General features: G+C 35.7%; 2 protein-coding genes across 2 annotated transcripts; one reads left to right on the top strand and one right to left on the bottom strand.

The window, feature by feature from the left end:
• Nucleotides 1-690: 690 nt before the first annotated feature.
• Nucleotides 691-11,132, top strand: LOC121422201 (uncharacterized protein PB18E9.04c-like). The gene is made up of 5 exons (XM_041617104.1): nucleotides 691-824; nucleotides 6,583-6,735; nucleotides 7,429-8,295; nucleotides 8,685-8,854; nucleotides 9,356-11,132. The coding sequence occupies exons 2-5, from the start codon at nucleotides 6,651-6,653 to the stop codon at nucleotides 9,464-9,466; spliced, it is 1,233 nt and encodes a 410-aa protein (XP_041473038.1). The 5' UTR covers nucleotides 691-824; nucleotides 6,583-6,650; the 3' UTR covers nucleotides 9,467-11,132.
• A 7,814-nt stretch (nucleotides 11,133-18,946) lies between these two features.
• On the bottom strand, nucleotides 18,947-40,668 carry LOC121422193. The gene is made up of 10 exons (XM_041617090.1): nucleotides 40,446-40,668; nucleotides 28,849-29,151; nucleotides 28,125-28,481; nucleotides 26,911-27,060; nucleotides 24,638-24,718; nucleotides 24,132-24,290; nucleotides 22,794-22,955; nucleotides 22,157-22,241; nucleotides 21,168-21,235; nucleotides 18,947-19,749 (listed from the first exon to the last, which is right to left on the bottom strand). The coding sequence occupies exons 1-10, from the start codon at nucleotides 40,507-40,509 to the stop codon at nucleotides 19,520-19,522; spliced, it is 1,659 nt and encodes a 552-aa protein (XP_041473024.1). The 5' UTR covers nucleotides 40,510-40,668; the 3' UTR covers nucleotides 18,947-19,519.
• Between the last annotated feature and the right edge of the window lie 10,798 nt (nucleotides 40,669-51,466).

Raw genomic sequence — 51,466 nt, 5'->3', positions numbered from 1 at the left:
AAGCTTATATAAGTGGCTATTAGGACTACCCCTTCAAAGAAACGAAAAAAAAATCAAATTCAAGCGACCGATCAGGAAAAATTTGGCTGAAAAGAATCCGCCCTTCCCCATTGGCGAAGGCTGGATCCGCCCCTGCCCTGGAAGTCAGGTTGGCAAGCAATAATAATAATAATATAAATGAATAAATAAAAACAAAACCGAATAGGAGCAATACAGGTCGAATCATTTTTTTATTATTATTTTTTTTTGCTTATCAAAAATTTTCCTCACCAAAGGTCCATCTTCATTGAATTTTTTTTATGGGGGGGGGGATGTCATTTTTTTTTAAATCTGAAATTAAAACTCTACTGAAAACCTTAGTTTAAAAATCGTTCCGAATTGCTGAAGAAGAATCGGCCCGCTAATCGGTTAACATTCATTACTAATGTCGGGTGATACGAGTAGTGGAAAGGGCAATTATTAACCCACCAACTTTTATAGATCCAATTATTTTTTTTATAGAAAAAAAAGCCTCATGAAAGTTAGCTAGCTAGCTGGCATTTTAATCTCCTTTTTTTCCTTAGACATAATTCTCTCCTTGAATTGATTTACGGTACTACATTTTGACTAGCCAGGCAGGAGGCTCCCAAATAGAGTAAAAATGATCGCGAGGCCGAGGATCTAGGAGCCTCGATCTGACCCCGCCCATATTTCCTGATCACAATCGCTGACACAGTGACAAGTTAGTGACACGCACTGCACTGATCACTGATAATATTTCGTTGTTTTAAAAACCAGAGGATATTTGAAAAATGAGCAGGCTCTTAGACGAGACATGTGATGATGTGAGTTTATGCCTATATCGCCTTGTTTTTCTTTTTTGCTTTTTGCCAATCTGTTTAGAATGCATTTTATGGAGATAGGCCTAAGGCCTAACAGTTAGTAGTACGGTACTAGTACCGTACTACAGCACAGGCCCATATATTGACAAACGTGTGCTCGGTTTTCGGTAGCGGAGCTCAAGCGGGCTCAATTCAAGTCAATTCAGTTTATACTCGCCATGGCTCCAACCAGTCTTGAGGACGCAATGATGATAACTTTTTAAAATCCTGTCATATACTTCTTCATCATTGACGTCTTGAACAGGCCTTCATAGACATGTAAGAGAACGTAGTAAACAAAGATGGAATGGATTTCCCTAGGCAAGCTAGGAAATCCATCTGACATAACACTTAACAATAACAGGATCACGCGAAATATGTTTATTAATTTCTGCACCTTCCTACGCCCACTCCTAGTACCAATGAGGTCCAAACATTACATGTATGGACCTCATAGGCGACATCAGTGCTAAAATTGGGTTAGAGATTTATGTGGATCTAAATTTATTGTAATTTCAACAAAAGTACTAGCTAAATTTGAGGCTTTTGTTGAAATTTTGCTTTAATGATACATTTATGCTTCATTAAGTAAAAAAAAATTGAAAGAAATGAAGGGGAACTTACATTTTGACGACTTTTTCCTGATTTTCTTGGCAGTTGTCCTTCACTTCTGACTCTCGATCGGACCTGATATGCAGATCACGTATACACGTTCTCGTCAGGTGATCGGTCGGTTATTCTTTTCGCCAGATGTTGATAATTATATATTTCATAACGCAGCGTTCATCGCAAATTTAGCTGAAAGAGATTGAAGTTGAACAGCGCAAGCTTTAATTTATTCAGAAATAACGTTTGATTGCACAAGTTTCGCCTCGGACATTTAGGATCATTTGGTCCCATATTGGCGTAACTACGGAGGGGGGGGGGGTGTCCCTACCACCGTCCACACGGGCGTCCACAAGCCAGCAATTATCTTTTTTCTCTCTTTTTTTAACCAAAATGCTTCCCCCCAGAAAAAAAGAACCAGGGTTAAAGAGAAAGACAATTATGATAGAGGAACACAAAATACTTTATTTTTTCAGCTTTTAATGCATCGACTTATAATCAAATATTAAATGGAGCTTAGAACATTTTTTTTAAAAGTCAATTAATAAAAATATTCCGCTCTTCGGGATTTGAGCTTTCATGAAATATTAATCTTTTTCATGATTACCGAAAATACCTCAAATGTCCAAAAAAAATTATCGGTGTATTAGCTGATACCTTGCGCCCGCCTTAATTATTTTAATGTTGAGATACTTTGCTTTAATTTAATGAATTCCTAAAAGCATTAATTCTCAGATCATTTGTCGCAATCGAATGATTCGATTGGTAAGCTGGTTGTATAATTATTATGATTCATGAATTGTTTAAAATGTGTCTCTCTATCAGTTTTGAATATTTAAAAAAATGTCAGCTCGTGCTTTTTGCTCGCAATATTTTGATTAGTAAGAAATTCTTGTGTATGCGAGTTTGATACATAAATAACTAGAGAGAGAGGGGGGGGGGGGGTGTCCCTCAGCTACTTGTCCTTGCTTATTCCATATTTTTTTATTATGCTCGTGTTGTGAGTATTTCAAAGTCTTTTCTTTTTCTCACCCTTTTTATTGTCTCGGAGCTTCCCTCTATTTCTTTGCTACGATGTATAGCCCATCTTACTTGTTTCATTTTTTTATGTTCTCATTTCAATGAAAACATTATTAAACTGACGTAGAAGACTTTATTACGAAATTTTGACATTGTTTTGTTTCATTTGTTTGGCTTTCTTTTTTTCTTCTCCTCATCTTCTTTTTCTTCTTACTTTTTCCCTTTCCTTATTTTCTCTTCAGTATTTCATTCAGGTATCCGCCAATTTATACAACACCAAGCATATAGAGGCGGATAATCAGTGAGGGAGCATGACGGTGTGCCGCTCTAAAAAAAAGGAGGAATATTGGAAGAAAAAAAAAGAAGGGATGGGGAAAAAATAAAGAAAAAAAAAGATGATGATGGCAATGACGATGATGAAAATTATCTTGGTGATGATGATGGTTGTGGTGATGATGATGGTGATGCTAATGATAGTGGTGATGATGATGATGACGAGATGTAATTTTGTTATGTTGTCTTTGAAAAAATTAAGTAGTGCAAAGTTGAATTCATTTAAAGTTTATTATGAAAATAGCAGAAAAAAAATTGGTATGCGTTCGAGGAAAATCCATCCCCCACCAATCTTTTTCAAAGGTAAGATTTTTTTTTGCCCGGGGGGGGGACATTTCCATTCAGGAGTGGATACCATGCGCGACCATGGGGTCTCAAAAAGCACCCTAAACACGTAATTTCCATATTCTGAAAATGCACCCCTTAACAAGTATTGGCGTGTGAAACCCTACCCTTAACAAGTATTGGAAACAAAACGATACTCTTGGCAAATATTCCCTGAAATGAACCCCTAAACAAGTACAGGAATGTTTTATTGTTACGGGTCCTTCGATCGGTCGTCGGCTTTACCTTATTTGGTTTAGTACGACCCCACCTTCTACACCTCGCGCAAATCGGACTCTAAACACGAAGTGTTGGAGCAAAAAGGACATCCTTTATAAAACATTTTGATTTTGTTTTATCATCCCCGCAAATTAGACCCTAAACACGACGGTTTTCCTAGCGAATTAATAGATACCCTTTTTTCGTTATTTTTGTGTTTTTGACACCCTTATCACGTTACGTAGGTAACGTGCCCTATCCTTTTTACGTTTTTTTTTGGTCGCGCATGGTATCCACTCGTCAATGTAAGTGCCCCCCCCCCCCCCGGGTTTTTTTTGTGACGGCGTAGGCCTTTGCAAGCAGCTATTATTATGGTAAAAAAGTAAATGAAATGTCAAGAAATACATGATAATGATTTTTATGGTACATTTTAGTAGGCCTATATCAATTCATACTTGTTATCAAAAAGAAAAAAGTGGGTCGTTACGGACCATTAAAAATGGGAAATTTGGGCATTTTATATTTAGGATAGAGCAACTGCTCGTTATAGACGTCACAATAAATCAAGCATTCTAAATTCTATCAACTCCATTTTTTGTCAAATAACACCTTCATCGATATTTTGAAATGATTTTTCTCATATTTTCATCATCTTTTTATCAGGGTGAAATTCCCCTTTAATTTACAAAACAGATTCGCAAACAATATCAAGAGTAGTGGGAGGCAAGGGTGGAAATCTAAGGTAGGGGACCAGGGGCTGGAAAACAGGCAAAAAAAAAAACAAAAACAAACTAACAAAAAAAAAAAAGGAAGGTTTATCACCCCCAAAAGAAGGTCGTCTCGTCCAAAATACATGTTTTACTTCGATTTAAATGATGTAGGCCTATTTCTTTCCATCATATAGTAGGGGGACATTTGATAATGTGCCCCTACTATTTTGGGTTAGGGGGAAGTGTCCCCCTGGGATTTGCGCCCATGTGGGTGGGGGGTGCTGCACCTCCTTTCGGAATCATTATGGAACAGTGTGAATAGTCGCTGTGATTTCGATCTCATACCTATAAAAAAAATAGAACAAAAGAACGCCTTGACCACAGGCCAAAATGCCTAACAATTTTTCCGCGGCATTAACAACTCTCGTAAGGGGCGCTCCATTTATAAATAGAGTTGCATGTGTAGCTGTCTATGGCAACAGAATCCATCGCAGAATTGAAGCCAGAAGCGTGGGAATTTGGCAGAAAATTCAAGAAAAGAACCGGTGAGTACCGATTTAAGAGTAATTATATATTCATTAACATTTATTGAATCATAACAATAAAGATTTTTTACGGAAAGAAAGCTTAGTTCCAAGCTAGGGCTGCCCAAATGCGCGTGAGTGGAGTCTCAGTTTCTTAACACGGGTAAGTATTGCGGTGTCGCCTAGAGTGCCTACGCCCACTTGTTCACTGCTACCACCCTGCCTGTGGGGAATCTACAGGTAGGACTATGGTATGCCAATGTTGTACAGAGCACACACTTTAAAAAGTCATTAAAATATCACTTTTGTGACCAAAATTACTAATTTCCATACAGTTGCAATTTATTTTTCATTAGTAACTTGGGAATAATTTTTGTATTCACCAGAGCGCTCAAAAACTTGAATTTTGGGCATATTTTTTGTACGCCCTCTATTGGTGGAAAGTAATATGGCAAGAAAATTTTCATTTTTTGATCTCTATTTTTAATTAAGAAAAAAATAATTTAAAGAATCAAATTTAAATAAGAGTCAAGTTGTATGAATAATAGGTGTAATGGAAACTTTCAGTGTAAAAAAATCAAGCATTTGCCCCAAAGAAAAAGAGAAAATAAGCCAAACATTGCCACCCTTATTTTGCCACACATGGAGATATAACTGAGAACAAGGTTATATCATAACCTTGTTCATTGAATGAGTGCCTACGCCTAAATGCGTAGGAAGGTTTTAAAAAATGTTAAATAAAAATGTAAAAAAAATGAAGGTTTCTTACCTAACTGATGCTGCGTAGACCCCTCGATCCACATGTAAACAACGAAAATACAATATAGCGTTGACCCTTGAACTGCTTATGTATGACGTACTTCCTGCTAGCGATGCCGTTTTGAAAAACGATATTAAAAATTATTATAGATAAAAATTATTTTTTTAAATATCAAAATTTATTACGTAATTATAAATAATTGTTTAAATACTAAAAATTATTTATAAGTACGTAAAAAATGTTAAGCTTGGCATTAGCTGTATTAGGGTTCATATTATACTATAGGCATATATGTGCACACTTTTGCGACTCTGCACTCGATGTAAAGAATAAAAACAAGGGTAATGAGAGGTGGTTAAAGCAGTACGCATTACATGTGACTCTATGGGATTGTGATTTTGTAAACTATTAAACATGCATAACCTTTGGTTTTGGTCTCGTTTCACAAGGTACATACTACAGTTACAGTAGAACAAAATGCCTGTATACACATTGTAGAATAATTTATTGAATATGATTTGTGTGGAATTTCAAGTAAAATTTTTTCCAAAAAATAACATTTTGAAATTTACATAAATTTGCATATATCAAAATAACCTTTATGAAATGAACGAATTTAAAATATACAGTATATCATCTGAAAAGAAATTTCATGAGCAATCCAAGTATGGTGACAAGTAACTAATGGTAGGGGAAAAGAAAAATAATATCCATGGATGTTTGAATTGAAGTATAGTTGGGGTCCTAAAAAGTCAAACATTTTCACTCATATTTGAGTTGTTCACCCTTTCTCATTTCTAATGTCAATTTTGGAATCATGAAAATTCCTTTCAGAAAAAGCATGCTTTTGTATGGATGTACAGGAAATATATTTGAAATTACGACCATTTTTATGCTGATCAATGGGTACGCTTAGATTTCAGAGACACAAATCGGACGAGTTCAAGACACATGGCCATACCAAACTTAAAGTGAAACAGTGCGAATGATCGGTTTTCAAACTGTATACTGCCCATGTTGTACATCTCTGCATGTTAAGCTAATTAAAATGCTATAAGATCTATTTCACATTCCAAAATTTCCAATTCTTGTTGCTTTATCGAATTTTTGACCTTCAAGTATCATATCAAAATCGTTGGAGAATATGTTAATGTGTGGTCAGTTATCATTCACCACCATTCAAATCCTTACCTGCAAGTAATGTCACCAATCTTTATCGTTTCCAGATGTTCATCCAACAAAAGCACTGTGTTCTCTTCTGAGATGAAGAAGCGTTGCATTGAGTCGGCTCAAGATGGCATTGCTTGCATGGACATTGTTCCCTAGGAAAACGTCTGGCAGTGTTTTCAGATGCCAAAGGGTGCAAGGGTTCTGTATTTGTAAGTTTCTTTTAAAATTCCTGTACATTCCGTTTCAGGTAATATGATACCTATCTGCAATGCAGGGAAGACAGCGTTCAGCTGCAAAATTGAATCATATCCCTTTTGCTTAAATATGTTGTCAAGATTCTTTGCCATACCATACATTCAATGTATGGTATTGCATAGGGTATGAATACTTGATGTATTTTCAATGTTCAATTATGGCTTTGATGCAAGGTAAGTCCCAAATTATTCACTAAATGTTTGGAATGTGCTACTTTACATGTGCAAAAAAGGTGAAAGTACAATGTTCTAGTGTTCTATTTCACAAATAAGGATGAATTTCTGTAGATCTAAATGAATCCATTCATTCTTAACATATTTTTACAAATAGATTATTAAGTCTAGTTTTCTATTTTCTAAAAAGACAATTCTTTGTTGAAATTTTTCTTATGAGAGATCAAGTTTCTTTAAAATGCTATTAATTCATTATTCTATTAATTTTTTTGTGTGTTTTTAATACACAGCATTGAAAATCGGGGATTACTTAATTCTAGATGTCACAGAATTTTGTGAATGTCACAGTACAGTGTGTTTTGAAAGTCAGTCTTTTACCACTTACATGTACTTCTTCTTGGTGTTCACTTTACTTTGGAGTTTCTATGTTAAACATTATTTATACTGAGTGATTTTTTTTGTATTCATTCACAGATCTCTTGATGCTGCTGGCTAGTATTACGCAGACGGACAGCAACAACGTGACTACATCTATGGAGTTTGAGTACACCACTATATTCATTACTAATTCCACCATAGAAATGTTCATTCCATCTACATCTATAACAACACCTACACCGTCATCACAACCATCATCCTTGGTGGAATCTTCTTTCAATATGACACCCTCTACAGCCGTATACCCATCTCCTACTCCATCTGGAATATCTCAAATATGGACTAGTGATGTCACAATGTATACTGAAATAACCTCTGGTCTTGTTTCCACAATGTTAAATCCAACAATAATGTCTACACCAGTAACTCCTATGTCACGGACATCCTCATTATCACAAAGTTTGGTGAGTCCGATAGCATCGCAAACTGTGATTTCAACGGAAGGGGTGCTTCTGACATCATCTGTACTGGAATATTTGTCACCATCCTCTATGGAATCCTCGTCTTCACCATCCTCTTTATTGGGTACAACATTTATAAAGTCAACTCCATCAGTATCGATGCCACCATCTGTTCCCATGTCAACAACTTTTCCAGTCTCATCGTTATCACCTTCATCATCACCTCTATCGCCATCACCATCACAGTCACTGTTCCCATCTTCCTTTCCATCATCTTACATGGCATCACCATCTTCCAACTCAGTAAATGAAGTTTTACCATCATCAAGTGCTGCATTTACCACAACTCAGTCCCTCAGTTCAACTCACATTGTTCCTACCCCATCACCTCCAGTGGATCCTCCCACCCAACCTCCTCTGACCACAGCTGGACCAGACCAACTGTCCATCCTACAATGGTTTGGCATTGCAGTAGGAGGGGCTGCAGTATTGTTCATTTTCTGTGAGTATTGGCTTAGTTTTACCTACTGCTTGAGATCTTTGAGTTCTTGTCAGAGTTACTTGTAAATCTTTCCCTGGCCTAGATACATCTAAAGTATCATATTTAGAGCAGAATATAAGCAATAATTTTGTGTAATTTCAAAATTTTATGAAGAGTTTCTTTATACATCATACCCCTTAGTTTTTGTCAATAGAAGCATGGTAAAATTTGGCACTTGAAAAGGCTTGAATAGTGTATAGTGAAAAGAGAAAAGGTTTCAAATCGTAGTAGAGAGAATAACTTTTAAAATGGTGATGTAATATTTTAAAGATTATAATTTAGTATCTTTAAATGTGTGTGCTTGTAATGATGCCATGACTGAGTATAATATTTTTCATTTTGTGTTCCAGTTTTGCTCTTCCATTGCTACCAACTCAGGCAACGTGCCATTAGGAAACAAAAGAAAGAGATGAAGAAGGAAATATTAGATTTCTCACAGAGTAATCGGAACGACCGCATTAGCTCATGGAGGAACAGCCTGGCATTGGATGCCATGGCAACGCATATAGAACTTCCTCATGTAAGTTCAAATGGAATCATCTGGGCAAGAAAATTTTTTGACTTTTCAGTTGTACTTCAGGGCAGTCTTTCACAAATTAACAAAGAAATCGGCTGTCAGCCAATCAGATGCAAGGATTTTGATAGCTTATGACAGCTTTTGATGGCAATATCTGATAAGATCCTTCAAGAAATGTCCCCTTGGGATGTTGTCTATTATATATATATCAATATATTTGAGACTGATTTCGTTTTCACAGACTTCCAATGGGATGTCCTATGTGTTTGATGAATCCTTACAGCTTGTTTGATCAAGAATACATTATGAAGTGGTTTCCGTATTTTTAAAAAAGTAGATTAGATTTAAACCAATCTGCTGTAAACAGTAGTAGCATTGATTAGGGGGATAATTTTTACAGTAATGAGCAATACAAAAACGCTTTCACCATAGTAGTGGTCAATCCGTGGCCAATTGAACATACCATTTTGATGATACAAGGCCTTTACTGTTTTTGTATTGCAGGAAGATAGTATGGACATGCAAGCCATGGACAATCTTGGATTTGAGGAAGTGTTCTTAGGGGATGAACCAAAGTCAAACAACAACTATTTTCTACCACAGACCAACTTGTGATCAATCTTGAAGCATCAATTATTTTCTTCTGGATTTACCTCTCGATGACCAGTGTGGAACACATCATCTTGCTTTCGCTTTGAGAAACCTTCAGAGTGTTGGCGTGCATGGAGCTTGTGGGAAGGACACACCATTAGGTAATTGATGTCTAATTGTCCCCAAAGTCACAAGTAATTTTGTTCAGCCAATGCAGACTTGATAAGGTGGACCAGGCATGCCTCTTCTGGTCACTTGATCCAATGGTAGTGATTCACTTGGACTGTAAAGTATGCTCATGTGGCATTTGTCTATTAAAGGGCTGTGCGATCATCTGATTGAGAGGTTTTCACACCTATTGCATTTGTTATGTACATGATCAGCAGCTTGAAGATGAAAGACCAAGATGCAAACTGGTGTTGTTTTTTCATGTTTGAACGTATAAACCTCTGTTCATGAGGCGCTCTTACAACTGCTCTATTAAGAGCCCTTGACAAACAACTTAAGCCATTCTTATGATCATCGTAATAGTTTTAAGTCTTCTAGAATTGTCTCTCAATCCTACAAAATCTTGCATGGTTCTTATGACAATTGTGTGGAGTCTGCCTTACAAAGAGGGGGTTTTCTATGATTTTTAAAAAAGCATGGACCATGTACTCAAGCTGCGAACACCAGCTTCGTACGGCCTTCTTGAGAAGATCCTACGGAATGGAATAAAAATCATCCATACAGTGTTCGGAGCAGTTCTAAGTGGTATTTTGTTACTTACATGTAGCCATTATTAAAATGAAAATGGTATTCAATTAAGTCTAATAGTATGTATTCAAGGTATTTTATCTTTATGTATCACTGAATTGGTTTTAATGACACAGTTTATGTCTGGAGCCAGATATTTATATATAATACAAGTATTATGATTTTATAACCACAGTACTCAGTATGCACTCCACTTTATATTCCAACCCCATTCCTTTTCCAGAATAGAAGCATGCATGATTTTGTTGTGATTATTCAAAAGATGTATTTCATTACTTAATTTATTACTTGATATTGCATTTTATATATGGATACATACTCTTTTTATGTAATTTGTATATAGGCCAATATAATGTATATTTCAAAACATTCTCTTTTACTCATATTTGTGTGAAGTTTAAGAAGTACTAAAAATAGTGTCAATTATTATTGTGTGCAGGTTCACTAATGATAATAATAATAATAATAGTAGATGCTTATATAGCACATAATATTCTACAGAATCTCTATGTGCTTTACAAGGGAGGTAATTCAGGTATATACTAAAAGAATAAAGTACATAAATACTAAATTAAAGATTAACAAAACATTGCAACACGTATTCTAAACCAATAATCTAACATGAGAACAACTATTTTTTTTAAGATTTGAGAAAGGTGGAAGTACATGTGATGGCCCTCAGATTATTAGGCAGTTTATTCCACAGTACAGGTGCTGCTAACTGAAAGGCACAATCATCAAACGAACATGTTTTAGATGTTGGTACAGTTAATAAATTCTGGCTAGAAGAACAGAGATTCCTTTGTGGGACATATTCAACAATCAGATTATATAGGTACAATTGGGACTTACTAACTAATGTTTTATGACATATCGCTATTATCTTGAAAACAATCCTCTTCTGTACAGGCAACCAATGCAAGTGCGACAACAAGGGCGTAATGGGATCTTTACCTTTTAGCACGCATGATAAGTCTGGCTGCGCTGTTTCTGTTTTGCACTATTTGTATCTTTCTTATATCTTTTTCAGGCAGGCAATATAAAAGTGAATTGCAAAAGTCAATTCACTAATGTTTTCTAGTGGGGTCTTTTTAATCAAGTTTTGTATATAGTATATGTAGCCCATTCTTCCAATTGGAAAAAATGTTACAAAACGGCATTCAGATTCATAGCTTAAGAAATATAACATCAAACCTGACCACTTTGGCAGTTTATTGTCAAAGTTCCCAAATCTTGGTGCAAATGTAGCTTATCACTTAACTTCAACAATGTCAGCTTTGCGCTATATTGTTTGACTATTTATTTATGAATAACTTATTACTTGTACATGTATATGCAAATATATGTAAAGATTTTCATGAAATTCTAATGTTTCCCATTTGCTTTATTATTTTCAGCAAGTTTGTTTAGCTCTTTTAAATTAAGTCAACATGTTATAGATGGCATTGGAGGAATCAAATTTGTCATATTTTATTTGTTTTTACTGTAAAATATATATCTGATTAATTATGCATACATGAACATGCAAATTTGGGAGTCAAGATTTTCCATATTACAGAGTGTTGTGCATATAAATGTTTTGTGAAAATTTATCAAAACTTTGAAATACCATAACTTTCTTACTTTACATCCGATGTTGATGAAATTTTCAGTGTTGTGCTTCTTTGATTTTTCTCTATTCAAATAAACATTTTTCTGGGGTGGACTTTACCTTTAATAAATAAAAAAAACCACAGGTAAAAATATTTTTATTTGGGGTGCGCATCACAGAAATATATTATTTTATAATTTCTGAAACCATGTACCTGATTTTTACAGTTCTAATAGAATTAAAAAGTCAAAATATGTGCTAGGTGCCAAGGTTTAAAAAAAAAACAGCAATGAAGTCTCAGCAAACATAAAAAAAAATGTTTTGCAGAGTGATTGCAATAACTTGTGGGGGCTGTTACCTTAGACCTCTTCTCTATCTTTTTTTTTAGTATAGAGCATAAACTTGTGGTAAACTCTGTTGATATTAAGCTAAAACTAACTTTGAATTCTTTTTGCGTAATTAATAACCTAAAAACATAAGACTATTGAAGAAATTAAAAGGAATTTAGCTGGAGAAAAACATAAGTAAAAGTTATGACAAATATTAATGAATGAAAATTAAAGTCTTTCATGTGTTTTGTTTGTCATATCTTGTATCTCCTTGTATTGGATTATTGTGTATTGATATTTACCAATATGTATTTATTCAAGAATTTGTGTACTTGTATAATTTTGTCATGTATTGGAATATATATATATATACTATTCTTTGACTATTTTTTTATGTAACCCTAGCAAGGATGGATGTGCTTAAGATCTGGAAGAACACTAAAGTTGAAATTATTTCAAGAAGCATCTGTTTTGTAGATATAATTGCCAACACATAATCTATTTTTACAAATTTTCAATAACCAAATATCATTATGAAATAACAATGAAATTTCTTGTTTTACATGTGTCTTTGTAATGTATATGTCTTATAGTACCACCCCCCCAAAAAAAAAAATCATGCTAATAATATGGAACATGCATATGGATCCATGTAGAGATTTTGTTTTTATTGTCATTGGTATTTATTTCAACATGTGTACCACAGTAATGTCTGTTGAAGGTGTTTTATATAAATGTGTATGTAAAGTGTTGTGAATACATCAGATTTGCAATTCGTTTTAATTATGTGTGCTGCATTATCCCAGAAGATAGGGATACATACATCACTTCCTTCAGAAGTGAAAGGGGTAAATTGTATTGGGGATAAAAGAAGAATGATGGTGATGATGATTTAATGAAAATTACAGTTTTAATGATTTAATGTTAATGATAATAATAAGAATGACAAAAGTAATGATAAGAACAAATTATGATGGTGATGATGATTATAGTGATATTCAGAATAGAAACATGGACCTGTAGATGTGTTAACATGTACTTACATGTATGTTGGATTCGGTAAAGACATGATTTCAACCAAGTTCAGTGACAATAGTAATGATATTGATGATGTTGATAATAATAATATAGAAAATCACATAATGATGATGATATTAGTGACAAACATTGTATTGATGGTAATAATGATTAGGCCAATAACAATCTAGCGCGCTTCCTGTGCCCTCTCCTTAGTCCGTTTGCATATAGCACTTACATCTAACAGAAACTGGTAATTATGAAAACTTTGAACTAAGGTATGCTGCTCATTGAATTTCTTAAATGTATTTTTTTTATTGTGATATAGTGTTACAGTACATGCATGTATTCCATATTTTAATTCATAAATCCTGTTCCAGTATGATCCATTCCAAAGTAAATAATAGTAATAAAAGTTGGATTTATATGGTGCTACTCTTACCCCAGTTTTATCTTGAGCTGCCTGTACTTTGTTGGTAATTGGTTTCTTTCGTACATTTGCACTGCAGGCATTTCATGTTTCACAGGTGAACTTGTATTTGTAGAGGTGTGGTCCAGTGGGTAAGTCTCCAGGCTTTGAACCACAAGGTCCATGGTTCGATTCCCACTGCATTTGCCACTCTCCACCCAGGTGTTGTAAGTGGGCACCTGGTCAGGGTAGTCGTGCTAAAGCCGGGGTAATAGTATGCAGCACTTAAAAACATTGTATTAAAGGCTATTTAAGTGATGCATACATGTATTATTAATTGTTGTGAGAGTAGATTAAATTTGTTGTCTCACGTTTTAATGTGAATATGTTTGGATACCCTTCTCAAGGCAGATACTTTTACTTAAAACATTTGTTTGTTGAAATGTTATTGTTTTTTTTTTAAATTCAGAACGTTATGATGAACCTTTGTATTGCCCAACAGTACGCAAAATTGCGACACAGTACTAACTTAATAAATATGGATGATAATGGTAATTGTGTGTTTTTCGAGAATATTTATTTTGACTGACCTACTCCTGTTGTGTTATTGTCATCATTGTGTGTTGAATGTTAAAGGGAAACTCCAGGCTGAAAATTATACGATTTGAACAGATAACAAAGAATCGGACAAACAAAACACAGAAAATGTTCTTCAAAATAAGACAAATTATGGGCTGGCATTTTAAAGTTTTGCATTATTAAGGTGAAATAGTTATGCCTGTCTTTATGAATATACAATGGGCAGGCTGATGAATTCAGATACCCAGTTGTTGTTTTGTATTTGTTAAGGAAATTACATTTATTGAAATTTTGTCCTCCCAGATGGGAAAAAACAATTGATTACTGATTTATTTTATGCATGAATTAAATAAATTAGATAATATTACATACATGTATGAAATAATATTGAAAATTATTTCATTCATGCATTAAATAAATCAGTAATCAATCATTTTTCCCCCATCTGGGAGGACAAAATGTCAATATATGTATTTTCCTAAATATATATACATATATATATGTGTATATATATATATATATATTATATATATACAATATTCAGAATCTATGCAAGTAGTATTAAAACGATTTTTTTTTCTGGCGACAGAGAAAAAAAAAATAGAACGGAAGAGAAAGGGGAGGAGATCCAAACAGATTGAAATAGGCCAATTACACTCATTTCAATGGGGCTAATAGGTATTCATATGCCGCATTCTGGGCCCCTATGGACGGACTCCCACCAAATTTGGGTTGTGAACGTCTTTTAAGCTATAGCCTTAACTTTTTTTAAAATGATTATTTACTTTTTGTTGACGTCTTACTCTCTTGGCATTGAAAAATAATATTTACATAGAGGCGTAAATTTTTGTCTAACCTACATCTCTAAACTTAAAATTCAATACTTTTTTAACGTTTAATTGAAAGAGAACACAGGAGAAAGACCTGAAGAGAAGATAGGGGATTGATAGAAGTGGGAGCTCAAGAGGTGAGAAGGGGAGGGGTGGATTTGGATAATGGCAATGATGGGGGGGGGGGGGGTGGTGGAGGCAATTTTAAGACAATAGTGAATCACAACGATATGATACACGGTTGATCCTTGGGTCCTTTGCAATTGAAACTTTATTACACCACTTAAGAAGTTTAAGCCAAGCTGCACATAATTATCAAATACAATAATTATCAAATACATAGTTCACTGCTTTAACACACCATGATATTCTACTCCAGGGCCCCGTCTTACAAAGAGTTCCGATAGAGGCGATCAATATCTTATGGAAATCCATCAATGTCATAATTTCATTCTTCAGGAAATTTGCTCAATGTCCTTTCAAAGCAAAGAAAATCATCCTAAATTGTCAAGAAAACAGTGAATGTATGAATACACTTCATTTCTATTGACAAAATATTTTGAACAAAAATGCTAGATGTTTATGTTGCTGGCTTTCCATAGTTGCGATTGATCGGATCAATCAAGTCTTTGTAAGATGGGCGGCATGGGCCCCCATGCAGGGTGTGGCTGTAGCATTCCAAAGTACATAAATCTTAAGTACACATAGTGTCAAATAAATACATTTGGAATTAAGTCAACTTAAGTACATGTATACACACATGGATCAAGGTAAAAGTAGTAATATATCACCAACACTTAAATATCTCTTATGCATCAACACAATTTATTGTTTGATCCCATCGTGGTGGTCATGGCTTTAGCACAGAAAACATATAAGCATTGGAGAAAAACTTTGACATTGTGTTTATAAGTGCATGTGTAAAATTTCGATGCACCACCACCACCAAAAATTATACATATTATTATTATACATGACGTCCATGGTCGCATTCAGCGGGGATGAGAAGTGGGGAATTCCCCCCCCCCCCTCTACGAAATGTTTATAACATCCATCCATTATACGGCTTGTTACGATCGTCTGCGTTCGCGGAGTGGGGATGGAGCGGGGGTGGACGCACCATTTCGAGAAAACCGGGGGAGCTTTTCTCGAAAGGGTGAATTGAGGGAGGGGAGTCAAAATAACGCACCTTTTCGAGACAACCGGGGGAGCTTTTCACGAAAGGCAGTACTGAGTAGTCTCTTGTACCAGTTGTTTATTTGTGTATCCGTGTAAATTTATGTGAGGTTGAGGCCGCATATGAGGTGAGGTTTACAGTGTGGGGGTGTGTGTAGATGCATGTGTGTCATCTTTAGAACACTTCGATCCGATATTTGCTTTAAAAAAAGGAAAGAATGAGGAAGAAAAGAACAATGTTTTCGCATTTTCATTAGGCTTATTTATTTTCAATAGTCTCGGCGGGTTCTGCCATTTTTATTTTACTACTAGTTAGCAGCTTGCGAAGGAAAGCCAGTTTCTAAGTAATTGATGTACAGATGAAGGGGGTGGGGGTTTGGCGCTTACTCCCCCCTCCGCAACAACAAAAAATTACGACCATGAAAAAAAAAGAAAGGGAAAGATAGAATGGTGAAATTTATTTTTTTCTTTATATCATGTCATAATTGGATATTTTTTAAGATAAAAAATTCTCAATATATGTTCGCTCACATCTTTTTTTTTATTTTGCCCGATACGTCATATCTAGCCCCTTCAAAATCTGTGGCTCACTCCGACACTGATTTGTTTCATAACACTTCTATGCAAATGCTAATTTATTCAGAATAGAATAATTCCATTGTTTTATATGACTTTCTGGTATTTTCATTTTCATTTATCGGGGGTCTAGAATTACTTCATTAATATGCAAGTCTATTCAAAATCACAAAAACTGCAAGCTCTCTTCTTTTCCCCCTAATAATCAGTGGCGTGATATGAGCCCAAAATTTTGAGAGGTCATGTCAGATCGGAAAAATTCAATAAAATATTTTCATGTAAAAAAAAACAAATTTTGTATCAGATTTTGACATAAAAATATTTTTTTTAAAGAGATTTATTTCACCTCTCTCTCTTTTCTTTTCTTTTATTTTTAGTCATTTTTTTTTTGGGGGGGGCGCCCGAGCCCCCCCATCTGTGCACCTCTACCAATAGTCTAATAATATTTGATATCATATTGTTATTATTCTATGTTATAATTTTCATAGAAAACTATTAAACACAGGCTTTCGTGAAAGGCTCCAGCGGTTGTCCCGAAAGGTGTGTTTATTTGACTCCCCTCCCTCAATTAACCCACCCTTTCGAGAAAAGCTCCCCCAGTTTTCCAGAAAGGATGCGGCCATCCCCACTCCGCGAACGCAAACGATCGTAACAAGCCATCCATATACCATTAAGGTAATTGCGACTTGTAAGAGTATAAACCATCATGTTAATAACACGTAAATTCTTATATCAAGGAAAGTTTTAATGTCAGACGGACAAGTTTAAAAAAGACTAAAAGCATTCATTTTCAGTTGTCTTTTACAATGCATGGACTCTCCAACTATTTCCTTGAGTAGAAAGTTACATAAATACGGCTTCATCATCTCTAGTAAGTTTATTCTAAACCTCATATAAGACTTGCATTTGCGGTAATGAAATGCTTTGAAAAAAACAATTATTAACAGTATCTGTTGAAAATATATAGCATAGTAACATAATAACATATTAAGCGCAATATAAATGTTGCATATATTAATATTATCATTATTCTTTCAAGTGTCTCTCTTTACTTAACATTCATCTGTCTGTAAATTGATCTATAACAATAAATGCCGCCTTTGGTGCCAATTATTATACTGATGCATGTTAGATAATTGTGATAAACTTTATGTTTTCATATGGCTGACCATGACCGTGAACGAACTGCAAGACAAGCGGAGCGCCTCTGGCAGTCTCGCCTGCATTACGCGATTCAATGTAGCAGCAGTGATAACGGCCTTGATAACGGCTGTACACTAGCTATTCACAAAACACCATTCATAATGATGATATGTGACATTGAACCTGATCATGTGACCTAAAATTTGTGCAAGATGATCAGTGATACTTGATTACCCCTATGTCCACTCTCTATGAACGATATACATCTATAAACACTTAAAGTAACGATGGCAATTTAACAAATACCCCAATATGGCCAAAGTTTATTGACCTTAAATGGTCTTTGACCTCGGTCATGCGACCTGCAACTTATGCAGGTTTTTCACTGATACTTGATCATCCTTATGCCCAAATTTCATGAACTAGGTCCATATAATGACATTTCAAAAACTCAACTTTGGGTTAAGATTTAAATGTTGACGATGCCGTCGCCGTCGGAAAAGTAGCACCTGTAGTCTCGCTTTGCTCTGCAGGCGAGACAAAAAATGGGTTTGTCCGAGGGCCTTTTGTGCTAATAAACATCATTCCGTATAAACCAAGCACACACCAATCATTAAACTCTAAATCTCACGTACAAAAAAAGGGGTGGAAAAGTCCTTTTCCCCACACCCAATCTAAGATCCTTCCAAAGAATCCCTTTCGTCGGGTAGATATGATCAAAATTGTTGCATGACCGTCAAGTTACGTATGACTGCGATTTTTTTGCTGGAAATTGTAGTATGGGGTGTCTACTTCAAGAATCCGATGGATGCCAACTGGGTCGCCTTGGGCATTTTTTTGTTATTGAAGTCATAGGCTAGACACTTTTTCACATTCCTCTTAAATATTTAACGGAATAAACATATCATATTTGATATCGAATTGAATCAAATTCAAAATAAAATCCACTTATATGAATCACCAGGCATTTATTCCAGGACAATTAAAGGTCATTTTATGGTTATAAAAGGTCAAACTGGGCCACAAATGTAATTAATGCAACATATAATGTGAAATATTTCATGTTTGGTTGAGATATATTTGGTGTGTATAGAGTTCTACCTCCTCACTCTTTGACGATTTCTATTTCTGACTTAACCTTTGCAAAAAATGCATCTAATACCTAACTTGTTTGTATTTAAAGCATGGTATGTTCCGCATTATATGTCTTACTTTTATTTGTAAGACAATTTGACCTTTCATGACCTTAAACGACCTATAACTGACCTTTTCGTAATTAAAATTCCCAGTAATTCATATATTTGCATTTGATTTTTCATTAGCTTTTATTTGATACCAAACAGGACATGTAAATTCTGTAAAATATGAAAATCATATATAAGAGGTATGTGAGAAAGTGGGCGTGGCCTATGACGTCAATAAAAATGCCCAAGGGTGCCAAGGTGGAACCCATCGGATTCTGGGAGTAGACACCCTATACTACAACTTCCAGCAAAAAAAATGTAGTCATACCCAACTTGACGGTGATGTTGGGGTTCTTGACTTGACTACTTGTTTTCATGAGCATTATCAGCACTGGGTCTCTCGTAGTTACTGTCGACGGTTGTTCTTCCTGTTTATGTTTCTTTTCTTTCTTTGACTTGGATTTTGACTTCATAGGCGTTACCTTTTTTATCTGTCTTTGTGCGCCACCTTACCTCCAGAATTGCTGAGAGCATCTTCAAGGAACTTCAGCAACTCAACACTTTTTTCTTCATCTTCCAAGCAATTGTTTTTCGTGTAATTTTCGAAAAAGTACACGTTCTCATTTACATCTTGGGTAGCAAGTTCTGTTTTGATGTCGTATCTTTCCGATTCGGTAAGCGATGCTGCATGGGTAATGACGATCATTGGGGGATGACCTGGAATGAACACACACAAAAACACTAACTTTGTATTTCTAGAAATCATAATTATTCATTAGTTACTGGTTTTATAGACTTTAGCCATGTAAATGATGACTGTTGTTTCCAAACCTTAAGGAAAATAGAATTGGAGGAAAAAACTGGATTCTGTGTCGCTTTTTTTATTTATTATACATCGTTTGGTCGACCCCCCCCCCCGATCACTCGTTAAACCACTCCTGATTACCCATTTCAAACTTTTCTTTTAGACCAATATTACGAACATTTAATAATGATAACGAAAATAACACACAATTCTAGCGTGATAGATACAGGCCTATAATGCTTCTACACGCTACCAAATTTCCTCGGTGGCTGATTCATCACGCATCGATCCTTCAAACTAAAAATCCATTAGCCTATGGATAGTGTGTTGATAAAATAAGGAAAAAAGCATGTATCTGTAGGCAAAATAAGATAACATTTTGTAAAATCTTAAGAGGTTAAAAATTGTGTCAATAAATCAATAAACATAGTAAGGAAGCAGAAATGTTTACAATGGTTTCAGCACACGAATCATTCCCCTCATGTGAAAGTCCTTAATGCAAGGACGTCGCTCCTGACACGAACATGGATCAATTACATTTTCCCCAAAAAAACTAGAGTTTCTACCAAATGATAATTTACTCGATGTTTGTTGAAAAAAGGTATGTTATATGTTTTAAGGGGAGCATAGTTTTATCATGCTACAAACAACTTGATGCTTATTTATAGTCAAGTAGACCTCATTATTAAGTCGATCGTTAACATCAGATCTTGTCGAATAATCACTGAGGTTGCTTGATTGCCTTTGCCACCCTTCAGTAAGATTTTTTTTATAAGATCTTACATGTGATTCATGAATGAGATACCAGCTGCGGGGCTAATTTGCATTGTCGACATATTATGTCGACAATGCAAATACATTTTGAGTGCCATATGCCTCAACGGTTTCAGGGTGTCGAGAGTAACAATACCATACCGGTAAATTGCCAATTCATTTACTGCCAACTCGTCCACTCACCACATGGTATACTTTCATGTAGTCTAATGCCATTCCGTCCATCAACATTTCGTCTAACAACCATTTGATCCAGTCATCACTTCGTCAAATCACCATTTCGTCCATGACACTTTCGTCTCATGACCAGTAGGTTTAATATCCATTTCTTTTTCATTCATGTTGCACAATATAACACTAAGTCCAATGCGACCACATGGTGTATGGACTAAATGGCTATTGGACCAACTGATTATAAGGCGAAATGTAATTAAACTAAATTAAAGTAGACCATGTGTTGAGTGGATGAACTGATGGTAGACCAAAATAATGATAGTAGACGAGTTGGCAATTGGACAAATTGGCATTAGACGAAATTGGAAATAAACCTACATACCAGTGTGTTGCCTGACCTCCTTGGCGAAGTCCCCAATGAATGCAAGTCCGTATTGCCAACTGAATGGACTAGATAAAAAAGATATTTTTGTTAGTACAAATACTTTAGAATAGAATGTATAATGTCCTTAGGACATGTTATCATTATGAAAACGATGACTATCTTCCTATTGCTCTTGCGAAGCGCGAGATAAAACAAAGGGGACAATTTAATTTCTAAAATAATATCTTATTCGTTAATGCATATTGAGGGCACGAAATTTGATGATATTACGGCCTAAAAACTGGACATTTCAAGCATGTTGTAATCATAAATAGGATGCATCAATTAATATATTTTTAACCATTTATGCCAGAGCAAATCGCAAGCAAAATTTTTTGATAACCTGTCATGAAAATGGGATTTTAAGTAGTTTGTTGTATAATCAGTATTGAAACATACATAACTCGCCAAACAAAATGCGAGCGTGGTGCGCTAGCTGATACGTTTTGACAATCAGACCTGAAAAGAAATATTTTGAAAACTTGATGGACTACAAGAAAATTATACTTACCTGATTAATCAAAATTTTCGAGCGCGCAGCCCGACCAGAAAATGTTGATAATCAGGCCATAAAACTGACATTTTTACAGAGCACTTTTTAAAATAAATTTGTAAATCACACAAAATAATGAAAGTTCGATTTCCGAGGTGAAATATGTTATATATCCCGGGTTTTCTATATTGACATCCAAACTTGATATTCAAACTCCATATTGAACAAGATATGAAAATCACCTAGAGGCAACGCAAGCGCGAAGCGCGAGCGAAAAATTTATATAGTGACATGAAAGATTCTTTTTATTTTCTGCCAATAGGGGGGGGGGGGGGCCTCGCCCCCCTGGATCCGCATACGCTAAATACATATCTAAGTTGGAGTATAGGAGGCCTTTTGAATTTGACATAAACCAAATGTGCTTAATTTCTAATGAAGAATGAAATTGACTTACGACTTTTTGTACACAAAGACAGCACAATGTATTTCTTCCTGTTCACTTGGCTTGATTTTTTCTATGTCTGGTCCGCGTTCTCCACCTGCCAGTATAATTAATGCAATATTTTATGTATAAATCTTGATTGGATTTAAAGATAGTATAAGAAAAATCCTTTTTGGGTGAGAAAAATAAAACATTCGGACTTGCATGGTCACTTAGTTTAAATCAAATATTAGTTTTAAAAAATGTTAACCCTAAAAAGGACTGGGCTATTTGAGATGTATCTCGGCCGCCGTTCGCGCCGAAATTTATTTCGCGCATTATTTACCACAAAAACTACACGCCAATAAAAAGTCTGAAAATTATTACTTTTTTTATTAGGAATAAAATAGTCAAATTCATTCGTAAAAAAAAATTATGTGCAATTTTCACACCCGATTTCACTTCAAATTGTCTTCTCTTTTTTTGCCAGATGTCATCTTTGTAAGTTAATTTAAAGGTTTCTGCAAATAGTTGTGATTGATTGCCATTCTCTCAAGAAACAAGTATTCAGATATTAAAATAATGGTTGATCTGTCACCAATGGCTGCAGATATTGCTAAAAATCAGAAGCGACGATCTAAAGATTTGATTAAAGGATAGTATAACTTACGAATCTGAGCGGTTACTTCAGTCAGGTAATTTTTCTGGAAGTCGGCCATGCCTCGGTTGTCGAAAATATGAATGCTCTTAGTGAGCTTTAGGACAGTGCGTGCAATGGTTTTTCCTCCACCAGATTCCAGGTCACCGACCACCTGACTCTCTTTATATTTGCCTGTTTGATGAGAGTAGAAAAACCTCTATTTGGCAAGGAAATGATGTTTCAGACCGTTGAAATAAAGTTTGTAAATCGCCCCCAAAATGGCCAAGACCATTATACGCATTCATTTTCTTATTGCTTAAGTGAAGTCATTAAGATCACCAGGGCCGCGTAATATGACACAAAGGTTTAATAGCGATTAAAGGGATGTTCCGGGCTGAAAATATTCATATCTGAATAAATAAAGCGAAATTCAGAGAGAAAAATGCTGAAAATTTCGTCTAATCGGATAACAAATAACGAGGTTCTTGAATTTTAAAGTTTATCAATATTTTGTGAAAACAGTTACATGCACATCGTCACGAATATTCATTAGGTGGGCTGATGATGTCACATCCCCACTTTCCTTTTTCCTGTGAATGAAATGATAAATGTTTCATTTTTTCATACATGTGTAAATGATGTGTCTCCATTATGATGAAATAAGTTGCGGCAAAAAAAACTAATGCACTTAATCACTTGTCAATCCAATTGTTTTAGTTCTTGCTAGAAAAAAAATGAATAAACATAATTTTGTATAATAAAATACAACAGAATAAGTGGGGATGTGACATCATCAACCTGCCTAATGAATATTCAAAAAGACATGCTTAGGACTGTTTCACCGGAATAATGCAAATTTTTAAATTCAATAACTTCGTTATTTGTTATCCGATTTTGATCAAAATTCCAGTATTTTGCTCTGTAAATTTTACTCTATTTATTGAGAGATAAATATTCCAGCCTGGACTATCCATTTAATAGCTAAATGAATTAGCCTATCAAGATCATCGTTGCATGCGCATTTCGCTCAGGAGACTAACTGGGATGAACAATCAGAATTTTTCTTCCAAATTAGCGATCAATCGCTAATCTAAAAACGATCTTTTCAATTTCTCTCTCTCCTTCTTATCAGTTCGCACCTTCTTTGTTCATAATGGTATGCCATACACTGTAAAAGCTGTGGCGTTAAAACTGTCACAAATTGGTGTTAATAGAGGACCACACCCTGAGGTGTTAAAATTACATCCTAGAGATTGAACATAACACCAAAGAGTGTAAATGTAACAACTAAAGGTGTTGTAATAACACCTATAGGTGTAAAACTGGTTAACACCACAGTTTTTGCTGTGTATGATCGTAGAGCCTAACCTGTATGTGCAAATTCAAGAGAATTTATGAAGGACGACTTTCCAGCTCCCATTTCTCCAAACAAGCCGATGTGTGCTGACTTCACCATGGATCCATCTCGCTTAAATTTGAAGTCCAGTAAACGTTTACGTAGATCAGCTAATTCTTCCTTGATATTTTCTGAAATGTGCATGCAAAAGGGTCTCGAATTAAAAAAAATAATGATCGCGGAAAGATGTTCATCAATGAATACTATATATGTTAGTAATATTAGTCATAATCAATCAAAGGGTCACCATTGCATTAAAAAATTTTCACTTTTTTGTTGCATTTAAGCTTTGCAATGATTTGAATAAGATTTGGCTTATGATATTATACAATCGAATGTTCGCCCTGTTAAACATCTAAAGAAACCTGGAATTCGGACATTCACCCTGAAACTATTATAGTTCTTGAAGTATCATTTACCAGGGAATCATTATATCCAGCATGCATCCACAAAAATGAAATTTGAATGCAATACTCACGTAATCTCACTTCTTCTGGATCTGGTATAGGCATCGAGTATACTGATCTCAGACAAGGAATGACATTCAAGACTACTTCACCTTTTAAAAAAGGAAAAACAAGGGGTCTTAATTTTGTGTTTTCCACGGCAGATGCGCGAGTTGGTGTCTACTATAGAGAAAGGCATAAGATCTATGTGAATTTTCTCATCCCTGGTCTCACTGGCTGACGTATACAAAACGAATTCATAAAGGACACAGTGGACGAGCAACATATCGCGGGTGGATCCATTCGATTTTCATCCGTTCCTAAATGGACAAGGTTGTCGAAAACACAACGCAAAAGAATGGACATGGGTGGTGCACGTATGAAGCGCGGATGTTAAAACCATGCGGATGAAAACGGATGGAAGCGGATGACAGCTTCAAACGACATGAACGAGGGGATTTTGAATACTTTATTTACGAGATGCATACGCTTACATCCTTTCTATTCCCGTGTCTATACGATGTATAGACGTTCCATGTTCCTTATTTTTCCTCCCTATTTCCGCCGTTCAGCTTCAGTGGATCTGAGTTGCGATGATGCAGAGAGGATACAGCAGATGTTTCACGGATGATAACGGACATGGAACGTTTGTTGCTCGTATATGTTGCGGATCATACCGGCGGAAAGTTCATCCGTTCAAGGCTTGGTCCCACTGCACTTACGGATGCAGAGATGATGCAAAACGGAAAATTCTTGCCATCCGCAGGAAAATGTTAACAGTTGTGTATCCGTTGTGTACTCTTTGCATACGGTTTCATACGCTCTTTATCCATCGAGCATCCGTCCACTGTGATTTCATCGTTCGCCCATTTAGTCTATTGTCTGGAGCGGATAAAAACGGATGGAGCCACCACGAAATCAATGCGTTGTGTCCGTCGGCCAGTGGGACCAAACCTTAAGTTTGGTGCACACTCAAACTGTTTGTGCGGATGAAATCACAGTGGACGGATCCTCGATGGATAGAGCGTAAGTAACACGTATTTATGCAGATGTAAAGCGTCTTCCAACGGAAGACAAGATTTAATTTACGTTTTACATCCGCTTTGCAGTGCAGTGGGACCATTCTTTTAAGCCCAGCGCACTACGCGATCCGATATGACATGATTTTCCTTCTTTAATAAATCACATTTCGCATTAAATATGAAAGTTCCAAAAAGTGAAATAATTCTATTTGAAGCTCGGCATAATGTTAGGAATAATGAATCATATGTTTTATTTGCGGCAAGCCATGTGGTCGGAGTAAAGTCCAAATCGGCTTCAAGTTGCAGCAGATGATGACGTCATTACGATTTGGAAATGAATTTTCTTTTAGTCCTATACAGGGAGGCTCAAACTAGACTGAATTTCGATTTCTTTCGTACCACTATTCTGAACTCTGATCGCCAAGACTTTATTGGATGGGAGTCAAATGTTATTACAATTTATTCGGATCGCAATAAAATTACATAGAGCGCTCTGAGTTTAGGTCTTAGAACTTTTTTTTTTTTATAAACCCGGCGATTGTAAATAGAAATTCAATCATAGTAGCAAAACTGATTTTGGTTTAAGAAAAAAATGGGAAAATGGGGAATAAGTGAACCGTGTATATTTGAGAAATGAAGCAAATGCAAGTGGTAAATCAAGGCAACGAAGGACATGTCATGTAATTGTAAAAAAAATGACTTGTATAACATCGATAGGATGTTGTCATAGGTTCACAAAAAAGAAAAATATCATTTTGAATTTTTAGTTTAGCGTTAAACATGATTACTCTTCTTCTTCTACTTATTTTTTCTTTTCATTACTTGCTTTTTGTTTGCATATTATAAATAAAGGAGACCTTTACCGTGTTTACAGTTTACTTAAAATTCATGTTAGTATATATGTAATAATAATAATAACAATTTTATATACAATTGCAATTTTATATAAAATCACAAAATTGCCTCTAAGCGGTAAAGAGAAAGGAAAATGAAGTATAAAGGTAATATAAATAGAATTACTTTGTACAACAAAATGTATCAAAAACTAATATTACAATTTACAACTTTCTCACCGGATCATGAAATAAAGAAATATACCATCAAATGTGCCAATAAACAAAATATGATCAATATATAGGGTGATTACAAAGTGATGTAGGCCCACGCACATACAGCTTAAAGTTTTTCTATGTTAAAACTTTTACCAATCATCTCAGATTTTTTAGGGGCTTTCTCTCTTTTTATGTTGATTTATCTTTGATGAATGATATAAAGTCAAATACCTAGGGGCGATAGTCTTTTCTTCTTCCTTAGAACCAGCAAAGTCACAAATAAAGCGACTATTCCAATGGCTATCAATAGCAGTATAACAAAGATATATATCGCAACCTTGACTCCAACTGAAAGTCCACTCCTCATAGGTTCAACGATCACTGCATCAAAGAAATTTAAAAAAAAGATCAAATTGAAAATAACATAATAATAATCATTTCAGAAAAGTACAGGTTACACGGACCTAATCACTAGTGGCAGGCCATATATATTCATTCGAGCCAACCCATTGCTATTTTTTTATTTTGATATGGCTGATTGACAGAGTGTATGCATAATTATGATTGTCCATCTAACACTGATTATATTTTTGGTAATTACTGAACTTCCTTTTCCCAAATTGGGAAGAAATATCACCAATTTTGGACTATATTTTCACTGGCGGAAGGATTAGGGCTATTTTGCTGTTTGAGGTGATGAATCTGCTCCCCCCCCGAAGGTGTCTTCAAACACGCCAATTTATTTTTAAAATGAGCCGGTAGAGGGACCCTTTTCTGATCAGATATGGATTGCCAGATATATATCCTATCCACTGGTAGTAAACATTCGACCCCCGAATTTCATCCTTATTTTGTATGAATTTTTTAAAGTGCCAATTTAACACATGAGTCTATGGGGAATGAATTAGGCCTGTGATACCTAAAGAATAGTATTGACACATGGTGTGTTTTGAGTATATTAACTTTCTTTCGAAATTTAGGGTTTCTCTTTTTGGTGCGATATCCTATACAGACATGACAGACTGAGTTTTTTTTTAATAGATTCAGTTGTTTTCCTCCTGTCCAGTTTCCCTTGTCTGCTTATTTCTTTTTAAAACATGGGCTTCATCCCTAGCCAGTAATCAAACAGATTGAGAACTCGATTTCCAGGAGGCAAGGATCCATGCCTGAACTAGGTTTTATTTTTGCATTCGATTCAAAGAGCTCGATGGTAACAGGAACACTTAACCAGTAAACATGGGCTCTCATTTGGACAACTCTAGTATATACCAAACTATTAAAACATTTTAAATAGTTTTTTTTTAAATGCCCAACGTTTAACCAAGCCTGGGTAACATGCTGCCCTCACAACTATTGGTAAAAAAATATGCCGAAACCGGGAATAAAAACTAAGTGGGTAATATAGAGTATATATAATATATATAGTATTCACTATTGTTCTATACCTGTCGACGGAGGTGGAACCAGCACAGTAACGGTTGTTGACCTGTCAGTGCCATTGGTTGCATTGCCCCTTACCGTACAGGTGAAATTTTGTTCTTCGTCTTCTTTAGCAGCCACAGTGATGGTCGCCTCCTTTTCATATCTTCCATCGGGCAATGTCCTCTGGGATGGATCTCCAAGGGGTTGCTTCACTTTACCAGATGACGTCCATTCAAGGGTTACATCGGGTTTGAAGCCACTGACAACACATTCTAGGTTAAACGGATATGTGTTGGCTGCTTCAACGATGCACAGATGTTGGTATGGGTTATTTGTTGACTGAGGGTCACAATTTGTTACCTGAGGCATCGATGGAGACGCTGTGTAATGGAAAAGAGACCGAGTTTCGAGAAACGGAAAGTACAAGAAATTTCGTTTATTTGCCCTCATTCCCAAGATTATGTCACATATTGACATATTAACCTTCCTTTGGGACGCCATTTCAAAAAATCACGTTTCTTTTTTCGCTTTAACTAAGGTGGTATAGCCTCTATAACTTCTTATATTCTAAAATCTTTAAAAACATTCTGAATAGATAAAAATGTCATCCGTTATTTCATTTGAGGTTTATTTAAAAAAAAGGGCACCCCTGTTAATGATGCAGTCCCTGATCACCCTACCCTTACCCCCCCCCCCCAACAAACCTTAATCGGCTGACTATCAAGTATGCACATGAAGACTACTTACCGTAGATGGTGAGTTCGGAACTATTAAGGTAACTATCTCCAGAATCAAGTTCTAATCTGCAAGTGTATTCTCCTTCGTCTGACACCGTTAAATTCAGGATATCGACTGAATAGTCGTCGTTCAAACGAAACCGTTCATCGAAGCTCACAAGTTCGCCTTTGAAATACGATACTTTTGTTTCACCACTGCTGTTCATCCAGTACAATGCAAGGACATCCGTGTAGAGGAATTCACATGGGAGACGTACCGTCTCACCAAACCATCCTATTGCATGTTTTTCAGTATATACCCTGGCCAAACAACCTATGAAAAAAAAGTGAGAGGAGAAAGGTGATATTGTATTCTAAATGAAGAGTCATTGACTATTATTATTGAGCAAAACGAAATGATTCATTGGCAGTGCATTCTTTGTAAGGTGGGTCACTCTCTCACACACTCATGACTGCAATGAATGAATCCAGTCACGCCTTACTTTGGCATGACTGCAATGAATGAATCCAGTCACGCCAAAGTAAGGCATGACTGCAATGAATGAATCCAGTCACGCCTTGAATCCAGATGCAGTCATTGCAGTCACGCCTTACTTTCCTATAGTAATAAATCAAATTTTACATCACTGCCCGGGGGCCACTTACATTGACGAGTGGATACCATGCGCGACCCCCCAAAACCCCGTAAAAATGATGTCTTTTTCAAGATAGGGCACGTTACGTACGTAACGTGATAAGGGTGTCAAAACAACAAAAATATTGAAAAAAGGGTATCTATTTCGTGTTTAGGATCAAATATCTTTAGGATCAAATATGCAGGAATGACAAAACAAAATCAAAATGTTTTCTGAAGGACGTCCTTTTTGCCCCAACACTACGTGTTTAGAGTCCGATTTGCGCGAGGTGTGGAAGGTGGGGCCGTACTAAACCAAAATTGGGACCTTTCGCAATCCTCATGGACGCTAGTATTAGGGTCCCCTAACACAAAAGTTAACGCTTAATCATGCACCTGATTTTTAAGATTGATTGTGCATTATAGTCAATAGAATCAAACGTAGAAAACTGCTCTACAATCAATGCTAAGCTTTGTGTTACAGGGGGTTACAGGTCCTACAGATCTGCTTTTCGTGTGCAAAATACTTTTCCGCGACACCCGCACCATACATGCATGTATCCAGTCAGACCGCAGGTCCCTATGCTAATGAGCAAAAAGGCAAGATTCATCCAAATCATCTCGTGGCTGAATCCTCCTTGCAAAATCTCGTGATTCGTGAGATTTTCTTTCTCTAAGAATTTACCTGTTTTAACCTCAAGTTAAATGAAATATTATTGCACCATCAGATAGAGTAAATATTACTCTTTCATATTGGTCATTTATTTTGTATACAATATTTTGTTAAATAAGTAAATTTCTGGCCTGAAAATGTGCCTCAAAACTGAATTTTCTTCCTCTGTTTTCTTTTGCAAATTCTGCAAAACTTTTTATTTTGAACCTCAATGATATCTATATCACCATAAAGCTGAACTTCTGTACTTTCTCACAATGCCACTCTTTTAATCGGGTCAAGATCACACTTTTCCCACCAAGGTACAAGACGAGATTTCTGAAATGTTGTACTTGCATGAAATCCAGAGTTCTGATTGGCTGGATAAGGTTCACAGAACAACAGGCGCGGTGTATTTGAGGAGATTACCACATGGGAAGTGTGACCTTCCCACGAACCCAGGCACTGGGACCGTTGGAATTTGCCATTGTGTGGTCTCTTTGACCAATCAGAGTGCAGTATTCTTGTTTTCAAATTGCTTTATGTACTTGGCAAATGAAAAGTTTGATCTTGACCCGATTAAACCAATCCTTATTTTGAAACCTATATCATTTCAAAGCATACCTATTCAGCTTTATCATGATATAAAAATCATTTGGGCTCAAACAAAAATAAAGTGTGAAAATAGCCGCTTTTGTCAGGTGAAAATATTTATTTTGTAGCATATTTTAGATAAAAATTTTAACCTATATTACAAAATATTTGAATAAATCCAAACACATGATCTGAAAGAGTGATTCTTCTTCTTTACAATGCATAATTAGAGCAGCAATGACCGAATGAAAAGAGGTGCTTTGGTCCGCATCAAGCCCATTAAATATGCAAAACATCTCAAGTCATGAATATCACTTGGATGAAAGAAGCCACTTTCTTGGGACCTGCAGTCTGACTGTATATTACGACTGATGGCTGGAGATATTCGAAATGCAGGACCTAAAATAGATTATGACATGGATAAGAAAGTGGTTTTTCAAACAAATCGAGTACATATTGAGTGAGGAAAAACTTACTGAATGAAGGCTTAGATATAGATCATTAAAGTCCATCGAATCGATATTACATTTAATGTGGATTATTGGTGGATCACTGGCAATAATTGATTTCATGGGTCAGATCAACCTCTCCAGCCGAACATTTCGCATGCGTTGATATGTACACAGCATATATGCTATACGTTTCCTTTTGTTTCTTTTGTTTGCTCCTTCTACGCAAACGATATGCCTCTCGCACACAATGTAATGGGCATTATGTTTTACTTTCCCCAGAAATGGGGGATTAGATTCAAATTCCGGGGGGAACACTTCCATTGATGAGTGGATATCAGGCAAGACCATGGGGGTTCGAAAACTATCCTAAGCAAGGGAAGCAATTCTTTTCCAGAATATGAAAATGCATCTCTTAACAAGTATTTGGCTTGTGAAACCCTACAAGTATTGGATATATATCCCTTTTTTCAGCATTTTAAACATCGTTTTGACACCCTGATAACGTTACATAGGCCTATACGTAACGTACCTGCCCACTCTGTCTCTTTTACGCGTGGTCGCTCCTGGTATCCACTAATCAATGGAAGTGGGCCCACCGGGCGGCCTCTCGAGCTCTAGGAGGACTCAAATGTGGCTTTGGAAAGTCGTCCTCAATCGGATATATCGCTGTTACCATAGTAGCAACCAGAATTTTGCACACGAAACGCATATTGAATGTTTGCTTCGCAGATGCGAAACGAAAAAAAATCTCATGTCACACAATTTGCAGTGCAGGACCGAGTTTTACGACCATGATGACGGGCCCAACAAGTCTCTTCCAAAATCAACTACCGTTGTAAAATAAGCGTGCGCGTCCTCAAACGAAAGGTCGGGAATAAAGGTAAAACCGACGACGAACGGACGCGTGACATAAAAATAAAATATCTCTGTACTTGTTTAGGGGTTCATTTCAGGGAATACTTGATATACTTAAGAGTATCGTTTTGTTTTCCAATACTTGTTAAGGGGTTCATTTTCAGAATATGGAAATTACATCGCTGTATTTTTTAGGCGCTTAGTTCTGTGATTACTTGCCAATAGTATTCGTTTCCAATACTTGTTAAGGGGTGCATTTTCAAAATATGGAAAATACCTGTTTAGGGTGTTTTTCAAGACCCCTTGGTCGCGCATGGTATCCACTCGTCAATGGAAGTGCCCCCGCCCCCCGGGCAAGTATGGCAAATAAGAAAGTAAAAGGTAGAGTATTATGCACAAACCGTACATGATCTTAAGAATTCACAACCTGGAAAGTGGCACAAACACATAAAGAAATTGTGTAAGCTATGTTCTAAATAAGTAGAAATCCCTGGTTTTGACGATGACCCTGTCTCCATTAATACCCACTTTGCTGTAATTTGTAACCAATTACCTCCTCTTGACTTAAACCTACTTTCAGCTTATTTACCTGCAGATTCCCCTCCACCGATTATTTACCAGGGGCATGTTCTATGTGCTCTGAGGAAACTAAAGGCAAAAGCCCCTTTTACACCTTCACGGAAGCAACACGGATCATCCCGGATTGTCAATCCGGGGTCATCCGTGTACAGTCCGGGACTACCGTGTACACTCCGGCTACTCATCCGGCGCCATCCTTGATGTACCGGCATGTCCGGGAGAAAAATTGAACATGTTCAATTTTTCATCCCGGAGTACACGGACTGATAATCATCCGTGTTCATCCTTGTAGCCTTCTTGTACATCCGTGTAGCTACCGAATGCATCCGGGAGGCTCCTTGTAAGAACCGGGTGATCCTTGTTGATACCGGCTTTATCCGGGTCAAATGTTTGTATTGTTTGCGTACATGAACAATAGTTCGTATTCATATAACCAAGCACGAGCATGCTCCAGATGCTGCAAAAAGGGACGAAACTTCATTCTAGCAAGATATATCCCAGTACAGAATATGAGCAACCGTGAAGGTCCGTGTAAAAGACCCAGTATCATCCGTGATCATCCGGGTATTCCGTGTGGGCTCAGGGAGCATATGAAACAGGATCCCTCTTGCTACCTTGCCTATCCTTGTAGACTCCGTACTTTTCCGTACATATCCGTGTTAATAACCAGTTAACTCCGTACTCACTCCGGGAATGCTAGAAAAATACAAATTTGGCACCCCGGATCATCACGGACTGAGATCCGTGATGATCCGTGTTGCATCCGTGAAGGTGTAAAAGGGGCTTTACCAATTCGTCTAGTCAAAGAGTTTGCAGTGGAACTTGCTGAACCGCTAACATATATATTCAATCAATGTCTGCAGGAAGGCACATTCCCGAATGACTGGAAAAAATCATGTATAACCATTGGCGACGAAATCATTTGTCATCTAGTCTTCCCGCTAGTCAAAAACTTTTCCATGATTACCTTGGTAGTCGACTTCCCTGTTCATGTTTCTTTACTCTTGTCGTTGAAAAAGAAGTGATTGACATTGTTCATAATTTGAAAACAAATAAGGCTGCTGGGTATGATGGACTACAGTGGCGTAACTACGGAGGGGGGGCATGGGGGGGCACGTGCCCCCCCAATCGGCTGCCAAAAAAAAAAAAAAAAAAAAAAAAAACGGGGAAAGGGAGAAAAAGAGGGAAAAGGGAGGAGAAACGTAGTGGGGAAAGAAGAAATTATTGTTCATTATAATGTTATATTATATTATATTGTACATGTATGTTATATTACATAAGAAGCATTTTTTCATTACTTTATGAAAAATTATTTGTTTCATTGGTGCTCGCATAGACTGTTTTACGAGATATATAATCCTGTTGTACTAAAACCTCCCGTTTTCAAATTAATATACACAAATATATTTCCTCGCAATTCGAGTTATTATTGCTTTATGTAGTGACATATTCTTATTTTTCATGACTACTTAAAGTGATTGCCCTATTTTAAGGTCTTAATATAAAACATTTCCTGTCCGTGCTAACGTTCGCATAAGTGAATTGGTGAGATTTCTGCTCTTCATGAACTCCTTAAATCAGTCCTTAAAATGTCAATTTTTCTGATCTGAATATCAAAAATTTTCAGCTCGCGTTTCGCGCTCGCACCATTCGGCTAGTGAAATACGTAGGGTCTTAGTGAATTCCTACAAACAAGCCTTAAAATGCCCCTCTTCAGGTCGGAATATCCTAAATTTTCAGCTCGCGCTTCGCACTCGCAGTATTTGATTAGTGAGATGCGTATGATACTCATGATAACAATGATGTCTTCAAAAAGTACTTCATGTGGTTAGATGTAATTGTAACAAAATCGGCAAGCGCTTGGCACTGGCAATAGATGACTATAGTGAGATTGGTATACTCTTAATGGATTCACAAAAAGCATAGTCCTTAAAATATCCATGTTTGGGGTCAATAAATAAAAAAATTAAGCTCGCGCTTCGCGCTCGCATCATTTGGTTAGTGAAATACATTCGGTCTTAGGGAATACATACAAACAAGCCTTAGAATGCCCCTCTTCAGGTCTAAATTTCCTAAATTTTTATCCCGCGCTTCGCGCTTGCAGTATTTGATTAGTTAAATGCGTATGATAATCATGATTACAGTGACTACAAAAGGTGTTTCATGACTGTGTTTAGATGTAATTCTAACAAAATCAGCAAAGGATGGCACTAGCATTAGATGACTGTGGTGAGATATTTATACTCTTTATGGATTTTGAAATAGTCCTAAAAATTTCTCTAATTAGGTTCAATATATAAAAAAAAATTAGCTCGCAATTCGCGCTCGCATTGTTTGTTTAGCGACACAGTTACATATCATGATTACAAAAAAATTGCTTATAATGTCCCTTTTTAGCTCTGAATATCAAAAATTTTCAGCTCGCGCTTCGCGCTCGCATTATTTAATCAGTGAGATACATATCCTGCATGTCCTTAAAATATCTCTGTTAGGTCAGAATACCTGACAACTGAGCGCGCTTCGCGCGCTCCCTAAGTGACTCGAAATTTTGCTGGTGCCCCCCCAATGCTGTAACCCACGGTACGCCACTGATGGACTATCTAACAAGCTTATTAAAGAAGTCATTGATATTGTTTCTCCTATTACCCATATATTCAATTTATCTATTGTACATGGAATCGTTCCTTTGAGTATGAAGATAGCCAAAGTTGTGCCGATATACAAAAAGGGAAATCCTCAGGAAGTTGGAAACTACCGGCCCATCTCTCTTCTTACATGATTTTCTAAAATTCTTGAAAAAATAATTTCTGTTCGTGTTATGAAGTTTTTGAAAATCAATAATATTCTCGCTCCTGAACAATTTGGTTTTCGTGAAAAACACACTACCTCTCATGCTCTGCTGCATTTCATTGACAAAATTTCTTCTGCAAGAGATAATGGGCTCCATACTGTCGGTATATTCTTGGACTACTCCAAAGCCTTTGACACGATTGACCATGACGTTCTTTTGTATAAACTATCTTTCTATGGATTCCGGGGTAAGGCTTTGGAGTGGTTCAAGAGCTACCTCTCTGATAGAAAACAGTTTGTATTTTTAAATGGTGTTAAGTCATCTATGCAGTCAATTACATGTGGAGTGCCACAAGGTTCACTCCTTGGACCTATATTATTTCTCATATATACTAATGATTTCACTCAGTCATCAAAAATCCTTTCATTTATCCTGTTTGCAGATGACTCAAGCATATTTTTTTCTGAAAAGAACCCCTGCAATTTATTGCAAACTATCAATTCAGAATTAATTTCTGTTAACGAATGGATCATTGCTAACAGGCTTTCCTCAAATCTTGTTAAAACAAACTACATGTTATTCAGTAATACCCTACAACATTTGCCAGATAATATTAAATTAATGATGTTCAGATTACTGAAGTATTGAGTACAAAATTCCTTGGGATATACATTGATAGTAAGCTGAATTGGAAAGTTCACATATCTCATTTATGTAAACTACTTTCCAGAAATTCAGGAGTCATTAATTCATTGAAGAGTATATTCCAAAACATATTTTATGCATGTTGTACTCAACTCTCATTTTGCCTTACTTGAATTATTGCATCCTTGCCTGGGGTAACGCTGCTAAAGTTCATTTGGCTTGGTTATTAAAAGTGCAGAAAAGGGTAATTAGACTAGTATGTGGAGTTAGTTCACGATATCACACTAATATTTTGTTTCATGAAAACAAGTTTCTTAATTTACATGATATATTTGATCTCAACCTCGGTTGCATTATGTATCAATTAAATAAAAGAAAACTTCCTCTTGCCCTAATTTATTCATTATGTGTTAGAAATGACCAAATCCATTCTTACTATACAAGACAAGTTTCTTTTCTCCACTTGCCATTAGTCAAAACTAGTTTTCGGCTAAATACATTTGTTTATACCGGGCCAAAATTATGGAACTCCCTTCCTTCTTCTTTGAAGCAATCAGTTAGCCTCAGTGTTTTTAGAAACAAGTTAAAGACCGATTTGCTTAAGAAATACTTAGATCAGTAAACGAATGCCTGCTTGTTATATCTTGTCTAATTTTATAAATTGTATTCTTTCCACAATTATATATGCAAAAATAGAGCTCTGCCTATTTTCTTTTTTTTTCTTCTTTTCTTTCTTCTTTTTGAATTTTAGATTCTTATAGTTTAGGTCTAATAGGATTTGTTTGCATTCTGCATTTCATTTTCTGTTACTTTTTAGTGTATCTTTTGTAAATATGTATATCTGTACCTTGGTTACTACAATTTTTTGTTTGTTTGTTCTATGATGTTTTATACGATTGCTAATGTAAGTTTTTAATATTCTGGTGGCCTATGGTCCACAAGCTAAGCTTTTTAGTAGGTCACCACGTTTCATTTCCATCTATTCTCATGGGTGTTACAAGTATATTATATGTATTATGTATATTATCCTGTAATATTTACTTTCTGTTCTTTGCTATTTGCTTGTATCACATTGATTTACTGTTGTTGTTGTTTGTTATCGGATTTGAAGCGAAATAAAGATTCATTCATTCATTCAAAGCCCCAAAATCTAGGGCAGTCCACCTGAAATTTGGGGATGGACACAGGTAAAAAATTGGACAAGCCCCCCCCCCAAAAAAAAAGAAAGAAATGTTATCAACCTAAATTTTAGGAGTGGCTAACCCAAAAAATTTGACAAGCAAAAAAAAAATGATCGTCGGCTGACACAATCCTTCTGTCTCTTTTTTGTTAGTGTTGTTACAATGTAAACTTACTCTCTTACAGTGTACCTTATTTTTTTCTCCCCTTTTCTCTTTCTTTCCCTTTCCTATAGTAATATTCTCTTTACCTTTTTGAGTCCTGTCCCTTACACTTTACTCTTTTTATTTTCTTGTCTGTCCCTCTTTCTTTCTATACATCCTTTCTTTAGCTTTCTATCGGTTCTTTGTAGGTTAGGCCTATGTACATGGAAAATTTGAAATGATTACAGTTATTGTCTTGCTAAAATGTATTATATTATTTGTTCTTATGTTGAATCTATTTTTTTTATTTATAAATCATTTTGTATCTCATATACATGTAGGATTCATATCTTTATTATGTACTGTCAATCATAATTTACAGTATTTTGACTTCTATGTTCTCCATGTCACCCTCCTCTTCTTCACTACTTTTTGTTTTTTCTCTCTATCAATTTTCTCTTTCTATTTGGAGGACATATCGTCGGCCTTATGCCAAAAGGGCCTTAACCCGATTTTAGGGTTCTGAATATTTTATAATAAATTTAACACATTTCATGTAAAACTTAATAACTTAACACGTTTATCGAAATTGGCTTCAAAAGCAAAAAACGACCACAAACTTTTGATTATTAGAGAGGCCAAAACCTTTATAAACGCCATTATCTCGGAATGGCCAAAAGCAGTTAAGGCCCTTTTGGCATAAGGCCGACGATATACCCCCTCTCTCCCTCTCTTTCTTTCAATTACTCTCTCTCTTTCCATTACTCTCTCTCTCTTCTTCTTCTTCTTCTCTTTCGCTCTTCCACTTTGCTTATTTATCTCTTTCTCAAACTTCTATTTACGAGATACATCTAATAGTTTGAGATAAGTTTTGACGTAGAATACTGTAATCATGTTTTTATGCATTTGCTTTGTTATATCTGTGTATTGTACTTCATGAATTTTTGTAAATTGTCCCTTTCAGGTTGTGCTGCTGGTCAATTTTTATGTGCATATATACCAATAAATAAAATAAATGAATAAATAAATCACAAAAGGAATCTGCAAATTACTTTCTCATTCCAAGCTCATGGTAAGCAATCAGGAATGTGATCAGATAGTCAAGACACAATGCTCCTCTCATTGTCTCTTCACTGTTACGCTTTTCACCTTCAAAATCATATCTTCCAAACAATTAACCTATGGGCATACCATTTGCGCACGCCACATCAATGTGCGCCGCATGGAACCTTACGAACATCTAACACCAGCTGTATACATGTATAGAAGACAAGGTCAAAGGGGACCGAGGATTCCCCGCTTCGAACATTCGCACTCACGCATTCATTTGAAGTGCAGTGGTCCTTTGCATGGAGTAGAGTTAAAACGTACCGCGAACGATCGTGTGTGCGTGCATGTATGTGTGTATGTGCATCAAAGAAGGGCGTGAAAACTAAACATATGCAAACTGTGTATAATTTGAATGGTGAATTACAGACAGAAGGGAAAAAACGGTTAGACCAGTAGGCTTATTCTTTTGTTTTATTTACCATATTTACTGGTTTCAAGTGTGTTTTTACTGAGTGGGCCAGTTGATTTTTAACTGGACCAGTAAAAACCAACTGGATAGCAGTACCTTAAGGGCATACCTGTTCAAGAAAATTAATAATACCAGCCAAATTGTTTTCATCAAACTGGTGTATACTGGATCAGCATGAACAGTATTTTATTATGGTTTCCAGTACATTTATACTGGGCCAGTTGATTTTTAACTGGAACAGTAAAAATCAGCTGGAAACAAATTCCATCAAATTTATACCAGTTCAAGCACTAGCTAACTTGTGTTTCATCAAACTGGTGTATACTGGACCAGTATGACCAGTATTTTGTTCTACTGGTTTCAATTACATATTTACTGGGCCGGTTGATTGTTAACTGAACCAGTAAAAATCAATTAGAAACAAATTCCATCAAATTGATACCAGTTCAAGAAAAGTAGTAATACCAGTTTACTTTTGAGTTTTCATCAAACTGGTGTCTGCCTCGGATCAGTTTGGCAATTTTTTTTTCTGGTTTCAGTATATTTGCAGTGGGCTAGTTGATTTTAACTGGACCAGTAAAAATCAAGTGAAGACCAATTCTATCAAATATATTGTAATTATCATTTATTGTTATCAGTACTATTGTTATTATTCTTTTCAATGTTATCATTAATATATTTATAAGCATTTTGAGAACTCAGTACTTTCATTTTAATTATCGTTATGCTTAAGACATGAAACAAGATATATTCCCCTGATAAGTCAGCTCGTCTAATTTCAGTGGTTTGCCTCTTTTGCATAATAATACATTTTTAAACAGTATTTAGAAAAAAAATATCCATGCAATATGGCACTTGTTTTTTTAATATTATAAATTTAAATGTGTGAAATACTTCACAATGAAAACGTGTAATTAATTTTGCAATACATATTTAAAAATTAAACCAGAAAGATTTCACAACAAATTCACCGATCATGATATACGTAAAACTAAACGCAAAATGCCAGTGACGCCAGTAAGACCAGTTGAGTTTGATAGCAGTATACACTTTACATTTTTTTTTTGGGGGGGGGCATTTCTGCATAACTGGAACATGCATATACACTGCAGTATAAATAAAGAAAATAAATATTATTTATTTTCTTTATTCATTAAATAAATAAATAATGAATGAATGCTCTTGATGGGCAAATATACATGTACATTGACGCTCTCCGCCGTACGGGCCACTGTGGGATCTATGCACTAGGTGGAAGCCCCGCCCCATCCCTCCAATACAACAGCAAAACGTCGACCGTTTTCTTTACTCGAAAACCATCACTCCCTCCCCTTCCCCCATTATCTCAAGAACCATGGGGGTTCAGATTGCAATGTTATTCGCTATAAAAACAAGTAACATGAAAGGAGTAATGAATATACACGTTGGTTTTAATAGCTCACCCGATAACCACAATATCAGGAAGCTAAATTGGCTTGTGAAAACTTACATTCGACTACACACCTCTGTACCATTGACAAAACATTAATGACACATTGCAGCACTTGTTCAACCAAAAACACATAAAACGTCAGATATAACTTACCTCTAGTAAGGAAACATACTAACAGAAATGTGCTAAACCAAGATGCTTTTCCTATTTCATCCATTACAAATTTCAGATTTCGATGAAAATAAATGACGTATCAATCAGTCAATATAACGTTAGCGCTTCCCTGTTCCATTAATGTGAGTAGAGTCTGTATGAGTAAAATGAAATGTAGTATCAGATATATTTGCTCACACATGATTATTATCCGTTGTGTATTGAGCGAAGGTCAAAGGCAACGTGGGATTTCCCACTGTTCATAATGAAGCACGACACAATAGCGAGGGGAACCTAGAGGATGAGATTAATATGGAAGCCCCCCCCCCCTCCACACACACACACACGCACCCTCGCAGACGCATATCCGCAACCCACTCACACACCCACACACACACACGCCAATGTGGACACACACACACACACCCTCCCACACACTACCTCTATCTCTCCATAATTCCATGATCTCCCCATGGAAAAGCAATGACTTCGTACAAGTTATCATTATCCTACAGTTCAAAACATTACCATATAGTTTTGATTTAGTTTAAATATTTCAATACACCCTCACTTATCATTATAATCCATTGCTGTGAATCGCTGGTGTTTGGTAATTGATCTTTCTTTGCGGTTCTAGAGTTTTATCAATCTTTCATTTGTGCCTGCAGTTTCGGTATGAAAACAAATATCCTTGACTCGTTATGGAAATTTACCCGAAATTTCTCAAATCATGTACCATTAAGTCCATAAAACTCACTTATTCATATAATTTATATCTCAAATTGTGTAATTGATTATGTCGAAAATAATTCATACAACACAAGTTCTTTCTTGTCCTAAAGAAATAGTAAAGGAGCTCGATAAATTATTTTTTTTTTATTTCCTATGGAAAGGACAACCCGCAAAGTTTAAAAGAACTAATGTAGTTAGCACAATAGAGGAAGGTGGCCAAAATATGTTAGATGTTGAAACAAAAGTTGCGTCGTTGAATTTATTTTGGCTTTGTAAATATTTGAGTAATGAGTTAAACCCTGGATTTAAATGTATGTTTGATTACTGGTTTCAGCAACTGTGTGGTATAAAAGTTATTATGAATTGTAAATACAACATTAACAACAAATGTTTTTTTTTGAAAACAGGATACCCTATTTATATTATAACTTGATATCAACGTTTTTCTTATTAAAAAGGTATAACTATTCAAGAAATATTCAAGCACATATACAGCATAATTATCACAAAGAAATGATTTGGCTAAATAAAGACATCTTATACAAAGGAAAAATGTTATTTTATATGAATTGGATAAACTCTTATATTTTGTTCGTGGGGGATTTAATGGATGACAAGGGTTTCTACCTATAGATAAGATTAGCGCTAAAATAGTAGTTTAGGATTGAAGGTGGTACAGTCAATATACTCGTATAAGAGACGCTATTCAGTTATGTTGCAACATGTCTTTTTTCTAGTACAATTTTATTGCAAAATAAGTATTCGGAATTTAGATCCAATGTTAATGTATATAATGATATTAGATTGGTTGATAGTATTATTTCATTAAGTAAATTGACGGTTAGGAAAATATATGATGAATTGATCAAAGTAAAAAGCGAAGAATCTAGAGCAGAGGAATTTTGGAATAATACGTTAGTATTTGACTGTTTACCAGTTTGGATAGATGTCTGGTTAATCAAGTTAAAGTTTGTTAAGGACAATGTATTGGTCAATTTTAATTTAAGTTCATGTATAATATTTTGGCAACACCAGCTAACCTTTTTAAATGGAAATTAACAGAAAAGGACCAATGTTTTTACTGTGATCAAAAAGGTGATTGCAGTCATATGTTTTTCTCTTGTAACATAATTATAATATTTTGGAAAAAAGTTGAAGAAAATGTACAAAAATATATTTTGCCAAGTTATCATTTCCAGCCATATTATACTATCAGGAATTTCATTTAGATCAAAAGAAAAAAATGATGTATATAATTTTGAATTATGCTTTATATACTTTTTATAAATGCTACGCTGGAAAAGAATCTAAAAGGAAAAAAAAACAATTCATAGGCTGTTTAATATTTAGTTTTACCTATTGAGATATCGTTTACAGATAGAAGAAAATGTGAAATCCAGAAAACCATGTATTTCCCTCCAGAAATGGAGGCAAATGTTAGCACTGTAAATACATTTTGTTTGATGAATAAAGAAGAGCAGCAATGGTTATTTTACAAAAAAATATATCAAATTGTGTAATGTGTAATTCATTGTGTAAATGGGACAAAAAAACACGATTTATGTGGTGAGGGTAGGGGTGAGGGTATGAATATGTATGCACACCGGCCAGTGTCCTACACTATAGCAACCAGCCCGTCAAATCTTCACCATGAAGTTGGTCATTAAGCTTCATGAGGAAACTGTTAGTCAGATCGGAATCACTTCCAGTGCGAATACCCATATTTTCAGATTAAGGGGGAAGGGGTCAAACAGGGATAAGGATCACTCCATCCAAAAGAAGAGAACAAATCAAAAAGACGAGAACAGATTTGACAAGCAAAAAAAAAATTGAGGGTATGTCCACCACGAAAAAAAAATGACAAGCAAAAAAGGGCATTTTTACATTACAAATATTAATCGTGCCTCTCAAGACGGGCCGGCATTGCCCCATCTTCCTGGATCACCCAGTAAAATTGGTAATAATAATACAAACAATTTATCTTTAAAAACAAATGATAAAAATAGTAAGTAAAAAAATGAAATGATACAAGATAAACGATAAAACAGATGTAAAGCAAAAATAATCAAACAAAAATAATAATAACAATATGAGCGTAGTTGGTAAAGTAGTTGGTAAAGTCGGTAAAGCGTCTGTTTATCTAACCAAAGGTCGTGGATTCGCACCCGGGCGAATGATTGAAGCCGGCGTCGTATCTGTCTTCCCTGCTCCATGCACTACATATCTGTTTCGTAGGAACAGCAATAACGCTGCTTCCACTCTTCAGGTACAAGGTGAAAGTGAATTAGTGCTTATACAAGTTCATTCATGGGAAATTCATGAAAGATTGTGAATAGGAGGCATGGCCAGTACACAATGCATTACAGAGATCTAGAGTCTATTATTGACAGTTCGAAGAATTGAAATATCAAGGTGTCCAATTGGATTAAGGCTATTATTTGATATTAATATAGAGGAGGCCTTTGTCGGCGAGGTGTCGTCAACTGATTTCTACTATTTAAAGAACCTATATCAGTGTGACATATGGAAAACTTTTCAGTGATACCAGGGATATCCTTGGTGATACAGAGGTTACATCTTTTTGAGGCATTTGGGTAAGCTATGCACTTCCTTATTATTTTCCAATGGATGGAATATGATATGGTGTGTCGCTGTTAATGTCCATAATGTCCATATATTGACTGAGGGTGGTGGCGATCCTATACCATGTATACTGCTTGTTGTTGAAGCTGCTTTTGTGGTTATATCGCGTTTTGAATGTGTTGTCGGTGTGACCAATATATGTTTCAGTCCTCCCTTGCGACTGTGGCTTGGTAGACAACGCTCTTGGCGAGACATTTTCCTTCAGTTGGACATTGTGCGGGGTTTCTACAGTTGCATTCACGGTTGTTTTTCATTGTGTCGTCTTGTGTAATATTTTTGCTCAGTATCTGTTTATTGTTTGGGGGTGCCTCGGGGAAGGGGTTGGGCGGGGGACGGCTGGATGTACCCCTCCCTGTATCCACCACTTGTTTAGTCAGATTTATTAAACACCTCTTACCTCCTGATTTGTCCCCATGTCATGACTGAGCAGGGCAACTGGCTAGCATGAGACTCGTTAATATCCGAGTATTCAAGAACTCCATAACTAAAGGTAGACCGGACTTAACATTTTAGGGCTTTTGTTAGGGAATGTTTAGATTCTAATATGTTGTATGCAGCCTAAAGCAACTTTAGGCTGAGTTACGTCTTGAAGCAGGAATCCCGCAATGAAGGCACTAGAAGTCGTTTCATTGTGCATTTCCCATTATTTTGTCCATTATGAACAGTGAGGATTTCTAATGGCAATTCCCTCACAGGAGTTCTGCATGAAAAACGTGGTGCTGACTTTTGGAAAGGCGCCTACATGTACAGGTATATTTAACAATTTTTGAGCTGATATCTAGCTGTCGATATGCCTTAAAATACAGTCACAAAGCTTCATACGAATCTCACTGGTGACTGGTCAAATGGATACTTGAGTTCGTAGTTGGGGCATAGGTTCTCATAGCCTTCTTAATATCAACTTTAGACCTCCTTGAGACACAAAATGATTTTTGGATACAATAGCCCTACATTCATAGGTTTTTCATAAGAATTATTTTGTCAGTCTTACGATTTCTGTTGCAAGATGATCTAGCAATCTCAAGTCATTATTTTTAGATTTAGTTTACAGTTGCAGAAATTGTGGTCTATGCCTTATGAGTCTTTGAAGAGTCATTCGTAAGAGCGCCGTATGATTAACCTCTGTTCATAGGGCGTTCTTACAAATGCTGTAAGAACCCTGGACAAACAACGTAAGCTGTTCTTGCGATCACCGTAATAGTTTTAAATCTTGCATGGTTCTTATGACATTCATGCGGAGCCTGCCTTACAAAGAGGGGTTTCCTAGGATGTTTAAAACAATAATGGACCATCTACTCAATCTGCGAACCTACGATTGGTCTGCGAACGCTACTGTAGCTTCGTAAGGCCTTCTTAAGAAAATCCTACGGAATGGTATAAAAACCGTCTATTCGTAGCAGTTCTTAATGGTATTTTGTGACCTAGCCACTAAATGAAAATGGTATTCGAATAAGTCTAATAATATGTATTCCAGGTATTTTATATTTATGTATCACAGAGTTGGTTTTAGTGACACAATTTACATGTATGTCGGGAGCCAGATATTTATACATATCCGTATTACATGTTATGCACATTACTCAGTATGCACTCCACTTTGTATTCCAATCCCATTCCATTTCCAGAATATAAGCATGCATGATTCTAGTTTTGTTATTCAAAAGATGTATTTCATTAGGGGAAGGCGGGGTAAGTTGAGCATAGGGGCAAGTTGAGCCACCAGCCCCAGGCCAATAACGAATGAGTCAGACATTGTGGTGGTGTCATGTATTGATGACCCATAGCATAACCCCTAACCCCACCATATTGTTTTCAACTCTGAAACAAAAAGTAGTTTTTTAGAGGGAAAAATATGAATTTCATCCAAAAAAGTAAAAAAGAGTGTGAAATAGATAAGTGCTTTATAAACACACACGTCTTTAAATATAATAAAGACATGATAACAACATTATTAGTCCAGGTATGGATCTTCATTCTTGTCATAGTCTTTTATATGATGGATGCATAATAAATGTGTGGATACAAAATTATCGCACTGAGTTCGGACTGGGGTAAGTTGAGCCAAACAGCATGGGGCAAGTTGAGCCATGGTAATTCCTATGGTAATGTATCTTAAAAAACAAACAAACCATAAAAATCGATTGAAATGCTGGCTGAAAGGAGCAAATTTACATGGCTGCTCTTTTCCTTTTAAAGGATGTTAGTATTTATAGAGAATTAGCAAGTGAAAAGACTTTAAACAAAAAATTGACATGCTGGTTCTCCCTTCATACATTTTGTACATAGTTTTTGTGGCTCAACTTACCCCATATATGGGGTAAGTTGAGCCATTTGACATCGTTTTTTTCAAAGGTCACGATGACTTTCAGTGTGGGGATAGAAAGTTATATATAGGTGGAAAATATTTCAGAAGAGTTAAATTTCAAGGCAATGTACTTATTTCGACAAGATTATTAATCATATCAATTCTAACATGCAAAAAGCAAAAACTGTCACAACTTACCCCGCCTTCCCCTACTTAATTTATTACTTGAAATTGTATTAATTTTGATATGTATGGATGCATACTCTTTTTGTGTAATTTGTATACAGGTCTATACTGTATAGTGTATTTCAAAAACATTCTCTGTAACTCATGTTTGTGTAAAGTTAGGGAATTAAATTTACTTACAAAAATGGTGTCAATTATTATTGTGTGCAGCCCCCACCCCTTCTTGACATTGTTCGCGATAAATCCGCCTCGCACTCATTTTTTGACTGCGTCGCTTACTGACTTTACTTTCAAGTCGTTAAATCGTGTACAAATCCCATGCAAATATAGTGATTTAGCCAAGATTCACAAATATATCATTATCTGTCCTTGTATTGATTAAAATAAATTAATTCCATCTTGTTTAAGGTCAAATTAAAGTCCCCGACAATGTCCATTGAAAAAACAATAAAACCAAAAGAAATACATTAGAAATTTAGAAAGCATTGAAATTAGCATCTTAGGGAGAATATTTGGTTCTTTAGAGCAAATTTTTAATTTTACGCATAAATTAGCATAATTAATTAACAATGAAATTTTTCGCAGAATTGATCATTATAGTTAGGTTGTGCCATGCAAAGTTCATGCCAATTTTCGTTGTGATAGCGAGATCAACGGCCGAGATCATAAGGGGTTGGGGCTGAATCACCCCCGTCTTCTCAGTTAGGCGTCGAAATAGCCCATTCTATTTAGAGTTAAGCAAAATTTATAATTTTAACCCTGAATACTTTGGCAATTTATTGCAATCTTGGTGCACATGTGGCTTATCAATTTAACTTCAAGTATGTCAGATTTGAAATATCTTGTTTGACTACTTATTTATGAATATGATAACTTATTACCTGTATATGCAAATGTATGTAAAATTTTCATGAAATTCTAATGTTTCTCATTTGCTTAGTATTCAGCAAGTTTGTTAAGCTTTTTTTAGCCAATATCTCTGTTATAGGTTTTCCCGTCCAATTTCGTCAAAATTTCAACCGATTTAATGATGTAATAATTCAATTTGCAATTAATTTGAATGACCTATGAGATCAGCATTTAAATAGCCAAATACTTGATTTAATTTAATTCTACTGGCACGCGATTTCATAGTTATTTCATTTAAACATTTATAAAGAACGATCAAATTAAAATAGCTGAGTAGTGTTTTCAAATTCGCACCGGTACCTTCCTTGCGAACGTTTAGGAATTCAAAATCATTAATATGCAATCACTTACAAGATATGGACAGTGTTTTTCGTTGCTGTTTTTTTTTTTACTTCTTTTGAATAATTATGGAAATGGGTTTTACTCCTAAATTGGATGTTAAAAATTTTATTGAATTTTACATCTGACAGACCATCATTGGGACAACAACTCGTTTTTGTTCCACTTTCATAACTATAGACTGTGGTCAATACCATGATACCCATTCCCTCCCCAAAACGATTTAAATTATATACAATAATGTAAAATAAAAAAGAACAAGATGATGAAGAAAAATACCTACCATTGGTATACAAGGTCATCGACCCACTCAACGGCGGATCCAGGGGAGGGCACAGCCGACTCGTGCCCCCCCCTTTAGAGGCACAATTATTTTTTTTTCGTGGACGGAATACCCTTATTCTTTGGTTAAAAATCTTCTTTTTTTACTCGTCAAATTCCTCCGGAAAATGTGCCCCCTTTTCGGAAATCCTGGATCCGCCCCTGCACCCACTCATCAATCACTAAAAGAATATGCGTTTACAACCATATCATAATTATAAGTGTTGCATGAATTACGTCTTTATCAAACATAATGGAATAAATGATTCTGACTGAAAAGATCCGCAAAAAATAGAAATATAGGGTAAAGTTTGAAAAAAAAATGAATACAGAAACATGATACATGTATCTGAATTTGGAAGTTTAAAGTGCAAATATGTGTGCCGATAAATGAAATTGAAAATGGTGTTTTAGGCGAAATTAAACGATCAGTTCGTCGTCGTGAAATTAAATGACACCTTAGGGCCATTAATTTGAACGAAGTTCTCTCTAAATTGAATTTCTACAAAATTCAAAGGAATGATATAGAACGGAATTGAATACTAAATGAATAACAAGTGGAATGCCTCTGGCCGTCTCACCTGCATCACGCGGTTCAATATAGCAGCAGTGCTGACTTTGCATACTACTCTTACTCGCACAAGATGTTCAGTGATACATGGTTACTCTTATGTCTTCTTTTTATGAACTAGACCAATAAACTTACAGAGATATGATGGTTATTCAACAAAAAACCCCAACATGGCCAAAGTTCATTGACCTTACATGACCTTTGACCTTGATCATGTGACCTGAAACTGGAACAGGATGTTCAGTGATACTTGATTACTCTTATGTACAAGTTTCATGAATCAGATCCATAAACTTTCAAAGTTATGATGGTAATTCAACAGATACACCCTATTCGGCTAAAGTTCATTGACCTTTGACCTTGGACATGTGACCTGAAACACGCACAGGATGTTCAGTGATACTTGATTACTCTAATGTCCAAGTTTAATGAACTAGACCAATAAACTTTCAAAGTTATGATGGTAATTCAACAGATACCCCCGATTCGGCCAAAGTTCATTGACCCTAAATGACCTTTGACCTTAATCATGAGACCTGAAACTTGCACAAAATGTTCAGTGATGCTTGATTACTATTCTGTCCAAGTTTCATGAATCAGATCCATAAACTTTCAAAGTTATGATGGGAATTCAACAGATATCCCCAATTCGGCCAAAGTTCATTGACCCTAAATGACCTTTGACCTTGATCATGTGACCTGAAACCTGCACAAAATGTTCAGTGATGCTTGATTACTATTATGTCCAAGTTTCATGAATCAGATCCATAAACTTTCAAAGTTATGATGGGAATTCAACAGATATCCCCAATTCGGCCAAAGTTCATTGACCCTAAATGACCTTTGACCTTGGTCATGTGACGTGAAACTCATGCAGGATGTTCAGTGATACTTGATTAACCTTATGTCCAAGTTTCATGAACTAGGTCCATATATTTTCTAAGTTATGATGACATTTCAAAAACTTAACCTCAGGTTAAGATTTCGATGTTGATTCCTCCAACATGGTCTAAGTTCATTGACCCTAAATGACCTTTGACCTTGGTCATGTGACATGAAACTCTAATAGGATATTCAGTAATACTTGATTTACCTTATGGCCAAGTTTTATTAACTAGGTCCATATACTTTCTAAGTTATGATGTCATTTCAAAAACTTAACCTCAGGTTAAGATTTGATGTTGACGCCGCCGCCGCCGCCGCCACCGCCGCCGCCGCCGTCGCCGTCGGAAAAGCGGCGCCTATAGTCTCACTTTGCTTCGCAGGTGAGACAAAAATGAACCATGTGTGCAGAGGGTGGACAGAAATCTTTCGAATTTGAACGTCCTTTCATTAATTGAAATGCAACTCTGATGAAATTGGACGGGAAAACCTATATTATAGATGGAATCAAGTTCGTCAAATTTTATTTGTTTTTATTGTATATCTGATTGATTATGCATACATGTACATGCAATTTTTCCATGCATTCATTTGTTTTTTAAATTCCTATGTATTTCTTTATTTTGTGGTCCGTTTATTATTTCATACATCTTGAGCTTATAAAAACAATCACCATTCATTTGATCTAATGATAAACATGGGGAATATACATGTAGTTTGGGAAGGAAATTCATTTAAAGGACAAGTCCACCCCAATCAAAAATTGGCTTACATAATAGGAGAAAAATCCACCAAGCATAACGCTGAAAATTTCACCAAAATCGGATGTAATATAAAAGAAAGCTATGACAATTTTAAGATTCACTCAATTTTACAAAACAGTTACATGTATATGCACATCCTGGTCAGTATGCAATGAGGGGACTGATGACGTCACCCACTCACTATTTCCTTTTATTTCATTATATAAAATATGAAATACTTCAATTTTTTCCTCATTGTCATGTGAAAAGAAGATTTATTCCTCCTTGACCATGTTGATTACCACTGACTTGACATTATGTGGTTCAGTGAAGTTGGTCATTATTGCAAAATCTGTTTGAAAAAATATGAAATATTGTATAATTCAAACAATAACAAGCGAAATAAATAGTGAGTGTGGGACATCATCGACTCTCATTTGCATATCACTGAGTGTTGTGCATACAAATGTTTTGTGAAAAATTAGCAACACTTTGAAATGTCATAACTTTGTTATTTTACATCCGATTTTGATGAAATTGTCAGTGTTGTGCTTCTTTAAGATTTCTCTATTTATTCAAAGAAACATTTTTCTGGGGTGGACTTGACCTTTAATAAATATTTAAAAAGGTAAAAATGTTTTATTTGGGGTGTGCATCACAGAGGAGATGATATTTTATCAACTCTGAAACCATGCACCTGATTTTTACAGAACACTGTCAGAAAATTTATCCTTAAAATATAAGAAGTTCCTGCAGCAGAGTCTCAAGAACACCTGTAATCTTACCAGATTGCATAATCTTACATTATATCATGTAAAATTACAGGAAATTGGAATTTGGTGTATGGAACCTAACAAATTTCCTTAAATAAAACACCCTTTCCCCTTTTTAAACAGGCCTGTTCTGTTAAATTGCAGAAAAATTCCTGTTATATGAATTTTCAGAATGATTCTGTTATTGCTTTCTTCAAAATCATCTTTTTTTCCTGTAAAATCAGGGGGGGTTTTAACAGTGTAGCCTTAAAAAGTCAAAATATGTTCAAGGTGCCAAGGTAAAAAAAAAACAGTATTGAAGTCTTAGCAAACATACCAAGATTGTTATACAGAGTGATGCGAAGAATTGTGGGGGCCGTTTCCCTAGACCCCTTCTCTATCTTATTTTTTTTAGCATAGCGCATAAACTTGTGGTAAACTCAGATTGATCTGTTGATATTAATCTAAAACTAACTTTAAGTTTTTTTTGCGCAATTAATAACCTAAAAATAATCAAGACTATTTTAAGGGAATTTATGCTGAGATATTAGTGAAAGTTTTGCAAATATTAATGAATGAAAATTAAAGTGTTTCCTGTGTTTTGTTTGTCATATCTAGCATCTCCTGTGTGGAATTAT

Source organism: Lytechinus variegatus, chromosome 1, assembly GCF_018143015.1.
Source record: "Lytechinus variegatus isolate NC3 chromosome 1, Lvar_3.0, whole genome shotgun sequence".
Lineage (NCBI taxonomy): Eukaryota > Metazoa > Echinodermata > Echinoidea > Temnopleuroida > Toxopneustidae > Lytechinus > Lytechinus variegatus.
This window is presented reverse-complemented; position numbering and strand designations above follow the sequence as displayed.

Bases quoted from the DNA above. Each gene is read 5' to 3' on its own strand.
- LOC121422201 (XM_041617104.1), top strand. From the start codon at position 6,651: ATGGCATTGCTTGCATGGACATTGTTCCCTAGGAAAACGTCTGGCAGT. The intron at 6,736-7,428 runs GTAAGTTTCTTT...ATTCATTCACAG, and splicing joins GGTGCAAGGGTTCTGTATTT to ATCTCTTGATGCTGCTGGCT. The intron at 8,855-9,355 runs GTAAGTTCAAAT...TTTGTATTGCAG, and splicing joins CGCATATAGAACTTCCTCAT to GAAGATAGTATGGACATGCA.
- LOC121422193 (XM_041617090.1), bottom strand. From the start codon at position 40,509: ATGGATGAAATAGGAAAAGCATCTTGGTTTAGCACATTTCTGTTAGTA. The intron at 24,291-24,637 runs GTGAGTATTGCA...TGCACATTTCAG, and splicing joins TCCAGAAGAAGTGAGATTAC to AAAATATCAAGGAAGAATTA. The intron at 22,956-24,131 runs GTTAGGCTCTAC...CTCATCAAACAG, and splicing joins TCTTGAATTTGCACATACAG to GCAAATATAAAGAGAGTCAG.